The sequence below is a fragment of the Silurus aristotelis genome, assembly GCF_946808225.1.
Source record: "Silurus aristotelis genome assembly, chromosome: 18".
Classification (NCBI taxonomy): Eukaryota; Metazoa; Chordata; class Actinopteri; order Siluriformes; family Siluridae; genus Silurus; species Silurus aristotelis.
In genome coordinates, this window is record NC_139591.1 from 7,403,804 (window position 1) to 7,475,892 (window position 72,089).

Consider the following 72,089-nt stretch of genomic DNA (forward strand, 5'->3'; position numbering starts at 1 on the left):
TGAATAAAAGAAAATAACCCTAGAAATAAATCGGTCTCTTATCTATTACTTTGAAGTGACATGAAATGGAAAGTACCCGAAAGAAACGAAGCAGATACCTTAATGGATTAAGCCCAGGAAATGGGTGATAACATGAAACAATGAGTTTCAATGTGTATAACCTGGGTGTATGTATACTTTTCAATTTAACTGTAAACAAAGATAGATAGATAGATAGATAGATAGATAGATAGATAGATAGATAGATAGATAGATAGATAGATAGATAGATAGATAGATAGATAGAGACATACATACATTCATATAGATAATAGATTACAAATTGAAATAACAAGTCTTGCAGTGATATCTTTAACACACAAAACACCCACATACTTCTTAAGAGAGACAATTATGAACTTGTGCGGCAGCATAATTAAAGCTACTTATCTCTTCACCTCTCACTTCACATATAGATTATATACAACTCAACCAGAAGGCACACAATTGTATTGGATGTCATTAAATGTGTTAGCATTAACCTGTTCAAGCATAAAAATAGCCCTGAGCTCCATGAAGATACGGTTTATTTGGGTTGGAGTGCAAGAGCTTATAGAGCTCTGACCTCAACCCTACTGAAAACCTTCTGTGATGAATTGAAATGCTGACTGCACCCCAGGTCTCTTCACCCGACATCAGTAACTCGCTTTACTAACGCACCTTGTGGCTGAATGAGCACAAATCTCCGCAAGGACACTCCAAAATCTAGTGAAACATCTTCCCAGAAGAGTGGAAGGTATTATAACAGCAACTGGAGACCAAATGTGCAATGGGTTGTTTAAAAAGCATATAAATCATATGGTCAAGTGTCCACAAACCTTTGTCCATATATAGTAAGCCTATTACATAATTAGCATGATGTTCACATTTAAGTCATCTTTGGGTGTGAAACTTTCACTGTTAATTCCTTGCTATGTTGCTGATTCTCATGCCTGTGAATTAGATTTGCTAATGTCATTCCATTAAGAATGAAAATGCAATTTCCTTCAAGAGTATTAATTATAGCTATTTCGAAATGTCATGAAACAAACAAACATTTTAAGAGTTTTGATATTTTGTAGACAATTTCATAGTGAAGAAGAAGCCATTAATTCACAGCTCTTTTAAGGCAGTGGTAGCTCAGTGGTTAAGGCTCTGGGATACTGATCAGAAGGTTCCCGGTCCCCAGTATCACCACGTTTCCTGTCCCCAGTATCACCAAACTGCCATTGTTGGGAGCTTAAACAAGACTCTTAACCCTCTCTATCCCAAGGATGCTGTATCATGGCTGATCCTATGCTCTGGCTATAGCTTTCCAGCCGGCAGGTATATACGAACAAATAAATATGTGACAAATTAAGGCTCTTCTTTTAATATAATCTAAAAATACAATGGAGGGTACTTAATTGGAAAATACAGAGTAACCATAATGCATTTTATTCTATTAGAGTTCTTAAGTATTTTAATATAACTAAGCAGCAATTACTGATGAAATAGCAGTACAGCATTGTTTATTGCCTCTGATGTATGTAACCTGCACTCAAGAGATGCAGGTGTGATTTTACCCTCAACCTTTTTTCTTTTTTTTTTTTTTTTAACAAAGCACTCTAAACTATTATATGGAATCCATTATAAAGACCATTTAGAGGAAAATGAGTATTTGGACACTTTATAATGCTATACTTACAAATGCATACATTCATCATCCACTTTTATAGGGACACCTGTACAATGTACATTTATGCAGTTCTGTAATCAGCCAATCATGCCACAGCAACACAAAACCATGCAAAAACTGCCCAAGAACTTTAGTTAATATTCACTAATCAAACAACAGAATGAAAAATAAGTGTGATCTCTGTGACTTTAACCATGGCATGGTTGTTGGCTCCAGATGGGCTGGTTCCAGGTGGCAGGGTTTCAGAGTCTGCTGATCTCCTGGGATTCTCACACACCAAAGGCTTTTACACAGAATGGTGTGAAAAACAAAACACACTGCGTGTAATTCAAACAATCACTTTTTACCACTGTGGTGAGCAGAAAAGTAACACAGCATGCGCAAACATCAAACAACACATCACATTAGGCTTTATTCTTCTCAGCTGAGAAAAGGAATATGAGGCTTCCATGGGCAAAAAAACACCAACTGGACAGTTAAAAAATTTCAAATCTTCAATTTGTTTGTGCGTTCCTGCTCACCACAGTTGTAAAAAAAATATCTAAGTTAGTGTAGACTTCCTGTCAGCTCATACTCCCTTGATCTCTTGCATGAGCAAGGTGTTCCAGGCTGGAGACAGAATGCTTTCTGTTTTTTTACATCATTATGTATAAACTGTAAAACATGTTGGGTGTGAAATTCTCAGGAGATCAACGGTTATGGAAATTCTCAAACCTGAACATCTGGTACCAACATCCATACCATGATAAAAGTCCCAAAGATCACAATTTAAAAAAAAACCTATTATGATGTTTGATGTGAGCAATAACTGAAGCTGTTAAACTGTCTTTGCATGATATTATATGTTGTGCTAATGCACAAGTGTTCTTACTGAAGTGGATGGTGAGTGTGTGTGTGGGTGTGTGTATACATATATAAATATTCCATTTCAACCATTTGATAAGTATAGGGGAAAATGTGTGTGTGTGTGTGTGTGTGTGTGTGTGTGTGTGTGTGTGTGTGTGTGTGTGTGTGTGTGTCTCTATATACATTTTCCTATATTTCTAAATAGTTAAAAATGTAAGACCATGACCTGATCCAGACAGTTAAAGACATTCGACTTTTCTTGGCTGAGTCTCATAAAAGTCCAGGAAAAGTGAAGGTAAATATTATCCAAATCAGATAAAAGCCAGGTCCACAGGCCCCCAGGTCCACCGAATGCTAACAAATTGAATCCCTGTCCATATTTAATTTTCCGACACTGAAGTTCATGAATAAAAATGAATAGCATTATGTATTTAATATACGTCACTCAGATTCTGTCTCCTAACTTTATAATGCTGTTCACTGCATGCAAAATTCGGATTTGCTTCAAGCATAGCTGCATGTTTAAAAGATCACTGGGTGCTGTGTGTGTGTGTGTGTGTGTGTGTGTGTGTGTGTGTGTGTGTGTGTGTGTGTGTGTGTGAGAGAGTGTGTGTGAGAGAGAGAGAGAGAGAGAGAGAGAGAGAGAGAGAGAGAGAGAGAGAGAGGTGTATTCCTGTGGTCTGAATACACGTGGTTTGTGTTTCATATATAAACAATAAGGTATCCTGTTGATTTCTGCCACATGGGAGTTGAGTGCAGCTTCACTATCGGCTCAGACTGAGAACTTACTTTCACACACAGACAATAGCACTCTCCTCACAACAACTGAGTCATTCAACAAACCCTATCCGTCAAAGGTTCGCTCATGTTGGGCCAGAGCCTCATTAATCATAGCAAAAATTCTATTAACATTTAAACATATAATATAATGTTATATATTACATACAAAAAAAACCAACGACTTGACTTTAATGAAGCTAATAGTCATTTATATTGTCTAATAATAAACTCAACATATTGCTTAAACACTCATTAACATTTCATAATCAATGAAATAACACTGAAGCATGTGTTTGATTTGGTCTAGTGGGAACAAGGTCTTATTGTTTTACTAATATCATTAGATTAGTACATTTGGAGGTTGGAGAGTGAGGACAATTAAGGTAATAAAGAGGAAGGAGAAAAATCTATATTCGTAAATGCCATCTGTTCTGGTTCTGTTTTAACCTCTTTATACTTACATAATGTGTGTACTGTATAATTAAATAAATAAACCTGCTGTTTTACTAACGATAAATTGTGCTTAGTTTTTCTCTCCGGCTCTCACACTGCTTAACAGGAAACTGCTCCTCTATAATTTAATAAACTTTTTATATGTTTCTTGGAAAATTGAGTGAAGGAGAAAAAAGAGAAATGCAGAAGGACCCATATATGCTAAATAAGCATCCAGTAAACCTGCCCAGAGAAATCGGCAAGGCATCATTATAATTTTGTCTGTCCTCACTCAACCATGCTGTTTTTTTTGTGCCATAGTAACCAAGTTAACTTTTTAAAGGAGACATACAGTACTGTTGCGATGTTTGTACTGGGAGCTTTGTATCGAGACTGATTTTTATCTCGGATATGTGATAGCAACTGGCTGACAAAAAGTATGCGACTGAGTTATTGTTGCTAGGATTATACTTATATGAGAATCAATGAAAGTCTAACACTGTTGTTATTACTGTAACCTTTTCACTCCTTTTGTGATTTCTTGGCATGCTATTGTAGCAACCGATAATAACTTCCATGGATCACATTCCTTATTGAATTTTTAGATTTTTTTTTTTTTTACCTCTGGAATCTAAAGAAATGAAAAATAGAAGCAGTGAAAGAGTAGAGGATAGTTAATGGCTTTTTATAAGTGACAGAAACTTATGGAAATTAAGATTTGAGAACATAAAGAAGCCTTTAGTTGCTAATACGGTGATTCACATCTGGCAATTATAATACACTTATTGTACTGACTACTACCAATTATGTGACATTTAATGAGCACTTTGTTCTACCAATCTCAAATTCTTTCAGTCTTTCTACATTCTCAATGCAATCTGGATTTAGCAAACATATACTTAGATCAAACTGTACTGAGGATTTATTTTGTCTACCTTTTACCATGCTCAATGAAGAGACTGTATTACTAACACAAAAAATTCCCAGTATTATGTTTGGAAATGTAAACAGTTCTTTTTTTATGGTTGTTTTTCGGATTATACAATGCAGAATTCATAAAATTAACATATAAGAGTACATTTATTTTTGTATTTGTATTAAGTTTTATTAGGGTGCCTAAGATTTTTGCACAGTACTGTACATGTTTCTGTTTTTGTCGAACTTGTTATTTTAGCCAAAATAAACAATAAAACTGCAGTTTATTTGTTTGTTCATTTGTTTTTTAAGACAAAAGTAAGATATTTTAATTGGTTTAGTCCTTGCTATACAGTAAATTGTGCATAGGACCAAATTAATTCTTATCACATCATTTGCAGGTAATGGTCACATCAGGTAAGTACAGGGGCATTTTTGTTTAGTAAAAGAATAGACAATGTACTAAGCTATATTGAATAAGGAGTGTAACCATTGCCACAAGATCACAAATAAGTGGTTCCAATTCATCAGTTGGAAAAAAAAAGACACAAAAGTAAAAATGCAAAAGAAGGAACCCCAAACTCAAAACACAGATAAGAAATCCATCCAAATGAAGGGATTTTCTCTGTTTTCTCAATTTCACCTGTTAATGTATTTGAATGTAGAACATTAGTGTCTAACTAGTTAGTCTGAATAGTAAGAAGTGTTCAATTAACACACTAAGTTGCTGTGCCAAAATTAGCCTATCAAACATAAAGATATTCAGCACTGCTAGCTGAAACTTAGAAAATTACCAGCAGTAAATAAATCAGTTTTTCCCGGCTCTATAATGAAATATTTGTTAAGTGCATCATTTGAACTAAAAGTGGTGCATGTACATTATAATTTAACAAATTCAACTTGACTACTTATAACTCCCTAATCTTCTCGTCATGTCTAAACAAGTTAAAATAACTAAAATAAGCAGACTATTTGTGGTCCTATTTTTCTTCACCTCAATTTATATATATATATATATATATATATATATATATATATATATATATATATATATATATATATATATATATATATATATATATATGGAGTATTTTTGTTTATTATTTATTAAACCCTCATCCAAGGTAAAGTGTTTATTCCTTTCATTTATGCATAGGAATTATATGATTGGTGGGTAATGGCGGTGGTGGTGGTGGTGGTGCTGGTTAGGGTGGTACTTTGAAAATGTTTAAGAAAAAGAACAAGTTTAAGTAATATTAATTCATGAATGTACATTGTCTTGCTTCTCTGTCAAACATGCTATATAGTATAGAAATATATATCCTGCCCTTTGGATCAGTTTGAACAGCATGAATATTATCTTGCCTTTATTAAACATGCTTGATGTCATCTTTTCAAAGTAATCTCCATCAACCACAAAAGACTCCCGTCTTTGTAAACAAAAAGTTGCATACCTTAAGGGCATTATAAAAAAAGAAATCGCATTGTTCATGCACAATTGTATGCGCCATACTTGAATGATGGCACTGTCAAGCTAAGATCATCTTACTGTTCTGAAACAATTAAAGATGTCTATAGTAATTTGAGAGTTTGTCCATGATAAATAAGTTCCTAAAGCCCAACATCCCCTTTTCTGTATTGAAAAAAAAAAACAACCTATTCAAGCTTAGTGAGCTTTCTCAGTGATCAATGATATACAAAAAGGGAAGAAAAACATATAAAGCTGTACTGATATCTCATATTTATTGGTGGTCTCGTAACCACAGGTTTCAGCATTATTCCACACAAATACAAAAAAAGGAAGTACAGTTCAAGCCTCAAGTACAGTTCAAATGACATGTACTGTACAATAATATTTTTCAATAGCATCTTAGAAGGTTTAAATTATCAAATATTATGTACATACCCCCAAAATACAGACTCTACATACAGTAAGACTGATTGCAGCTTTATCATGCTGATATACTTCTTTTATCTCTTGTTTGGTTGGTAATAATCGATTAATAATAAAGGCAACTTCACACTCTTCCCTGGCAACAAGACAATGTTACTTCATATAAAATGTGGACAAAATATTAGAAATCAGCTATTTGTGTAACTCAATGACCCTACTAATGCAAAAAATAAAAAAAATAAAAAATAAAAACCCTAAACCAGAGTTTTTATGTGGTTTAATTATCGTAATCAAAGGATTTGTCTTATTCTCATTATGAGCCACTTCTGTGTGACCTGACAATTTTTTTTCCAAACAGCATCATATACTGTATGTCTCTCATTTAACAAATATTTTATCAATGTTTTCTTTAAAATTATATTTTACTTAACAAACTATTACCATACTACATATGGGGCACACGAGAACAGCAACATGACCAAACCATTTTCACTGTTACATTCATTTTCAGTACTTCAACATTCAAAAACTAATATAAATGACAAATAAATCCAGATTTCTTCAAAAGACAAAAATAAAAGCATGCATTATTTATTTTTCTTATTCTTAATCAATTATATATAAGTTTAATGACATATTATGATGTATAATATTTTATTATATTAATAATATTTGTTATATTTTTTATATATATTATATATTAATACACATTTCTTTAAAGATTTTAATTTTAAAACCATTCTGAGTTTATTTTAGATTTTTTATTTTAATTCCAAAGATCATCTGTTTTTGACCTGGGTTTACATATATGCCCACATATATCTATATATAATCTGTTTAGCTTTTTTTGGAAATGAAAAAAATGCCATTTGTTAAACAAGGTTAATAGGCACATTACTAATTATAATAATTATTTTATTTTATGTATTTAGCAACAACCGGGAAACCAACACACAACACACAGATACATCCACCTTATTATAACCTTGTTCACCTTGTAAGACCTATGTTGCCATTTTCTTACCCTCAAACTGCTATAATTTCTAACTTATTATTTGATAACACTGGCCTGTCTTTTGTGGTTAAGTACAATTTGTTACGGTAGTACGGTAGTATTACCATGCCATTACTGCGGTGGCCCTTGAGGGCAGGACACACACACACACACACACACACACACACACACACACACACACACACACACACACACACACACACACACACACACACACACTTCAAGAAGTCAAACTATTTACAAATACAATATATTGGCTTCACATCTTACTAGCATAAGTGAAATATCTGGATTCATGTTATTCAGCAATTCTGAGGCTAAATAAATATTCAGTAAACAGATGATTTAGATTGAGTACTGACTTTAAAAGTTTGAGTTTTGGAACAAGTAATAATGCATTCGTATGATCTTTTTCCCCCCTTTACCTGAACAATGCAATATGTTTTCTAATTATGTTGTGAGTAGAAAGGAGAACACAGCATTATTAGATTCAGTGTTTCTTTTAGAACTATCTCTCTCCCCTAATGCTGCCTACTTCACGTCTTCTTGTATTTGATTCTAGCGATGTGGTTTTCATTTTGGAGCTTGGCAAATATTGTTCCATCCAACAGCCTGCTTTATTGGTTTCATACACCTAGCTGTTAGAAATGCCTACCTTCCATTTGCATATCATTATTGAGAAGTCTCCTTTATATAAAATACAAACAATACTGTTGTTGTTTTGAGTTAGGAAAAAAAAAAAAAAAATAGAAGACTCTAACTAAAATATTAGATTGATAGTCTGAATCTATCTATCTATCTATCTATCTATCTATCTATCTGTCTGTCTGTCTGTCTGTCTGTCTGTCTGTCTGTCTGTCTGTCTGTCTGTCTGTCTGTCTGTCCGTCCGTCCGTCCGTCCGTCCGTCCGTCCGTCCGTCCGTCCGTCCGTCCGTCCGTCTGTCCGTCCGTTTTTATGCATTTATGTCTGTCTCTCTGTCTCTGCCAATTGCCAAGTCTGCTAATCTATCTATCTATCTATCTATCTATCTATCTATCTATCTATCTATCTATCTATCTATCTATCTATCTATCTATCTATCTATCTATCCATCCATCCATCCATCCATCCATCCATCCATCCATCCATCCATCCATCCATCCATCCATCCATCCATCCATCCAGTCATCCATCTATCCATCCAGTCATCCATCCATCCAGATGCCCTTCTTCAGGGAGTAACTTACAAAATTGCTTTGATGAAATATAAAGCACATATTTATGCTAGTTTGCTGGGTCAAAGACTAAGAATACCACCAGTCTAAAAAACATTTTATGAAATGTATTTCAGTTTGATAAAAACAAGAGAAGTACATTAAAAAGGAAGCTAAAAAAGTAGTAACTTTAATTTGTGAAGTTTTTTTCTGAAGCCAGCCCATGACTCACTTTTTTGGACAGCCAAGAGAAACCCAACAGAAACAATGCTGAGGCAATTGGTCTACAACAGCAGAATACTACATGTCAGACAAAAATAAATGCCCCCGGAGAGTTGAAGTTTGGAAAAATAGTAGGTATTGTTTCTTTCTTCTGATTTGAGATTCCAACAAATAGACCTACATTTCTTTTCTAGTAAATAAAGCTAGTAAATATAATTATTATCAGTCAAGTACAATCAGGGCTGGTATTTTCAGTTTTTCTAGTTATAAGCAGTTTTAGTAGCTCAGTGTATAAGATGCTGGACCACTAATCAGAGAGTCATGGGTTAAAATTGATATACCTGTGGCATGTGAAAATGAGATATGCAGGTACAGTATGTATTTCACTTACCAGCGTCTGCTTAAATGTGAAATTATTTGTGAACATGGAGAAGAATGGCATTAATATTTGATATGGATCTGTTATTGTTCATTCAGGTAATTTCTTTTACAATGCAATTTAATGATCTTCTATTACATGCTAGTTAAGAATCATTTACACTTGTATTAGTGGCATCTTCTTTATGCTTAGTGTAACTGTTGTTGTTAGGGTGTGTGTTAATTTATTGATTAATAATACATTTCATTTATGTACTAATGAAATTACAAAATGTCCTATTGTAGCTGTAGATGTAGATCAATCTTTAAAATAAAGAGATGTGAGCCATTGTCTGTTGTTGTTTAGTTTTCATTTTTTTTGTTTACTTGTACACATTTATATCAGAAAAAGCACAGGGAAAAAAATGTTTTCAATTTGATGTATATTCTGCTCAAGGTATTTTGTGGTTGGCAAATTGAAGGGACCTCCAGAATCGAGTCAAGGCCAGCCCCTTCAATACAACATGGTTGCATATGATTGCTTTGTCCTGATAAAAAGCACATCAGACATACAGCACGATACATGTGGCTTAACATTAGGTGAGATAAATGTGTGAAAAATGTAAGATGACATTTGCTGGAGCTGCATAAATGGAGATGGTTATCTCTTAGAAAAGTCCAAGCAGAGGGAAATACAGCCATTCTGTCCTCTTTGACTAAGCGAAAATAGAGATGGATTAAGGATTGAAGGAGGCCAAAGCCTTTACCATGCAGTGAACTTTAGGAAATCAACATATTTCACAGCTTTGTGACTGATAAAAGCCAACTTTACAAAACATATAATACAGCAAAATGTGACAAATAATTACTTCCTTTATAACATTCATCTTTTATTATGAACTAATTCAGTCATTTTTCATTTATTTTTGTTTCATAGACTCATTCGGGTAGTCTTTTTTTTAACTCTGCAAACACTTTGCCACTCATAATAAACTCAAATTTCATTTAAAATCAAAGGGTTGTTAAACAGTACAGTTTTCTTTGTATACATATAAACCAATATGAAAAAAAAAAATCTACTGTAATATTAGACAGAAACGAAGAAAATACACCAGGAACAATTGCAGCCTTGTATTAAAAGAAGTTCATGCAGTGCATGAGATTATAGTTAAAAATAGGGTTGATGTGAGCCCTTTATGTAGTTTGATTTCACAAATGTTCTTTAAAATAGAGTAGGGCACACACATGTATGTCTGCTTGGCATGAAGCCTTTAGCTGGTGTGCAGACCTGGGAGATAGTGAATAGAGAGAGTGGGATGGACAAACAGGTGGGATAATGACCACGGCCGCCATCATGTGAGGTGGCTGGGGAAGTGCTGACTGAGGCAACCTGAAACAAAGTCTCCAAAGTGGCCCGACTGTCCTCGACTTGAGTTGGCTCATGCTGGCACACAAAAAGGCCATCTCAGTCAGCAGGCCACTCAATCGATGAAAAGATAATTCCCCCCGCACAGACCTCATGCAATGCTGGGGCCCGTTTGCGAAACCCCGACCAAGAAAGATCAAGCAGAAAGGATATGAGTGGGAAACTTCAAAACCCGCTCATGTTTCTGGGTCCCTGAAAGGGTTTGTATAACACATTCACTTTTTGATGGACTTTCCCATGTTTCCCTGGACAGCCCTTTTTGTGGATGTGTTCGAATAAAGTATCTCTTATGTTAAATTTTTTTTTTTTGGAGAAAGTAAAAGCTATGTGTAAGCTTGTTTTGCAGCGATGCTGGTCGATGTGAGGTCAGTCAGTTTCATGCAGCACTTGGGAGCACATGGAGTACCGCTGACTCCTCGGCTGCCAGGGATTCGGGTGAGTGCAGGGGGACTTGCACCACCATTAAGATTTAAAACCGAACTAGTTGATATTTTTAGACAAGCTATATCTCTTTGCATTATGAGAATAATGAGCATTGCAATAGAGTCCATATCAAAACAGCTTTAGGTTCTTCCATATTTTGTTCCTATATATAGGAGAAAAAAATTATTTGGTTTACTTATTACATAAAGTTTTATTATTTATTTATTATAAAGTAGGCATAAAACAATTTGGCATGTTTTGGCATGGCTTTTTTCCCCCTACAAAATCCAAAAAGTCAATTTGATACAAATATGAGAAAATGAAATACCTTTTGGAAGTGGAAAAAAAAAATTTTTTAGAGATTAAAGGAATTGCTAACAAATTGTTTTTCTCAGGTGCTGACATGGAACGTATATGTTTGATTCTTTTGCTGTTGTATAAATTATTAATAGCTAAAGCACAGTTCAATGGATACAACTGTGATGCCAACTTTCATAGCCGTTTTCCTGGTGAGTATGCCAAAAAAAACAAACAAAAAAATAAACATGTGAATCACTTGTATAGAATAAAAATAAAGTAGTTATTGCATTTAACCCTTTTAAATTCACTGACCCACTAATACATTTTATTTGAAATGTTCATGCACTGAAATTAACATTTATTTCATTTTCCTTTTTTCTCTTCTTTTCTTTTGATCTCTATAGCTGAGCGGGACATCAGCGTGTATTGTGGAGTACAAACCATCACTCTAAAGATTAACTTCTGCCCAGTGCTTTTCTCTGGCTACACTGACACTGACCTGGCCCTCAACGGACGTCATGGTGATGCCCACTGCCGGGGGTTCATTAACAACAACACCTTCCCTACAGTGGTGTTGTTCAGCATCAGCCTTAGCACACTGGAGGCCTGCGGCAACATGCTAGTGGTAGGACATTGGTCTTGGTCTGAAATACTAACCTTGTGCATTCTTCCCAGTGTTAAAAGATTCAAATGAAACAGTGATATACTGGAGCAAGTGTGAGAGAGTGTTCATAAGGTTTATTCAGTGTGTAAGATCTATACATGCTTTTTAAAAATGATAGATTGTAAGGCCATATAGATAATTTATTGTCTAAACAGCAGAAGTGGTTCTCAATGCCATATAATCCATAAGTTAAGTTTGTTTAACTGACATCACAACATCCATAAAAAGCTTAAGTGTTGTTCAGGTTATATCATTTGACTAGAAGGTTTGCTTTGCACTCAGTTATGCGATAAGTTTGACACATTTGATAAAAGCTCTGATTTGGATATTAGTGCTGTGTGCAAAATTTTCACTGATAAGGTGAGAAGTTGATGTTAGCAGGAACACAGCTTTAGCATGCATGACAAGCTGTTTGTCTGTGTGTGTGTGTGTGTATTTATGCAGGTCTCCACAGCTCAGGGGCCCAATGCATATGGGAACCTTTCGTTGGTGCAGATCGGGAATATATCAGGGTACATCGACACACCTGACCCTCCTACTGTCATCAGCTATCTGCCTGGACTGCTCTATAAGTTCAGCTGCAGCTATCCACTGGAGTACCTGGTGAACAACACGCAGCTGGCATCGTAAGTGCTTCTCTTTACAATTCCCTCTTACAGGCTGCTTAATACACTCTGATACTGCCCATAATGTCCTGGCAAGCTTTCATATGGGTGCCAATATTTTTTTAATTATGATGCACTTTATGCATTGTTAATGCAAATAAAGCATAGATGATAGTTTTTTGAAAGTGTCTAAAGTCAGTATGTCTAATGGTTGGCTTTGTGTATCTTCTCTAATAGACATTATGCCTTGATCACAGCATGACAAGGTACTAATGACCATTAACAAATTCTAGAAATGACATTCAGACGCAATTCTGCTAATGCTCCTCATCCAGCTCACTTTTCTAATTATTTATTAAATTCTCTTCATTTATTGCTAACTTTTTGATTAGTATGCCTGAACCTTCTCTCAGGTCACCGTCTTTTTGCCAAATTGATTTAGAAAAAAAGACAGAAAAGCAAGTCATCTGGTGATATTTTTTTGGTGCTAGCATGGAAAACAAAATCACAATCTGGTTTTGTTATATAATGAATAATTGCATTTAAATCCAAACAGTTTTCATAAAACTGTGCATGCAGTGCATCTACGATACACAGAACCTATATGGAGGATTATAGACTTAATAATGGCTGTTTTAGCTGATGATATGAAAGCATGTTGCAGGAATGAGTGACCTTGTTTCCCATGCAATGCCTGAGTAAAAGGAAGAAAATGCTTATCTGACTTAGGTATAAAAAGTGTTTTTCCTATACCTATTTTGTGTGGTTTTTGAGATCCCTCTGATTATGTGCAACTTTAAAATCTTAAGATTAAGTTAATATTTTGGCAAGACAAACATATAAAGGAGCAGGCATGCAGAGAGAAGATTGTGCAAGGTAAAGCAGAGGCTTTAGTCAGTGATCTTTATCAGGAGTACCAGCAGTGACATGGTTTCTATTTTGGATCTTATAAAATGGCCATTTTATAAAATCTAGTATTTTTTTTCTTAAAGGTCTGCTGCAGCGATTTCAGTAAAAGAGAGCAATGGTACTTTTGTAAGCACACTGAACTTACTGCTGTACAATGTAAGTAGCTCTGTTTACTCTGTCTCATGCTGTGATTGAACTTTTATATAATAGGCATACACTATTCTTTTTTTAACAAAGTATATTGATCTGAAGTTGTTTCTTTAACACATACAAACCTTACCCAAAAGGGATCGGTGTGGCTGCAGGTTTTCGTTCCAGCTTTATAGGAACCACACCTAAGAGTTGTTCAAAGATGCACATCAACTGATGAAAGAAGTGGAATCAGGTGTAGCTTCGGCTTGGGTAGAAAGAAAACCTGTCGCCATGCCGGCCCTTTGTAGAGATCGGTGACTCCTGGTGTAGAATATCTCTTTCTCAATATGCTGTATTTAACATCATAGACAATAAACAATCAGGGTTTGAACAATAAGGGTAGAAATAATATATTAAATAATTAAATAAAAGTGCTGGTAATTTATTTTGTTCTTCGCAATTAGTCATTGATGTGTGAGTTTTTCTTGCGTTATAGGACTCTACATATGTCCAACATTTGGCCATTCCAATGGCTGGCCTCACTCTGAAAACTCGTGTGTTTGCTGCCGTCAAAGCCACAAACTTGGACAGAAGGTTACTATTACTTTCAAAGTCTCATCCCCCTCTTTTTATCTTTTGTCTTTGTTTCTATTATCTTTTACCATGGATAGATTTCTCTTTCTCTTTTTCCTTTACTGCCTGTCCATTGATAACATCTCTCGGGAAAAACATGTTTTATTCTTCTTTGTTTTTCAATTCTTTCTTTTTTTTTATTTAAATATAATGCTTTATAAAATATTTCTTTCCTCATTAATTCACTTTGCTTTATTCTTTCACCCTTCATTTGTCAAAGGAACAAACAATGTATGTGTCAGCTGAATATTACACATTAACTTTCTGTACCCTCAGTCCACTTTGTCTTATTGGTTATCCTAACTGGGCCATGTAAACAGAAAACACACTCACTGGAAGTGATTTAACACTGACCTTTCTTGATAATGGCAATCCTCCTTATTAAAACTAAAATCCATATCACATTCCATGTCCAATTTTTATGGTTTAATGAACATATCCCATACTTACTATCTTTTCAGGTGGAATGTGCTGATGGATTACTGTTACACAACTCCATCCGGCAATCCCAACGACAAGCTTCGATATGATCTTTTCGTTGGGTAATTATGTGTCCTGTGTTGTCACATGAACAGTAGGGTGCTTGTTAGCACTTGCACTTGTGGTTTTGTGAATATGATAATGTGTCTATGTAAGCTGAAGCTGAACATCTCATATCCCACTTCTTGTCCTCTGGGGAAGGTGTGACAAGGACCCTCAGACGACAGTGTTCGAAAATGGAAAGAGTCAGATGGGGCGTTTCTCCTTTGAGGTGTTCCGTTTCGTCAAGCACAAGAATCAGAAGATGTCTACCGTCTTCCTGCACTGTGTGACCAAGCTGTGCCGCTCAGATGACTGCCCCATGCTTGTGCCGGTGACACTTTTTTGTTCGGCACAATATGTGCAAATCTTCCTAAAACATAACACTATCATACTGCATCAGCTGAAAGCATGGATGGAAGGATAATTATAACTTAACATTTTGCTTTAAAACAGATTTGTGGAATGCGTAAGAAACGGGATGCAAACGAGAATACAGAGCCTCATGCAGTATCTGGAAATGCTGTTATAACTGCAGGACCCATCATCACTAGAAGTGGTAAAAAAAAAACCAACATAATTTTATACACCTTTTTATATTTTTTTCATATATATATATATATATATATATATATATATATATATATATATATATACATATATATATATATATATATATATATATATATATATATATATATATATATATATATATATATATATATATAAATAGCTTAAAACTATTAAAATACACTATATGGACAAAAGTTTGAGGACACCTGGTCATAATATCCATATGTGCTTTTAAAACATCTCATTTCACATTCACATTTGCTTCTATAATAACCTCCACTCTTCTGGGAAGATGCTTCACTAGATTTTGGAGTGTGCTGGTGCTTATTCAGACACAGGGGTGATGGTCAGGTACTGATGTGGGTTTGTGAGGCCTGGGATGTTCCAAAGGTGTTCAACACCTGCAACAGGTCACGGTCTCCTAGTTTTAATGAAAGGGAAATTTAAAGGTAATGTATTTAAAGATATCCTATACAATTGTGTGCTTTAAACCTTTTGTATACCCACATGGCTGGACAAATCTGATATCCCAATAATTTTGCCTAGATAGTGTAGATTTGGCTACTTTCAATTTCTCTTTTTCTACTTTTCTCACATCTCACATAATAATTTCTTTCACTCCCATAGATGAAACTCCAACCAACAACTCTCAGCTGGGTAAGCTCTTTTTTTTTATTTTTTTTTTTTATCTCTCTTTGCTTTTAACTCAGATACAGAACTGATGAAGGATGAGGTTTATTCATTCTCATTGTAAATAAGAATTTCTTAAGAGGCACCTATGAGAAATATGAAGAGCCTGTTACAAAGTAAGCAGAATAGAATACGGTCTAAAAGCATCGTCATGAAAGGAATTGCAGAATCACTGAAGGGATTTGTGTGTGTGTGTGTGTGTGTGTGTGTGTGTGTGTGTGTGTGTGTGTGTGTGTGTGTGTTTCAGTTCTAGTAAACAGTGGTCCATTCAAGATGAACTCAGTAACGAGTGCTCTCATATCTGGCATTGTCATCCTGGCTGTAATGAGCATGTGCTTCTTCATCTTCTCTCTGACGCTCCTGAAAGGAAAGCGGCCACCTCCAATGCCACTGTCTGTGGCTCACAATCCTGCTTTCAGCTAAACACACACAACCCAGACAAACACACAATGATTAACATTTATCAGAAATGTATTTGATTTGGACTGAATTAGGTTGAATTTTGGTTCATATAATTAAACAAGAGTCTTAAATGAAACATTGTCATGATACTGTTAATACAATATACTGAATTTATAAAATTAAGCTAACAAAAACAATAAACAATGCACTTTGAACAGCACACATACAGTAGCTACACATACATTCATGTAACAGAATTTCACCCTTCAGAGCAATCCAGATTGGCATATAAAACATATTAAAATGTAAGTGTAGTACACAAAGATTAAAGCAAAACAGGACAATTTAGACATTAATTTATCAGCACTGTGCAAGCGATGCAGTTCTTCCTGGATTCTATGGATAAATAAAAGTCATATTACCTTCTATAATGCATTCTGAAATAGCAAATAGATTTGAATGAAATATCTTATTTTTTATAGATTTGTTGAAATTGTTAAGCAAGCCTACAGCTCTGTTTATACATATATTTAAGTAACAGCGTGGATCCAAATCTGTGAGAGTAAATCTTAACTTAAAGTCAATACCTCAGTCTCTCACCATCTGATTGCAGGGTGTAGGATCTATTATCTTTACGTGCATAGAAACAGGAATATTTTACACTTTCTAAACAGTTATCACATTGTGCCACAGTTATTAGGCTAAGATAAAGTCAGGGTATTAGATATGAGCGAGAGAGACTGGGTACAACACATTATAGTAAGAAGGAGCCTAATGAATGTGGTTGCCATGAATAACAATGTTACTATATATAAAACTATGGAGTTCTAATAAATTGTACCTCTTCTTATTTATTAGTACTTTTCTGTTTATTTTATAATCATCTTTGTTTCTTTTCTGATCTTAGTACCTAGGACATTTTATTACTTAAAAAAAACAACAAAGAAAAACAATTAAAAACATGTTTCACCCTCAATTTTTAAAATGTATGGTTCTACAATGTTACAATAAAGTAAATTGTTCATTTGAATGTATTTTTTTTTTTAATTGTTGTTAAATGTATTGTAACAATGAACAATAAAAATCTAGAATGAGTTAGATACAAAGAAGCAGTCAAAGAAGTTGAAACTTAATATACAAAAGTTAGGAAAAGGATTTTGGGACACAATGAACATCTTGGTCAGTGTTTGAGTAAAAATATATGCAAATGTGTAAATATTACCATATTCGTTTATAGCCAATGTGACATCTAATTTAAATCATGCATGAATAATGATTGTTCAAGTACATGTTCAGAATTTCCAAGGGAACAAAATGATTGCACTTGTACGACAGATGGCAAAAAAGCAATTTCTTTGCACCTTGAGTAGTCCTATAGCCTTGTCTTTCTGATTATTAAAGCAAGGTAATAATAGGTAATAAGTCAGGGATGGCGATGAATGTCGCACTGCTGTGAAGCAGAAAGAGAAGCTGTTTGGTGAAAGCAGACATTATAATATTACTTCACACATAAATTGCAAAGGTCATTTAATGTTTTTGCATTAATGCTCTTTAAAAAAAAAATACCACAGTGATTTTTGTGAATTTTTGTGAATTTTATTACAGACTAGAAGCTACATTTTACCTAGGTTGACTGATCAACAACGAGTGCCTGTATTACAATGTGATAAATGAATGCTTTCTAATTTCAGAATTAATGAAAAATATCCTTAGCAATCGTCCACTAAAATGAGAACTGAGAAAAAGAAAGAAAGAAAGTAAACGTATGCATAAATACATCACCTGAATGTAAGTAAGAATGAGTGAGTAAGAATGTGATGATAGAGTGCAGCACCATTTACACTTCCTGATTATTTGCAACAAGGAGACTGCTTTTCCCACCCCACTTTTAGCCATTATTTCAAAGTACTTAGAAACTGTTGTTGGGCTGAGGACATGGAGGGTGTATTTTCAGTACCCTGGACAGCACCCATTGGTCTTGGAGTCTTTGTATTTTGCAACTTCCAACCAGGAGAAACCAAAATACTTGCTCTGTCACTGCCCCTTGACACTCCTGCTTTCTTAACTTATTCTTCCCAGTTTATGCAGTGATGTCAAATCACCATTAGTTATACTGTATTAGTTATACTGTATATACTGTAAAAAAATATTAGTCAGCAAAGACAGATTTTTCTATCTGTTTGAGGATAAAAAATATACATAACTCATCAAATTGTGCTGGCTAGCTTCTTGCTACCTAAAAATGACCATAAGAATGTCAGTTTTTTTCCCCCCACTTTGTGTGTCAAATTTTCCAAAAATGCATTGCATACTGTATAGTAAAATCTAACTAATGTAACAGACTCTTCTTCTTCCGGCTGCTCCCATTAGGGGTCGCCACAGCGGATCATCCGTCTCCATACCACCTTGTCCTCTACATCTGCCTCTTTCACACCAACTACCTCCATGTCTTCCCTCACCACATCCATGAACCTCCTCCTTGGCCTTCCTCTTTTCCACATACCTGGTGGCTCCATCCTCAGCATTCTTCTACCAATATAATTCATGTCCCTCATCTGCACATGTCCAAACCATCTCAATCTCGCCTCCCTCACCTTGTCACCAAAACGTCCTACATGCGCTGTCCCTCTAATAAACTCATTTCTAATCTTGTCCATCCTCATCACTCCCAAAGAAAATACAGACAGTAACAGACTGATATGTCTTAATGTATATTTGGTTTCTGAGAACTAATTCAAAGCAACTCCAAGATTTTACCTGTCAATGGCATTAGTTAAATAGAACATTAGAGATGTGGGTTATTTTTTTCTGCTAGTTCTGTCTGCACCCATACATGCCAACAGACAACCTTGACAATTTCTGCTTAGTTGACCTTGACTAGAACTTTAGATACTTTGACCACTTCTGCCTGTCTGTACATGTTTCTATTTCTATCTGGCCTTTATAAAAAAAAAACTCTCAGAGAAAATTAATAACTTTGTCTTCCACCTACTTTACCTCATTCACACACTTTTTTAATTCATTGGTATGTGAATGCACTGTGCCTATAAAATCATTTTGAATATATAATTGTTCTTAAAAAATAAAAAAGGTACTAAATTATTACTTTAAAGGTACATTATATGCATGTAAAAGTGCCAACATGCTCACATGGAATGTACAGGCTTTACTAAGAGGCATGGGAACACTACAATTAATAGAGCAAATGCTAGTTATTACAAAAATCTTTTTATCTTCTGCTCAATGGTTAAAATGACAATCCTCATGTGTACTACTGAGTGAATTTCTAAACTGTTTCTAAAATCTTTGGGCTACTACTCTAGACTGGTTCTGAGCTGTCTCTTGCTTCTGAGCAGCTGTCTAATTAGTACTATGCTGTTATAATTACTGTGATCTGATTTAATTTCATCCCCGAATATAACAGTAAATGCACTGCGATTTGCTTGTGCAAGAGGCCTCCATGGCCCTGTGTGAACCAAAGAGATATTGATCATAGTGTGACTGACTGTGATGTGCTATGCTTGGTTGCACCATTGCATCCACACACAGCAGCTGTCAGAAACTACTAGACCTATACCAAAGTTTATTCACCTAAACCAGAATGGAGCCTGTGAGTCTGGAATTTAGTATTGACATGTACACACACAAACACACAAAAAGGAAAACTAATCTCATTTATCAAAATAAATTAAATTACCAGCATAAATAAATCTCATAGCTCGTGCTGCCACATTTTCTTTTACCTACCCCTGCAGCACAACAAAATATTAATCTAGTGGTAAATCTTTTACAGAGAACAAAATACATTTGCTAATAAAGAACTGTGAGTTATTCATTTTACAAGTTAATTGTGACTATTTTTGTCTGTGGAAACCTGGGCTTACACTAAATATTTGGTGTCGCTACCGGAGACACGGTCTCATGTGTCGTATGTAAAAATTGTAGAAAGGGGCCACGCCTATGGGCTTCCCTCAGATGAGATTACACAAACATCAGTTGCCTGACATCAGTCTCTATACACAACATGTTCTACAAGGACAAGATATTCCCCTGGAGTACAGGCCAGACATACAAACGACGCAAATACATTGTCATTGGTAAAAGATGCAATGAAACCTGCTGCTCTAAAGTCCTTTATATGAAAAGAACAAGATGTTATTCTATAACAATGTTGTGAATATGGTGTTAAAGTATTCTTAAGATGTAAGAAATAACTAGGTCTATTTGAAAAACATCAACAGAAAAAATACACTGTGGTAATGTAAAAATCAGAATGACTACTAGGAAATAAAAACACAACTGTATAGAATAAAATATATTATATGTCTTTAAGCTTAATATAATGTAATTGGATAGAATGCCACACCTATAGCATTGTCTGATCAAGTCACAAACACAATTGTGTACTGGAAGCAATAGATATTAAAATAATTCATCAAATAAAAATGTATTTAATAATTTAATATATTTATAATATAAGGTTATTATACTATAAACCTCAGGTTTTCCATTATATTTTAAGTATCATTAGCTGATACATTATTACCTTCCATCTTACAAAACAATATATCAGCTGTAGTTTCTAGGTAGCAGCAAGTGAATTTAAAAGACAATAAAAGCTACTAATATCCTGCATATAAATTTCAGTATAGCAAAATTGAATTAACACCTACAGTGCTGATGTTACTCTTTTAGAGTTTATATGTGCCCACAATGACATATAAACTCGGGTCAGCATGGGCACTCTGACCAGTCTGGGGTTACACAGCCCCATATGCCACCAGCTGTGATGCACTTTTTTAGCAATTTGTACTACAGTAGCTCTTCTGATGAGCTAGCCTGTACTCCCTATGCACATCAGTGCACCTTTTGGAGGTCATGACCCTTTTACAAGTCCACTGGATGTCCTTTTTTAACCAATTTTAGTAGATACTAATCACTGCATACCAGAAACGACCAAGAAAAACCTGCCATTTTGGTAAACAGTCATCATGCCATCATAATTTGTTGAATATGTTCATTAACTACTTGTCATTGTCCACTTTGATAGGAACACCTATACACCTGCTCATATATATGTAGTTATCCAATCATAAAACCATGTTGCAGCAGCACAATGTATAATATCATGCAGATACAGGTCAAGGACCCCAGTTAATGTTCACATTAAAAAACAGAATGTGGAAAAAAGTGATTTCTGTCACATTAACCGTGGCATAGATTTTTATTTTAATGCAACAGTCTCAGAATGTATGTCAAGATGAAATATCTTTTTTTTTCATTCTGTCTAGTGACAGGCCTGGGGATAAAAAGAAAGCAATCCAATAATTGTTTTAAATGAGTGTATAAACTTTCATGTCATTGAAAAGATGAAACTTGACTCTGTAGAACTGAAATAGAACAAAAATGACAAAATATAAGCAGAATAATTTAGCCTTCAGACATTTGAAATGTATTCAACATGTTGCCTTAGCAATAACAAAACAAAAAAACTAGGTTATTAAATTTATATTCAGATATAAATCTAAACTAAACTATACACTACATATATGTATATACAGTGCACACACACACACACACACACAGACACACACACACACACACACACACACACACACACACACACACACACACACACACACACAAAATGTTTTTTTTTTAAAACAGTTTAACAGTTTACCAGTTTTTATTGCCCTAATTTTTTTAATTGTTTCATCAGGCTGTCAATGGTTACTATTCGTCTCTATCTATCTATCTATCTATCTATCTATCTATCTATCTATCTATCTATCTATCTATCTATCTATCTATCTATCTATCTATCTATCTATCTATCTATCTATCTATCTATCTATCTATCATCAATTTGTGACATTTTTTATATCATACAAGGAAGGCGAGACCAAAAGCTACCTCTGCTGCATATAAGTTTATTAAAATCCAGCCTCAGAAAATTCTTCCCAGAGTTCAAGTGGCAGACATTTTTTAACATGCACTGTTTAAACGTGACTGCATGAGTTAGGCCTTCATGGTTGTTGCAAAGAAAACATTACTTTCAAAGAACAAGCAGAAGAGACTTGCTTAGCCAAGAAACACACCTAAGGTTATAAGAGCTATTTGTTTTAAAAAAATAGGAGTTATTTAGTGATGCTTCAGATAAGCTGGCCTACAAATTATCTGAGAGTGAAGAAGCAAGCACTCAACACCTCCAGGAAATCCACAAGTTTGTTGGAAAACTGTTCCAGGTGACTACCTCATAAGGCTGACTGAGAGAATGCCAAGAGTGTGCAAAGCTGTCATCAAAGCAAAAGGTGGCTACTTTGAAGAATGAAAAATATAAAACATATTCTGGGTTGTTTAACATGTTTTTGTTTACTACATCATTCCATACATGTTATTTTATAGTTTGGATGTCTTCAGTATTAATGTACAATAAAAAAAATTTTAACACTGAAGGAGAAGGTGCATCCGAACTTTAAGCTGGTACTGTATACATGATGACCAGGCTACCCTTTAATAAATGTTGTAGGTATTTATTTATTTATTTATTTATTTATTTATTTTAAATCTTATTGATAAAATTGCTTCTTTTGATACTATTTTATTTGTATTAGTACATTGTGTGTTCTCTCAGTCAACATAAAAAGCTCTTAACATATTGTTCAATGTTAACTTATCCTGAAAAGGCCCTTTAAAGCATTGTCTTTTGTACCTGGGGGCTCACGACATACTTCATGAACTTTCCTATTGTTGTGTGAAGGCATTCTGTATCTAAAAAGGCATATAAAGGAAACAGGTCATTTAGAACTGTGTATTTATAAAAGTTTTAGGCGTGTCATAGTACTCGCATAAAGGCTTTTTTCATATGTATGACACAAGGGACACACAAAATTGCACTGACCTTCTTTTGGGCCAATCCAGCCGAAGAGAATGCCTTATAAAAATGCAGCATCAAGCCCTGTTAAGCATCAAACCAGAGAAACCCCAACCAAAAAGAAAGAAGAGCTGGAGTATCTGATACAAGGTGCGTACTTGTGCTCTGGATCTGTCATTTCGGGATGTATCTGCTTCAGGATGCTTAAAACTTAACTTCTGGACATTGCAGTGTCTGACTTGTATGTATGTTTCTCATGCACAGGTTTCAGCGCAACCAAGAATTTGAAAATGTCTCTCCAGCTTTACCTCATCGCCTTTGCAGTGACAGCTGTTAGCAGTCAGACAGCACTGAATTGTGCAGGCTTCCTCAGGTTACCAGGTAATGAAATGAAGACACTTAAGATACTTTTGTTTTTTTTATTATTTTATACATTTTATATATAAAAAAAAAAAAAAAAAAAAAAAAAAATATATATATATATATATATATATATATATATATATATATATATATATATATATATATATATATATATATATATATATACTGTATATATACAGTATATAATTTTTTTTAAACTGTATTTAAGTTTATCTTTAAAAAGTATGTAATGCTGTGTAAAAACATATATCACTTCTACCACAGTATCAGAATTCACAGCTGCTTTATGCATTTACAATCTAAAATAATCAATGTATGTCAAATTAAAAGCTGCAATTTGTAATCATATTTCTCTTCCTCCTATAGACTACAATGACATCAGTGTTGACTGCGGCACAAACTACATTACTCTAAACATACAGATCTGCCCAGCAATCTATGCCGGCTACAATGAGACAGCACTTTTTGTCAATGCCATTACTAATGACCCGAACTGCAAAGGCACCGTGGATAGTAGCGTCGTTCCTCCTGTGCTACGCTTCACCTTTCCCATTGGTACAAGCAACAGTTGTGGAAGCAATCTCAATGTAAGAAAATATCTCTCTTACCTACAGCACTACAACACAACATACAGCACAGCTTAGAGCTGTTATATGGGGTAAAGCTTTATGTACAGATCAGACAATTTGATATGCTAACCAGGGCCTGTATTACAGAAACATACTGACTTTCTAAAATAAATTGCCCCAAATGGTGGCTATTAACAGGAGACAAAGTGTTTCTGTACTAAAGAAAAATTAGCTTGTTTACCAATACCAACTGTTATTATACAGTTGCCTTTATATATTAAGTATTGCAAAGGAGTAACACGAAACATAGACTCAAAAATGTATATGTTTAAAGGTTGACGAATCGTTGCAAAATTTCACAGTTTGGGCTTCCTTTAGCTATTAGAGCTGAGCATTAGTGGCTTCAATGTCTCTCATGGTAGACTACACAGACATGGGGAGTCTTTTCAAAGCAACAATAAATGTAATTTCTTGCTATACATGCATAATTGGTTGCTAGGTAACAATTTAACAATTTATTTCCTACAAATCTAAGATTTATTAACATGAGACATAATAATTAATAAGGATGAATGAATTTAGAATGAAGAGATGATTGTATTCTAAACACAGAGTAATGCAAAAACTGATCAGGACTGAGATCTGACTAAATAGAGAAAAATAAAAATTAATGCTGTTGAGTAGTCAGATATTAGGCTTACAGCATAAAAAAGAAGACCCTATTCATGTGAATAGAAATGCATTTTTTTCCATTTATCCTTAGTAAATCCCTGTTCAGTTTCATAGTGTTTTTTGGGGGACGGGGAGCAAAACCAACTACAACAAAATAAGTAAATAAAACAACCATCCTGCACAAATATCTTTATAAAATAATAATAATAATAATAATCCATCCCTGTTCTTACTCACTTTAAGAATAAATCTGAATAAAATTACTGATACAATATCTGTACTCATCCTCTGTTGCTGAATTATTAAAATGTGCCTTAAGATATATTATTTAATTATTGTTAGAAAATGGAAACATGGGCCTTCTGCTTTACTGAAACAATATTTCTACTAGCTTATAAGGCAGGAACATCTTGTCTAAAGTCTTTCGATTTACTCTGGTTTCCAGACCACTAGCACTGCAGGCACTGGAATATTCGCTGACTTTTCCAACATTCAGTCACTAAACATCAGCGGCCTGGTGCGATCAGTTGACACCTCAGTGAGCGTGGTAACCTACAATACTGACCTGAAATACTATTACTCCTGTGCATATCCTCTGGAGTACCTGATCAATAACACCCGACTCGATGTGTGAGTATTTCCCAAAGTTGGCAGATACATCAGCATGGTTTGGGAATTAATGCTTCAATGACTAGTAGACTTTCTTATATCTAGTATACAATTTACAGTACGCAGTCATGCTGATATCTGAAATTCTACTGAAGCTCTATAACTCCCTAATCTTTATTTACTAATAATTTGTACAACCCATCTCTATGCATAGATCTTCCTCTGCCATTGCAGTGAAGGACAAAAATGGCAGCTTCATCAGCACACTCAGCCTCAAGCTGTACAGCGTAAGGCATTTTAGCAACACTATATCTTTGCACTATCAGCCAATTTCCATGATAGAACTGAAAATGAATAAAATGCATTACAGTGACCTTTATTGTTGGTTGTTTTTCAAATTTAAATACAGATCTTTTGTTTCTTTTAGGATGCAAACTATACCACACCTCTTGTAATTCCCACTCAGGGGATTCAACTGAGGTCAAATGTCTTTGTTATAGTCCAAGCCACCAACCTTACTGCTCAGTAAGAGAATATTAATTTTTATCACTATCTGATACTGTTTCTAACTCATTTTGTTTTGCCTTATTGTTATCAGAGTGATAGTTAAGTAGTAAAGATAATTATTTTTGATCGCAGGTACTATGTACTGCTGGACAGGTGCTATGCTTCTGTGTCCAGTTACCCCTCCAACTCTACCTTCTATAATCTTTTTGTTGGGTAGGTTCTACCAATTTTAGAATTAGTAATAAATACTTCTAATTGTATAGGTATTTTCAGTGAAATGATTTCTATATGTTGTGATATATTAGGAAATTAAATAAATTCTGAATAGGATCTCTTGTACAATCTTGCATTTTTTATAGTCTTTTAAAAATGTTTATTTGTAATGTTAACCTAGAAATAATCTAGAAATAAAATTGTTTTTATTGAGATGATTCTGGCTGAAGAAAGCCCATAAATGGTGAAGAGTAGGACAGCATCAAAAATGTATTAACAATTAAATATGGGATCAATAAAGTATTCTGATTCTGATCTGATGATTCTGATAACATTAATATTGTATCCACTAAAGTTTAGTTTAGATTTAACCATGCATATTTACTGCTCTTAATGTTCACCAGATGCAACAGGGATCCGATGACCAACATTACTGAGAACGGTGCGAGTCAGGCTGCTCGCTTTTACTTCCCGGCCTTCCGATTTACAGAGCAAAAAAACCAAAGTATCTCAAGCTACTACCTGCACTGCATCACACGACTATGTGAGAGCTCTGCCTGTGCTAACTTTAGGGTGAGTTTCAACTTGTACAACAATATTCACCCACGTATATATATATATGTTACAGGTGTCAGGTGGCAAAAAACCCCCAGATTTTTGTACATGTGAAAGTCAGTGATATTTTCAAAAAGGAAACCTGAGAACTGCTGTCCTCATCTGTGGAAATGTATTTCTATACAAAAACCTGTCTACATATACACTTTTGTTTTTTGTTTTTATTAATTTATTTTATTAGTCATGTGGTGCAGGCAGAAGGAAAAGAGAGGCGGAGACCACCGCTTCACCTCAAAATGGACTCACAGACTCCACTGTTCTCACCTCAACCCGCATCATCACCAGATCTGATATCAGTATGAACTTCAAATTATATATACACACACACACACACACACACACACACACACACACACACAATTAACAAAACAAGATAGAAGTATATTATAATACAAATTTGCTATAATCCAAATAGCATATTTGCTATTTGCACATTTGCTATAATCCAAATCGAACCATACTATACTTTTACCACAATATAAACAAAAATCTATTTATTACTTATATCTAATGTCTCTTAACTTCTTTTTGTTTTGTTGCAGACACAGATTTAGCAACAAAAGAGCAACAAGGTAATCTATACCTGTATGAAGTATTATATGAATTTAATAGAATTGTTTTGGTTATATTGTACACAATATGGCTGTGTTAAGCCATATATTTATAATTTTCAATTAAAAGTTTGTATTTCGTAAATAGGGATGCTTTTCAAATTATTTTGCTTTGAAAGAAACTGTTCTAACTTTCACTAACTTTCACAAACATATTTCATGTCATATCTTTTAGTTGCATCACCGAGTAAGGCTGACTCCTCTGTAGGCCTGGGTGTGGCAGTTGGCGTACTGGCGTTTGCCTGTGTTGGAACTGTCGTTATTGGTGCTATATTCTACAAGAAGCTTATCATTTCTGGTGCCTCCAAAGTACTGCGTTAAAAAGGGCTGAAACGACCATCCTCCAGCACAATAACTGTAGCTTCTATTATTCATTCTCACACTTACATGGGCAAAATATCTTTGGTTTCTATAAAATGACTTTCATTTTTTTTCTTTAATTTTAAGAAAATTAAGATTAAATCTGCACAATGGATATGATGTGGCACAGCACCAAGTTAGGCATCACTGAAAGTTGTACACTGTTATTTATTGAAAGGAACACATTAATGTAAAAATACTTACGAACCATGCCTTATGTAAAACAACACATTTTAGAACCTAAATATAAATGTAAATCAAAGCTATGTGAGGGGATTTTTTTTTCCAAGAAAGAATATTATTGTTTCTGGCTTATGATATAAAATGCACTTGCACATTGTAAAGGATCTTTATTATATTTCTAATTATATATTGTTGTCTTAATTGGTGATGTATATTTTTTATTCGTTGATTGATGCATGCAACATGAATAAAGATGATCCAAAGCAATCAATTCTTGCACTGATATTTGTATTCACTCCACACAATTCAGCCGATATAAAATAGATGTGCAGGCTACTGCAGTAATAAGCTGGACATGTTGTTGTTGTTGGCGCTGCTGCTGCTCTTAGATCGCTCATCAAGAACAAATGGAATGTCTGAATGACTATAATGTGATAATAGTATAATGTTGGGAGAAAACAGCAGGAGCTTCAGATGTCCATGTCTCACCCATCTGTATGTACATCTAATCTGTTCAGCTGTCTACAATGAAATTTCTACACAAACTCATAAAAAAAACATTTAACTCATTTTGTGCTAATGAGAATTGGGGATAGACGCATCAATAGACAAGTAACTACATTAAAGTTGGCTTTTTAGTGTCAGTGATAGATTTTATTTCATAACCATGCTACACTTCATTAGTTTTGGCTTTAAAATATGCTAACCTGACTACAATTACTATGATATTTAAATGCTAATCAAATCACTTATTTGATCAATTATAGAGTATATAGAATTATAGTATATAACTTCTCCAATAACTCAAATGAGCTGGGAGGATGGCTTTAAATGTTAATACAAAAAATATATTATATTATAATAATTGTTTAACTAATACAACAGGACAGAAATGCCACAATTATTGCTCCAGGTGCATTTATCGCCTTTTATCTCACTCAATTAAATGCACAGGTATAGAGAAATTATAATGGAGAACTGAACAAATGATTACCTTTTTGTAATTCATTCATTTTGTTAGTTTCATCTGAAAGTGTAGGAAAATTCTTGCTAGATTTACTGCTATTAACCATGATCTACTGCAATGCAACGTGTATATAAAATGCTAAACAAGCTACAATAAAGCAGTTTGATCATCATAACTAATGAGGAATAAAGACTGAGCAAGAAAAAGTATTTCCTTCCATTTCTTGGCTCATTTATTGCTAGTGCTTAAATACAAATGTAGATTTCAGAATCTTCTTCCACTAAGATCAGTTTCTCTCTTTACCCATTTCTGTTGCATTGTTAGGAGAGTATAGTACTACCACAGGTAGTGTTGCTGTATAAATACCATGCTCCTTGGTTTAAACAACCTTTATGAGTTTATGTGCAATTTCCTCTCCATGTCTGGTTCTCTGGTTTCTTTACAAAACTTAAACACATGCCTGCAGGTCTAATGGCAAATTTGACTTGAATAAAGGAGTTACTAATGATACGTATGACTCTAAGATACAACATAAAGGAAGGTGAGACAACTGAATAAACTAGATCAGATATTTATTAACACACACAAAATGAAGATAACCGAATCATTGATTCGGTAATTAGTACCAGTCAGTCACAAATGCAAATAAATTAACATGAAATACTTGAAATGCAAATTTAAAATAAACTATAGTCAAAAGTTAGGTGCAGTCATCCTGACTAATGGAAGCACTGTGGATACATCAGCCACTGCTACAAAGCTTAGATGCTTATAAATCACACCACCTACACCTAAAACTAAATATATATATATATTGTAAAGTCACACAGACACACACAAATATATTTTTCCACAATGTCTGTGTGTGTCTGTATGTCCATACTGTGGATACACAGACTATACTGTGCAAAATGAGGTAAACAAATGAACAGTCATGCGAGGTTAAAGCAGTGTGCAAAAATACCGCTGTGCAGTTTCTGACTACAGAACATTCTGGAATCTTGTATGCTTTCTTTTCCTTCAGGCCCACTTCAGGCACTGTCTAGTATAAATGTCTTTGAGGGAAGTAGGCTCAGCTCCAGTGACAGCCTGAGCAGTTTGTACTATTACAGTCAGGAGCAGTCCAGTTCTCAAACCAGGAAATGCTACCACCTTAGAATGTGCAGTTGTGCAATTCTAGAATGACCCGAGGACATGGAGACTTAGACTCTCTTAAGACATGTAAGATTCTAGGGTCAATGTTGTGCCTTGTATAGAAAAGCTCCATTGTGCATTAAACATGTGAGATCCTTAGTGGAGTAGATACAGAAGAATTTAAAGAAATGATTGTCTATAGTACAGTTTAATATATGGTGGAGCGAGAAAGTGGCCTTGCCCGATTACTGTAATCTCAAAACAGTTATTTGGTTGTAACATCTGTATTAAGGGGTTACAGGCTTGTAATAATGCTACATAAGTACATGACTTTACTAACTCCCTTGTGGCTAAATGTGCACAAATACACTTTAAAGTCTAATGAAATATCATCCCAGAAAAATGTAGGTTATTATAAGAGCAAATTTGGACTAAATGTGGAACAAGCGGTTTGAAAAGCTTATAAAATCTTAATGTTAGTTGCTCACAAACTTTTCTCCATGAAATATAGCAATATTAAAGTATTGGTGTTACTTACAGTCCAGATAATACAAAATCACCAAAACAAACAATACTATGAGAAATAGTTTAAACAAATGTAAACTTTTGTACTTTTCCCTGACACTGGCCTTTTACGAAATTAGTCCTATCATGCCCCTGTCATGTGTTTGTTTATGGTATGCACGTGTATTAAGTAATTTCTTGACTTGAGCCTTCCATCCTGACTGTGACAGTGGTACACACAAATCCCAAACCTTGAGTCATTCTCTTTGTGCTTCTGTATAGCATTCAAATGCTTACTCAGAATAATAGAATAGATCTTAGTGACAGGCCTGATTGATTTTCCCTGTCTTACTAAAAATTACCATCTTTTCATGATGTCTCCAGACACACCCCTGTCTGCCTGTCCTTTCAACTGTTGACACATGCATAAAAATAAAGAAAATATAAACAGTTTTTACAGTTTTCTTTGCTCAAATAGCGTTAAGAAAATTCACATTTCTATTATTATTTGCACCTGACATTGGCTGAAATACTTTTGTATGCAGTGCAAAAATGCATTTGAGCAGGGTCAACATTTCATCTTTCAATGTTTACCTTTTCAAATAGGATGAAAAATTTAATCAATGGCATTTAATAAGACAGTTTTGACCAGTTTGCTTAATTTAGGAAACCTTCAGCATTTAATGAGCTTAAGAGAGAGAGAGAGAGAGAGAGAGAGAGAGAGAGAGAGAGAGAGAGAGAGAGAGAGAGAGAGAAGAGAGATTTTCTTTGGTTTGGTTTGGTAAAAGGATGTCCATTAGAAGCCTTCAGGTGAAGAAATGATTTTAATTGAATAGGAATCCATTTATAGGTTGCCTGGAAATGTATTGACAACAAGAGGTCTCATTTTATTGAGCACATTTAGAAAAAATATTTTAATCCATATTCTTTGCCTTCAAAGGGTTATTATGAGTTGCTGGACTGAAAAGAAACAGTAAAATGTGGAATCATTCTTTTTTTTAATTTTTATATATTTTATTTATTTATAACATTGCCCTACATACTCACAAAAGTAATACATAAAAGAAAGCATCGGATAATTCTATATATAGTGTGCATTTGATTATTAATATAATATATTTTGCATTACTGCTGCAGTCAGTTAAATGTTGCTAATTTCTACTTGCACAACTTGCAATACTATTATTAATGTCTAATGGGGAAATGTTTGGACAGGAGGACAGGGGTATGATTGTTCTACAAATCATAGATTATTTTACAAATTTAAGTTGTATCATAAATTTGACAGTGAGACTATTTCACATCACAGCCTTGTGTTTTCCCCATGCCAGTTCATTTACAGTGTCCATCGGATTTTCTCATACATAACTAAGGAAATTAACATGACTAAACTCCTGATTATTCACTGCTTGAGGTCAGCAAGGACTTTGTTATTTATCTCAACACCCAATATGAATCTTATACAGTACTATATATTGTAGTATATCGTATATTAGAGTACATATGACGGCTTAGTATTGCACTGGATACCTCCTGATTTATCAAACTTGTCTTGTATAAACTGACACCAATAATACCAAGAAGATGGAACTATAGCTCACATCTGGTTTAGCAATAATGTAAAATCCTTTTTCATGATGAATGGGGCTGAGGATATCAAACAACGCTGATTTGATGTACACTATCAATAAACATAGTTCAAATTCTATGCTTCGGTTTTTCACATAGCTATTTGCATTTGTAGATGAAGATGCATAGAAATGTGGATGCTGTTTGTCTACTGGAAGTGAAAAACATCAAAACCACTCATCTTCCATAATCAAAAATGAGTCAGACATTCTCTAAGCATAGAGCCATGTTAGGACATTATGTTGTATGCAAGATAGGATTGAAAGTCATCAGGTTAAACTTCTCAGCAATTAGCTTCATGGAAAAACAAAAACAAGCTGTCTCTACATGCCTAGATTAATGCGTATCTGCCTATTTATTTGTAATAACAGTGCATTTAAACCATATAGCAACACTCAGTGGAATTTTAATCTGATTAAAAAGTCTTGCTTTCTACCTGGGATCTACAATATAACATACCTGCCTTGTTTACACTATGTAGGCTTCATGCCATTTAGTATTCAGTCAGAAACAAATGTGGTAAAGGAACAAAGTCGATTGTAGTAAATATACTTTGTCTACAATCTCTGCCTTGGCATATTTAATCAAGTTTAAAAATTCATCCCACAGACCTTTACAAATACAATTTATTTTCAAAGCTACCACAACTCAAAAGCTTTTTTTTCTTCCGAGTGCTCTCAAACATGCCTCTGCTTTTTATTACTAATTTGTCCTTTCTTATGCTCTACTTGTTCTTTTTATTCCTATACTTATACATGGGATTTTTGGTTGCTTATATGGGTATGTCTATGCTCTGCAGTCATACTCCCTTTTTCCATTTTTAACAGATTCCATTTTGTTGGAGGTTATGCATAGTGTACTGGAGTTTGGGTTGTTGCCAGAGAAAACCTGCTTGCAGTGCAGAGCGAGGTCTCTATAGATTATCTATCACACCAAGATTTATTAACTGTACTCTCAAAATAATGTGAAAGCAAAAGTTTATAGTCTGTAGATTAGCAACTAAAGATCTTGAACTACATTATAAACTGGCCAATAAATTCCAAATAAAGTAAAAAAAAAAACAGAGCAAGTCAATAGTCTATAGCCTAGTGTGTGTGTGTGTCAGGGGTGTAACACAATAGCAATAAATGTTTCTCTCTCTCACTAACTCCATTTAGGTCTGAACTGGATGTTGGTGTGGTCTACACTAGAAACACTGGAAAAATTGATTTCCATTAAAAAATATATAACAACAAGTTGCAAATGTTAAAAACAGACATTCATTCAGCTCTTCAGTTCCTCCACTACACTGCTACTTGACCTATTATGACATTTTGTGCATGAATCTCGTCTCTGGAGGGTTTTTTTACATTCAGCATTAGATTGATTCACCAGTGTCTACACTGCTGGAAAAAAAGATTCAATAAAAATGCAATAGAAACCATCACAGAAAGACTAAAGGTGTCCGCTGCAAAACATTAGCTGTTAGCTAATACTGTAATCATTATCATTAAGCCAAAGAAACCATTTAAGAAACAAATTGGTATCTGTATACTTAATAGCTGTCGATAGAAGGAAACTAATTATTAGGTGAGACCCACAGAGAACATTACAGTTTCCATTAAAACCAAAACAATTCACAAATATAACCATTATAGCCATTCATGTTTTGTTTTTTACTTTTACAAGAAAACTATGGTTCTGAGATAATGATAGCATGGGTATTCATTTATATTAAACATTCTTTTTTGCCTTTATAGTCTTTTATTTATGAGCAGGCATACAGTTTGATCTATTGCTCCAGGTTACTAACAGACGTTTTGCAAATGTTTTACTTATATAATGAACAATCCTGATTTTTTAAAAGTTGAAATAAAGGTGAGGATTTTTTTTTTACTTAATATTAAGTAAACACAATATTTCTTTTGGGAGTTTGCAGTCAGATAGTACAGATATGTACATATATTATAAATATGGTTTCATTTTTTGATCTGGAGTAAATTAATGATGTAAAATTATTAAAAAAATAGTGTAGTGTGTTTATTAGTGTAGAAAGAAAAGTGGATATTGGCAGGAACTGGAAAACGCTGTCTTATTTGCCAATCCAGAGCATCCCAAACATGCTCAATGGGTGACATGTCCGGTGTGTATGCTGGCCAGGCAAGAACTGGGATATTTTCAGCATCCAATAATTGTGTACCGATCCTTTCAACATGGGGCCGTGCATTATCATGCTGCAAAATAAGGTGATAGTCGTAGATGAATGGCAAAACAATGAGCGGTATTTCTGTGCATTTAAAATGCTATCAATAAAATGCACCTGTGTTTGTTGCTCATACCATAAACCCACCATGAGTCACTCGATCCACAACGTTGACATCAGCATGCTGTCTGCCATCCAGAAAACCAGGATTCATCTGTGAAGAGAGCACTTCTCCAAAGTGCCAGATGCCATCAAATGTGAGCATTTGCCGACTCAAGTTACAACGACAAACCTCATTTAGGTCGAGACCCCGATGAGGATAAAGAGCATGCAGATGAGCTTCCCTGAGACGGTTTCTGACAGTTTGAGCAGAAATTATTTGGTTATGCAAACCGATTGTTGCAGTAGCTGTCCAGGTGTCTCAGACAATTTTGGAGGTGAAGATGCTGGATGTGGAGGTCCGGGGCTGGTGTGGTTACACGTAGTCTGTGATTCTGTGAAACGCCTTTGGAGACGGTTTATGGTAGAGAAATAAACATTCAATTCATGGGCAACAGCTCTGGTGGACATTCCTGCAGTCAGCATGCCAATTGCACTCTCCCTCAAAACTTGTATGTGCAAAACTGCACATTTTAGAGTGGCCTTTTATTGTGGCCAGCCTAAGGCACACCTGTGCAATAATCATGCTGTCTAATCAGCTTCTTGATTTGCCACACCCGTGAGGTGGATGGATTATCTCGGCAAAGAAGAAGTGCTCACTAACACAGATTTAGGCAGATTTGTAAACAATATTTGAGAGAAATAGGCCTTTTGTGTACATAGAAAATATCATCGATCTTTGAGTTCAGCTCATGGAAAATTTGTGGCAAAAACAAAAGTGTATATATATATATATATATATATATATATATATATATATATATATATATATATATATATATATATATATATATATATATATATATATATATATATATATATATGAATATTTTAATTAAAAAGTTTCACACCTTGACAACCACTGCTTCCCAAACTGCCCCTAGCAATGCATTCATAATGTTCATATTGTTAATTTTTAATGTTCTTAAATACAAGTTTCCCTGGAAACTCAAAATTATTCATTTTAATTCAGTGCATCCAGGATATGTTTGACATTTTTTATTATATATTAATGCTTTCAGCTGCACACTGATAAAGTACTGGCTTATTAATTGCAAATTCTGATCCCAAATAATTCTTACTTAACTTCAGGCAGTGCAGTCTAGAAAATGTTTATTGAATACTAAATGAGGAATGTATTAGCCCCAATCTTTTACCCATTAGTTGAATGTAATATGTTTTTAGATGTCGTTAAATTCTTTTTGTAGCTCTTAAAAAAATAATATTAATAACAGTAGTAATAATAGTGATTAAAAAATGAGTCCAATTTCTTCTTACTTCAGGCAAGGAGGGCTTGAATTCACCTGGATAGAGTTATAATTTAATTCCAAGGCGATTTTATTTTATTTTTTTACTGATTTTTTCTTGCTATTATTCAAGGTACAGCCAGTGGCACAGCAATGAAGTAGAAACCGTTGCCGCGTCACAGCTCCAGGGTCTCTGATTCAATCCTGAACTTGGGTTACTGCCTGTGTGGAGTAGATTGACTAAATTGCTCCTAGGTGTGTGCGATGGAGCAAATCTTTCTATTCATGGTGTATTTCGGTGGACTGGCATCACAGGATATGCTCTGAATTCACTATGATCTAATCATGCACTTACCGAAGACTTAACTTGTATAATTGACAATGACAGTCAGTGAGCAAATGTGTTCTATATAGTGTTATAGAGACAATTTCTCTATGAACATCACTGATGCCCCCACTCCCTTCTGTTTTGTAATGCATGATGGAACAGGTTCATACTGTACAAAAAAGGTGAGGGCCCATCAAATAGGCTGTTTTACAACATATATTGTAGTAATACACAAATTCATATTTTTCATGCCTTAGGCCCGGGGTCCTCAATTTTTACTACACATAGATGGTGTGGTGGCCAGTTTTTATTTCAAACAAATAAAACTGATTTTATTTGTTCTTCAAACTATTTGTCAATTACTCATCTTATATTTGGCTGAGATGAAAATCTGCAGCAACACCAGTGTGCCAATATAAATAAGCCCAGTTATGTATGCTCATAAAGCATCTGAACTACCTTAGAGTTTGAACTGTGAAAGAAATTAGCAATGCTTACCTACTAAAAACAACAGAAATCATCACAGTTTTCACTACAAATATCGGTACATTAACTTTTTATCATTAAAATCATTAAAATCATTATCATAGGATTTCCATTGCAAATGTGTATTTGTGTACATCATTAAAATCAACTGGTGAGTGAGTGAACGTGACATAACAAGAAGCCTAAATATAATAAACAGTGTTTTTTTCTAAAGCATCAAGTAGCATAATTCTGCCCTAGAGTAGAGGACTGCTTTTTGGAACTGGGAGATTGGTCAGGTTAATAACTTCACCCAGACTGCAGGTCACATATTCAGTTCAGAAGTCCTGATGCTTTCATCTCCATCACTTTTTCCCTAAAGGTCAAGACAATAGGATGGAATTTTTTTGTGAGAGCACCAGAAAAGCTTGTTCAAAATCTCTCTCTCTCTCTCTCTCTCTCTCTCTCTCTCTCTCTCTCTCTCTCTCTCTCTCTCTCTCTCTCTCTCTCTCTCTCTCTCTCTCTCTCTCTCTCTCTCTCTCTCTCTCTCTCTCAAATAAGGTAGAATTGTAATGATGACCCTAAGCAAAACAAAACATGTCCAAAAATGCTTGCAAGATTAAAAAAACAAAAACACTGCTCAATTTCCTGTATCATTACAATAACACCATTGTTTGTTTCTCCATGTAGTCTTTTGCTTCTGGCGATGATTAATCATTATTATTCTTGGGAAAAAAAACATGCACAGCACAAAAAGCCAATTGGAACAAGTATTCAGAATGCACTTTTTAAATTCCCCTTTTCAACCAAATACTGTATGTGTAACTGTAAAAGAAAGAGCGCCTAGTCAGGGAGCCTCTGTGTGTGTCTATTCAGATGCGGTAAATAAGTTTAACCCCCACAGGCATTTCTACATCAGGTCTAATTCAAGTTCAGGTCTAATTCGAGTCTTTTTACTGATATTATTTTTTACTTTTAAAACAATTTATTAAAAAAAAATCACAGTGGCCAAAGTTCTCTAGAACCAGTGTGATATTTCTCAGCTTGCTCAGATTTCGTGTTACCTATTCTTTAAAAAAACTATGATACACTTTCCAAGCACAGTTATATTCTCAGAGAATAAAGCTTAAATTGTAATCCTAAAAATAAACATGACTGCTTTCAGAAATTCTCTTTATTAGTTTTTGAGGACGTAGTGGTCCAATTCTATGTTTTATTTAGAGAAAACTAGGGCTTGTAAATTATTTATAAAATGTGTTGTTTGACTCAGAAGTGTGGTTTGTCAAAGTGAGTATTAGGTTCTTCAGTTTAAAATAACCCTAGGAATGAATGTATGTGAATGGTGCCATGAGACTGGCCAGGATCAAGTGAATAAAAACTAATAAATGAATTGAGTTTAGCAACACTCCAGACCTATTGGGCCAGACCTATATACATCCTGATATTGAAAAAGGAATTGTAATAGCAGTATACACTGATCAGGCATAACATTATGACAACCTGCCTAGTATTGTGTTGGTCTGCTGAAACAGTCCCGACCCGTCCAGCATTAACAGCATTAACTTCTTCAGCAAATTGAGCTACGGTAGCTCGTTTGTTGGATCAGACCATTAAAGCCAGCCTTCACTCCCCACGTTCATCAATTAGCCTTGGTCGTCCATGTCCCTGTCAACGGTTCACCACTGTTCCTTCCACTTTTGATAGAAACTGACCACTGCAACCCGGAAACACACCATATCAGCTGCAGTTTTGTAAATGCTCTGACCCACTTGTCTCGCTATCACAATTTGCCCTTGCCTATTTTTTTACCAAATAAACTTTGAGGACAAAATTTTCACTTTCTGCCTAATAAATCGCACCCACTATCAGGCGCCATGGTGATAGATTCAAGAGATAATCAGTGTTATACACTTCACTGGTCATAATGTTATAATGCCATAATGTTATGCATGGTCAGTGTATTCATGAAAGCCCTCATAAATAGATTGTACTGTCCAGTGTAATGCAATTAAAAATCCACTATGTTAACAATAATTAAACTAAGAGCATAATGTCATAGATATTTTGGTCTGTAAAACATACAGTATTCACTGTTGCCCTGAGAATTAAACTGAAAATACACATGGCAGTAATTATCTTTTTTTAGCTGCTTGCTCCCCAGGAGCTTCAAAGGGCAGATCTTCGGTTTTCTTCAATGTGGACATATTACTATTTAAAAAAAGATTCAGAATCAGGTCAAACATACCCATGCCATTTAGGCAATTAAAGTCACTAACACTAATAACACACTTACACCATCATCCACATACATGTTTGAACAACAAAGTATAAAAGCTAGCAAAAACATCAGAAATGTTTTCAACAGGTAGTGATGAATAGATATCACTCAGCAAATTAAAGCCTTATCAATAACACAATATGACATTCTTGACCTTTTAATAGAACTGCAATATTTACGAGACATCAGTAGCCAGGTGTCAACTGATCCTTTTCAGAGTAATAGCAATGAATAGTCATTTTTCGAAAACACACATTTCTTAATTATACCTTGGTTGGTACATAGGCAGTGAAATGATGCTTTCAGGAAAAGAGGGTGGGGGGGGGGGGTGTAAATGAAAGACAGTTTGATATTACTTTAGGTGGAACTTCTTTATCTAGGTTGAAGATTTATCAGTCTGGTCAGTCTATTGTGAAAATAAAAGCTTGATCAACCCAGATCTAGTGTGATTGAAAAACAGAAAGAGAGAGGAAGAAACATACGTGAGAGGAATTGAGTTTTGTCCGCAGAATGGCTAGAAGTCTCAGTGTTGATTATATGGTTTCTGCCAAGAGAGAGAGAACGAGCGAGTTAGAGCAACACTTGTCCGGTATTTTGTCCTGCATTTTGTCTCAGAGAGAGAGAGAGAGAGAGAGAGAGAGAGAGAGAGAGAGAGAGAGAAGAGAGAGAGAGAGAGAGAGAGAGAAAGATCTCTGCCCCTCCTATAAACATGACATTATACACATATTTCCTGTAGTATATCTCTGATTCTACTGTAAAGCCATTTTTGTGAAGATCAATGTTTTTTTAAAAGAATATAAACAATTCTTTATATTCAAGGATACGTTTTTGTCTTTTTGGATCTCCAACATCCAAGCAATCATGACAACAAACTGTTTCTTCTATGTACTGCTTCAACTCTCTCACTCAAATGTTCTAATTTAAAACAGTGTTTTGAGAGCATTTTTTTCAAGACATACATTTGATTGGGGTTTTTAAAGCAGATAGTTTTCAGCTCTTGCCATGTTTTTTCTGCTGCATGAACATCTTACATAAAATCAATTTAATTCAGCTTTATTTGTACAGCAGCGGACATTATCCCAAAGCAGCTTTACAGAGATAAACAGTTTTAAAGTTAAGTCCCTATAAGTTTGTTTCTAATAAGTTTGTCACTAACTCTAGCAAGAAAAAACTCCCTAAGACAGTATGAGGAAGAAACCTTGATAGAAACCTATCCACATCTCTGTGGCATCAATTGTCCATTCATTATAGTTCCATCAGTATTGAGGTGTACTGTTCAGTAATGGGCGAATACATGCAAACTGTGGTCCTACTGTAAGTCATTGTATAATAAACGTATTATTAAAATTTACACTCCACCTCATTTGAATTCTCATTGATCGAATACAGCACATCTGTTTATACAGCACAGCTCTGACAGCAGCGCAGTCTGAAATTCAAATCACAGCTATATTAATGTGCTTGTTCAAACACAACGTCGTTTCTATAGTAACCACTGTATGGCAGATGTTCCACACAACCTAAGTTCAAAACTAAATATTAACAATTTTAAGATATGCGTATTAATAATTATGAAGTGCAATTTCCTGTAAGGAGATGTTTATTTAACATTTACAAAAGCTGCTTTGTTTGGGTCAGTACATTTTCTACCATTGAAGATGACTATCTGTTTTTTTCAGAACATGACAAGCTTTTGGAAATCAATCTACTCCAGGTTGGTCATTTGTTAGTCTTTTCTATAACAGTGTGTCTATATATTAGCTAGATACAGAAAACAGAGATAATCTAAATATCATATCTTTGTGGCCTTGAATAAGGTCAGTGTAGGCTGAAATAAAGGACTTTTGATTATTAATTTATGAGTTCTCCTGTTTCAACAGTAGGAGGCAGTCATGAACCACTGCACTCCTGCCTTAATGCTTGGGATGTAATGACAAAAGGAGCTGGGCTACTGAGAAATTGACAGCAAGACAAACAAAGAAATGAATCTCATTCTTATAGGTGATGCATCATTAGTACAAGTTCACGTGTTTTTTGGCAAAAAATGTAAATTAGAAGTCGGTTCTTACTGTATTTATTCAATGGGCTTCTGCAAATTAAATTAAACTACCCGCCCTTTCAGAGAATTATAGCAAAGTATAGCTAACTGTAATACAGACACATTTAGCCTATTAACTTGTCATCAAATGCAACAGTTGTCACAGTAGCATAGGTTGTAAAGGCAACACCTCCCTGCACTAGAGAGTTGAGATTATTACAGTAATACTATTACTAAGAATGGAATTACATTTCCATGAAAAAAATACTGCTTTACTTGATGATTTCTCAGAGTCAGTTTAAAGACTGCATTTTTTATCCAAATGAGTCAAATCCAAATGAGTTTTAAATCCAAATGAGTCAAAGTTCAACTTGATGTCAATAATAGAAAGTCTTAAATTCATCTTACCACTGGATCATTGAACAAATCTTGTGTGTGTGAGTAAGTGAGTGAGAGAGAGAGAGAGAGAGAGAGAGAGAGAGAGAGAGAGAGAGAGAGAGAGAGAGAGAGAGAGAGCGAGAGCGAGAGTGAGAGAGAGAGAGTGAGAGAGAGAGTGAGAGAGGGAGAGAGAGAGAGAGAGAGAGAGAGAGAGAGAGAGAGAGAAAGAGAGAGAGAGAGAGAGAGAGAGAGAGAGAGAGAGAGAGAGAGAGAGAGAGAGAATGAGAGATCATGTATTTTATATCTTGCAATAGGTAAGAATAGGAATATCTGACAGTTTTGGCCTCATGGGTACAATTGATTGGTTCAGTCATTTTCCTTGGTGGAAAATGCTTTTATTAAAATAAAAAAAAAAATACTGACAAATTATGTCAATGGATGGTCCACATAAGGAAAGAAAAACACAAATGTGTGTGCATGTGTGAGAAACTCATGAATAGCACTTTCACCTGTTCAGAGTGAAAGGGTAATTGCCTGTGAATAACTGTAGCCTTAATAAACACAGAGAGAGAGAGAGAGAGAGAGCAGAGGCACTTCGCACTCATTGCACGGCTCGTGCAATGAGTGCGAAGTGCCTCTGCTCTCTCTCTCTCTCTCTCTCTCTCTCTCTCTCTCTCTCTCTCTCTCTCTCTCTCTCTCTTCTTTTTTGCTGTCATATCCATAGGAACTCGGTTGGAAGGCCCTTGGCCCCTTGTACTCACCCCATTAATCTCTGCCAGAGGGCCACATAAAGTCATTCACCTATCACATACTTCTCTGTTTACCACTGGCAGTGTAATAAGCAGTATGGGATAACAGATTTAATTGGTAATTTGCTCAAGTAGTCAGGCATGGAAGTGACGAGGAAAGAGGCAGAGGAGTAGGCTCACAACCGAGAGGACAGTAAAGGAAGAGATTTTTCCTAAGGGTACTGTGGGGCATTTTACTGCCACAGTCATTTTAACAAATGTCATTCTTACAGCCTGATCGAGTACTATAACACAAGGCTACCACAATGACACTGTCTGCATTAATCCATAGAGACAAATAAATCTGTGGCCTAATAATTTTGAATTGTTCAATGCTATATAGTGGACAGGAACTTTATTGAACCATTGTATTGTTCACTTAGGAGAAAGTTTTCTTTTCCTCTGACCTAATTCCATTCTCTTATCGAATTACATTGACATTTAAAGAACTAAAAAAAAATCTATTTTTGCACAAAGGACTTGACTACAAGTTGTTTATGTAGGTTAATGCAAAAAGTGAAGATGTCAGTGTGCTGGGATTAGAGTGAGTAAGACAGGAGAGAGAAGTATAGATGCCAGAATGTCAACAATGCTTTAACCCTTTCTCACAAAACATTAGTGTATTATTCTGCCAGAAGAATAGTACTAAATATTTAGAATCATTTCAATCAGAATAAAATGAAACATTTAACCAGAAGTGTGTAATAGAATAATCAGAACACTGTTGGGTTTCTTTGTGTAGAGTATGTGACGATCCGTTTAGTTGTCGGGGAGCAATGGGATTAGAAATGGGAGAGAAGTGAGCCTCCTGCTGTTCAAACAATTCAAACCTCTCCACAATGACAAAATAGACAGTTTTTTTGTTAGTAAAACACTATATACAATCCGCACAATAACATAATATTTAAAAGTACTATAAAGTGTAAAAACTTTTAAAGTATTAAAGACCTGCTTTTCTAGTTTTATAGATCCATTAACCAATACTGTGCAGTGGGACATCACAGATAAACAATGCAGAACAAGGACACCTGAAGAACAGGCTGGAAACTAAGTGCTAAAACCATTCACTTAACACATGAACAAACAAAGGCAATTTTTTTTAGCAACTTTTATTCCTTAGGGCTTTTTTATCATCCCACAGAACATGACATTTAAAAAAAAAAAAAGGAACTGCATTGTCAAAGCAGATTGAATAATACAAATAAAAAAATTACACCAAATAAGAAAAGCACACATTTAATTTTTAGTGTGTACATACAGTATAGCTCATGAAACCAGCATTCAAAGCTTTATTGTGAACTTCTACCAAGGTGACTCCTCACTAACCAAACACATTTTTTTTTTCTCTCTGATAATGTTGCTTCTCAGCTGTGCTCTCTTTCTCTCTCCCTCACTGTATTTCCTGGTGCCCTTGTCCTGTTCTCCCTTGTCCTGTGAATAATGCTTGAACTAATACAAACACTTTGTCAGCCAACAATCTAATCCTGGGTATGTGCTTTTTGTCTGAAGAGCTGCTGACATTGAGGGGGTGATATCATCCAAGCTCACTCAGTAGAGTGGTGGCAAGACTGTCACCTCTGCCACAGGTCATTTGAAATTCCAAAGAGGTAAATAATTAATGACGGGAGAATCAGACGCGAAGACACGTCTAACAAAAGAAGAAGACACAAGGCCACACCCCCTACTATCTTCTTCTAGGAATTGTAAAAAATTAATGAGTAAATCAGGGTTGTGAGGTCTTAGACCTTTCCCACATGTCTGCTGGTAAGTGAATTAAATGTTGTAAATCAGCAATTTTATATGGCTCTAAGTTGTTAATTAGATTAAAAACAAAAAGCTTAAAAACAAAACAGTAAATAACACACACCCACCCAAGCGTAAACATATGCTCTTACATTTTTTCTGTCTCCCTCACTGTCCGCTAGCACACATGGTCTTTTTTATCCAAACCACGTCTTCAGTGCTCCCTCTCAGGCTTGGCAGTGAGAGGAAAGTCATTCAAATGGCCAATGAGTGGTCAACACTGAGTAAATCCAATTTCTACACATAATGGCATTTCCGTCTGGAGCCGTCCCAAATCAATTCCACCCCTTTGAATTTCTGAATATAGATGCCACAAAAAATATAATTAAAGAGCAGAGCTGTGCCATAAAAGTGAATAAAAACAGAAAATTATGATTTGAAGGTACACTGAAAACTCAGTAAACAAGCCTATGTGAATTAGTCAAATGAAAAAAGTTCAAGACGAACTTATTTATTTATTCATGAATTTATTTATTTATTTTGTATATGTTCTCCCTATATTGGCTTACTGAAATTAAAATGCCCCCAAAGCCAATTTTGGCCACGATTTGGTCAACTAAAATTTTTTCCCCAAGATTCCTATAATGCTAGGCTAAAATCTGTAGTCTTTGATTGCTAGTTTGACATGTTCACCGACAGATGAATAATAGCCACTACCATAATTTTTTTCCCTCTATTTAAATTATGGCAGTGTCAGAAGATTTCAGAGTCTTTCCTGCAGTGTGACTTTTCTTACGACGGCGATCAAACCCAGAACCAACAGGAGCGGCAAACCTGATAACGCAATTAGCACGACAACTTCAAACCACCACAGGCAAAATGTGGAAATGAGTCGGGTGGACAGTATAGCAAAAAGAGAAACTTTAGTTAGGGGGAAAAGGAGTGTATGAGGTTCTCTTAATATCAAGGAATGTCATGAACAAAATTAACGCTACAGATTGTTTTTGTTTGCTTCTAGGTACCATTAGCGGTAGAACCCGGTCTGAAGGTGTCACAAATTGATGATGTAAAACTTCTGACAAGTTTTTTTCTTCTGTGCATCAGGGTTTGACAGTCGTACAGTCTGACATTATGTCAACTGAGATTCCACAGTATGACCTGGGGATCTTGTTCGTACAGTCTGACAAGCAACAATCACAGAACTATTAAAGATCGCACAGTGTGTGCCCGGCATAAGTATAAATGTATGTGTGAACGTTGCGCTGGTGTCCCATCCAGGATAAGTTCCAGTGTACCATATTTTTCGGACTACTTTTTCCCACGTTTTGAACCCCACGGCTTAAACAACGAAGCAGCTTATTTATGATTTTTTCCTGGGTTTTTCCCAGTTTCACAAACTTCAAGCCAAAAAACTGAACCCCATAACATAAGACCAATGAAATTTCCGAACGGAAAAACGCACCTCAAATGTGTTCTGAGCTGCACGGCATCGGGAGAAAAAAAGTTTTTTTTAAACGCACGACAATGCCAAAAGATAAACTCCCGAGAGAAATAGTTGTGAAAGGAAGGAGGAAGACAGTGAACAATGACTTTCTTGGTCGGCTACTGTTTAGATACAAGCCGTTGTAACGCATTGAGTCTGGGTGAAGTGAGAGCTCGCTAACTCCAGTTGCAACAGAAATCATATAAGCACAGACAGGTTTCCAAAACTCATGCTTTTTTATTATTCTTGGCAACAGCGTTATGGGTTAGTCAAAGAAACTTAGAAATCAGCATTAGAAAATAATAAGGACATATTCCCCGGTCTCCACACATGCAGTAATAGCGGAAAAATGCTGTGCCAGGCTATTCCCAAAATACCGCTCTGCTCCTAAAGGAAGCGCAACATATTTCACCCGTTACACCGTGTAACAGACACTTTCGTTAAAGCCTGTGTAAAGTTCATTAGTTTCAATGTTAGACACCTGCGGCTTATTTATGTTTAAAATAAAAATCGTCAAATTCAGTGCGGCTTATATATGGGTGCGCTTTATAGTCCAGAAATTACGGTAATATCATTTCCTGGAAAGCTTGATCCCATCCTGGGTCAGACCCCGACCTAAGACCACTCGACTTGCGACATTTTGGAGACACCTCAGACGAAAAAAATTAATAAAATGTATAAAATCAAAGAAAATCAAATTTTTTCCTGAAAACTTTCAAAATCAGTGCACGGTAAGTAGATTTGACAATGCCGCAAACAGTGTGGGGAAGAAGTATTCCTGGCAGGCATGCATTGTAAGTATCAGAGACGCTCTTATTGGTGTGACCTCGCATAGTTCAGACGTGTTTAGAGTGATCTTGTGCGTTCTCGTATTGTGTGAAGTGATTTTACCCTTTGCTGCTTTATTTACAAGGCTGAAAAATGCTAAAGCAGTACGTCTGCTGCTGGTGGAGAAAAGAAGCATAGAAAAGCAATTTCTCTTGAGGAGAAATTGCGCATTATTATGATATATTATAATTATGCCGGCCTCATTGTCTCATTCAACAATCTCAACCATCTTAAACAATCTTACTTACTTCTTATTTATATCTTATTTTTAATTTACTTTATTTGTACTATGTAAAAAAAGAATTTAATGTGTTTACAATGCCTCTTTAAGTCTGTGCCGGAACACTTTTCTCGACTTACAACCTGATGGACTTACGACCGTTTTTTTGGTCCCTATCTACGTCGTAAGTTCGGGCCTACCTGTACTGAAGAATATATAATATACTATAGGATTATCTCTTGCCATGCATGTTTAGATATCAGATTTAAATTTTACTTGTGTACTACAGAATACATTTCAGAAATGTTTATCAATTGCAAGATGATAAGTTAAAAAGTGTAAAATGAATTTTGTAATAAAATATCTACCTGCTTGGTTTTACACTTTTGGAAACTATGTGTTTGTGCTTTAGCTCAGGCATTGATCTCGAAAGACATGCTGAGACCCATTTTACCAAATCTAGGATTTTGTATATATGAAATTTTAGTGCATTGCTGGTATGAAAGTAACATTACTAGAAGTGAAAAAGCATTTAAAAGAGGAAATTATAGCAAAATATTACTTAAGTTTGCATGTTACTGATGTAGTACTCAGTGACTCTATCCAAAAAGACATACAGTATAATTGAACCTAAACATATTTAGTTTAGTGCTCAGGACCTAAGAGTTTGAACTCAATCTTTCCATTAGATGCTCAGTGCTTTTCAAGAATCATTGGCATTCACAGCAGAATCTAGACACAACATAGTTTCGTTGTGATAATTATACAGTAGTGGACAGTCATAAATTTATTAGCTAGCTCCATTGCATTACCCAGTTCCAAGTGCATTTGCCTGGAAATGTAAATGACTAAGCAAAAAAAAAACAGCAGACATCATGTAATAACATATGGCAAGCTCCATCTAGTTGAGCACATTACAGATTAAAGCAAATATAGGGGGTCTATGAATTTTTAATAGCTAATTGTGGAGAGTTCCCTGGCTCAGAGTGGAAAAATACAACTCAGGCCGGGGAGCCTTCCGGCCTGTAGCCAACTCCCCCCCTGGCATGCGAGAAAATCAGCCAGAGCCATCTGTGCCTCTGGTCTGTAGACTACCTCAAATTTAAACAGCTGAAGTGCCAGATACCAATGAATGATCGACCCGTTGGCATCTTTATTGCGATGGAGCCATTGGAGTGGTGCGTGGTCCAAACTGAGGGTAAAGGCCCTTCTGTGCAAATAGTACCAGAAGTGTCCATGTGTTCAAAAAACATTAAATTTTCTATAGTGCTATACAATACCAGCACTCTCGGATTATGGCTGAGAACCTGGGAGAACACAGCCCCAGCCCTCTGGTCAATGCATCAGTCTGCAAAACAAAAGAAAAAGATAAGCCAGGAATGTAAAAGTGGTCCACTGCAATGTGCATCTTTATCTTTGTGAAAGCCTGATTGCATGACTTCATCCACTGTGGCAGATCTTGTGCTTTCTTTTAAGTAATCAAAAGGCTAATGACATCCCACTAATTAGGCACAAACCTACGATAATAGCCAGCCAGTCTCAAAAACTAGCTCTCCTCCTTTTTTTGTCTTGGATATCTGAGAGGCCACAGTCGCTGCTGTCTTATTGATTAGTGGACGCACTTGCCCATGAAATAAGTGGAAGCCATACTTCCACCTGTCCAATGGTTCTTAAGACCGCTTTCAGGTTTTGCATGTAGCTAATATGCCAAATACACTGCTTCGCCTTAATGTAGGACCTATCCACACCTTTGCCTCAATAAAAGCTGAAATTCATTCCCAGAAGTAGCAGAAGGGTGATGCGAGGAATAACTGCCACTTCAACACTATGCGTTTTGCCCAAACTGAATGGAGATGACCACTAATGGATACCAGGTTTTGGATACTAACAGTATGCGGTATGTCCCAGATCATTTGGGAGCAACCTGTGGCTGTATCCTCACCCTCATTTCCATCAAAGGGCTTTGATCCTGGTCGAGAAAAAGTCAAAGAGGTAACTTCACCATTGTAAAAACCTTTCTAATGTAAATAGGTGATTTAATGCATTTTTGGCACATGCTAAGAATAATATTAAGTGCAAACTCCTGAACCAGATACAGGATGTGGATTTGACACTTGGCAATCACACTTGGGCAAAAGCAACTCAAAGGTCATGCAGCAGATAAAAATGAAGAATCTGGTGTTATATTGCTCCTATACATCTTATGAAGATCATTACTCAAAATATGTTTCAACACATTCAAGCATCCACTCAGTCAAAAGAAACAAGGTTGTAGCTGAATCTGCAGCATTCTAGTACATTTTGGGAGTGTTAGATGAACAAAAAAGCTGCAAAAGTTTGAGTACTGTTTTAAACATAATTGTGGCAGCAGGGGCGTGGCCACGTGCTGGTTTGTGACTAGAGGGCGAGGCTGGAGGAGACAAGCTGTGAAAATCGCACACCTGTTGGGATTTTGTCTAATCGGTGTTCTCTTTTACAGCCAGCAGGGGAAAAGGATGAGAGAAGTGAGAGAAGGGAGCTGAGGGACAGAGAGAGAGAGAGAAACAGAGAGACATTGTGTGTGAGAGACTGAAAGCACACGAATATATAAAAAAATAAATCTAGTTCTGCTAAAACTTGCCGCAAATTCACTGCTCTTCCTTCCCTGAACCGAAAGCTCTCCTACACTGGTGCCAAAACTCGGTAAGAAAAACAGGGGAATGCGCCATGTAGTCTTCACTGCTGGGTGAGCTGGTGAAGGCGCTCGTTGAGCTCCAGCAGACACAAAGCCAGGCCTTTCGTTAGGTACGTGCGGAACAGGAACTGCAATTCCAGGAACTGCTACGCACCTAGGTGGAGGACTGGAAGACGTTCCGAACCACTCTCGCTACCGCCCGCAGCTCCCATTCTGCTCAACAAGATGGGGCTGCAGGATGATGCGAAGGCGTTCCTGGAGCTATTTGAGCATGTGGACACAGCCAGAAAATGGCCGGCTTCGGAGTGAGCGCTCCACCTTCTGCTGCTCCTGTCCATAGAGGCCCAGCTCGCCACCCAGCAACTTCCGGACAAACGCATGCTGGAATACAGCGGAATAAAGCAGGCGATTCTACAGCAAATAGGCAGAGCAGCGTTTCCATTACCTTATACTCCGATGAGGACTGCTGTGTGAACAGCATAAAATCAATAGAATCTGATTTGTTCAACATTGTAGCAGAAGCTACAGTTGGAATGGCAACCATCTTCTAGTCCCAGAGCTTACATTATTCACCAGAGACCCTTTAAAATCCAAAGACTGGCAACTAACTTTTGAAACGTTAATATACAATATAACCTCGAAATGTACTTGGGTGTTCCTGCAAAGAAAAGCCACCAAAGAATAAACTATCTACAGTATGTTGATGATGGGTTAAAAAGTGTAAGGTCACCTGGCAAAGCAAACACATGGTAAAAAAACAAAAGAGGCTCAGACTGCATAGAATTAGTGTCTAGTGAAAAGAAATAGTCATTGCTGTGATACAACCTGAAAAACATGCCCTAACTAAAGCTCTAGTCATGGCTTTCAGAAAACTTTACATTGAGCAAGCACTTGGAGTTCAGTGGTACATCAATTTCTTTTTGTCCACATTTAAATTTATATTTGAATTGAAGTGGCATTACCATGATGCAGGCATATAAAGGAGAACTACTGAGACTGAACAAATGACTGATTTGTAGAAAAGAGAATTGCAGAAAAGAAAGAGACCCCCCCTCTCCCTTTACATACTGTGGTCTAGATTGTTTTTGCTACTTCATTGTATAAGAGTGGGAGGAGAAGAAATTAAACTATACGGATTGTTGTTTACCTGGTTATGGTTTAATATGTACTAGAGACACTAGACAACTTTACAATAGATAAGCTCAAGGAGATAAATCCAGAACATATATAAGCAATCAGTTGTGTAATCATCTATGAGCAATTATTGAGTCACATGGTTGGAGTTCAGAAACTACCAAAGTATCTCTACTGCCTTGACTTGACAAAAATTTAGGGCATTTCTTAACAATAACATCTTTTTAATCCCACTAGCCATGAATATGGCTATTTATGCCTAAATGTACTCTTCAGTGAATATTTGACACCTAAACACTGTCACACAACCGATACCACACCACATTACTATGTGACAGATCAGTTACTACATATAGATAAAACCAGTGCACTAAGAATTTATTTTCAAGACAAGACATGATGAGCTAGTAACACTTAGGCATTTTAATTATTGCATCTTAAGCATATGATTATAATCCACTCATAGTTATAAAACTATAATTGGATAAATTAACATTTAAGACAGCATATTTAGGTCTTTCTTTCCTTTATCATATTCTAACATTTGCAGATAAATATTCACATAGGCAGGAGTAAACATTGCAAAAATGTAAAAAAGGGTCAGTTGGAAATGCAGTCTGTTCATTAGCCAGTCATAAAATCAATGTGCCCACACACAGACGTCTACACAAATTTGCGTATATACACACGTAAGTCAGCATTTGTGCACTGTATAATGTGTTGCCACACACCTGGTATGCCTGTAAAATGATTTGTGGAATTACTGAATTGAAGCACATAGGTCTCCTGGTGGTCTAGTGGTTAAGATGCAGCGCTCTCACCGCTGCAACCTGGGTTCGATCCCCGGTCAGGAAACCAGCCCCTCTCAGTGTCGGTCCAAAGCTCGGATAAACTGGGGAGGGTTGCGTTAGGAAGGGCATCCAGCGTAAAAACATGTGCCAAATCAAACGTGTCGAGGATCCGCTGTGGCGACCCCTAACGGGAGAAGCCGAAAAAGAGTTTACTTAATTGAAGCACATAAGCTTTTAACATAGCTCCAGGTCATATGCACAAAAGGTTGGCTTAATAAAGACTGAGGTGAAAAATAGAACAAACTCTTTTGCTCTCTTATTACAGCACTTAAAAACATAGTTCACTGTAATGGTGATTTTTGGAGTATAATTTAACTATGGTAGTTTTACTGGTCTCTGATTAAAAAAAATGAATTTTTAATATCCTTTGGTTATTTTTAATCAGTGTTAAAGAATAAAAAAGAGTATGTGAACATTAAAAATAATTACTTTTCAAGGCCAAATCAAAATTTTGTTGATAGTTCAAAGAAAATATCTTGATAATTATTTACAAATTATGTGAGTCAAAACCCAGCATACAAACTATAGATACATGTATACTGTAAGTCATTAGCTAGCCATGCAAGCTAGCTAGCATGACATTGTAATGTTAGTTCTCACTCTCCAGTGTTCTGTATTGTTTTAAAGACTATAATCACACTTTCGATATCACCTAAATGAGGATAAGATATAACATCTTCGGGAGTTTTTCCTTGCCACCGTCGCCATGGCTGCTCATCAGGGATAAACACACATCATTCACCTTAACTCTTAAATTCTGTAAAGCTGCTTTGAGATAATGTCCATAGTGAAAAGCGCTAAAGAAATAAACTTGACATGTAATTTTATTCAATGTTATGTAGCAATTATGCATAAGGGTAATTTATATCGGTAATAGCAGAGTTTGAATGAGTTGGCATGAGATAGCGAGCTAACAACCCTTGCAGCTATTGTAACCCCAACAGCGTTTGGCTAAGTTAGCTGCCCAGCTAATATTACTATTCTTCATATGCTGTTGATAAATAAAGTGGTTTTTACTTCAGCATAGCTGACTTGATTAGTTTAAATGGGAACAAAAAATAAAATAGAACATGTACTGGCAAAGCTTTTCAGCTAGCATATTATTTCCTCTTTCTTGAGTAATTTTCTTGATGAGTGCTTTTACATTTGCTCAAGTGAATTACAGTATTTCTAAAACAGCAGTACATTTACTCAAGTGAGTTCTATACGAATTCCCCTGCTGCACATGACACAGGAACAGGTCCTGAGCAAACAATATTTAACAATAAAGATGACTGGGTAAGTGGGTAACTTGAAATCTTAAACAAATGAGTCATTTCCGCTCTAGGTTACATGCACTTTGAAAAATAAATAAATTATAAGGAGAGCGATACTGCGATAAGAGAGATTTGAGAAAAGAAAAACATAGTGTGTCTGGGCCATAGACATATTATATTTTTGTGCTTGAAGTGAAATTAAAGTTATCAATCAAACAGAGGATTTTGTAGTGTACAAAGCTTTTACTTCCTGTGAAAAATGCTCTGTGGCATTTAAATGCTTAACTTGTTGGTCTGGGCTAAAGGTTGAAAGAAATGCTGTGGATCAGTGTCAGTTTTGAAAATAATGACCAGGATTTTCCTAAATAGTAGTTAATGTACCAACAATGATCCGAATTCATATAAAAAGTCTTCATATAGCCTTATTGTTACTAAGCATATAACCACGCTGTTAATAAGAACCCAAATCACACAGTAGGAAAATATTGCAGCACACATAGTACCAAAGCATGAAATAACATTGAAGCCTTTAGCCAGCCAGTTTTTTAACATGTGCACAGTTTGACATTTTCCACATAAAGGTCTAAAAACAACAGACTTCCATGAAATGAAATATTTAATATCTGGTGGTCCTCAAAAGTGAAAAACCTTTTTTTTCCCAAGCAATAACAACTGCCAAATTGTAAAGAAATATAAACATACAATAGGAATCACTGGATCTCTGCATCATCCACATCAGCCTCTGTCTCTTGATAAAGCCACTTGTGCATTTAATCATGAGCCTCATCATCATCTCTTCACTTGACTGATCAATGCTCATAATAACATCAGTGGAGAAATAATCGCTATTATACACAGTCCTGTTCTGTTCTATTAATTCTTTTTTTTCATTTTCTTTCTTTTTTTTGTTACATTTGCTCTTTTTTGGATAATTTAAACATATAATGATTTGTACACTGTCATCTGTGCAAAGAACCTTTTTCTGTTCAGAAGATGTGATGTCACAGGAGTGCCGCCGACACTGTGACAGCGGATATCTGATTTAAAAAGTAATTAGGCTTATGTCCATTTCACAATGGAATTTAAATTTCCCAAAACTTTTTAGCAAACTGTGTGGAAATCATGCTTGGCTAACAAGGTTTTGGATATCTTTAGACAGACTGATTGCATTTACTACCTAGGTGGCTCATTACCCAGTGTATTCTTTACAGCAGAGATGCCCAAACTTGTTGGCCCATGGTAACTTTTGATTTGGGCCATGCCATATAAGAGAAGATGAAATGCTGATACTGATTTAACACTTAACATAAAATTTGTGTTATATTTTTAAGCAGCAAAAACTTTTCAGACCAACTTGACCAAGTGTAAACTGAGAAACAAACCAACTGAGCCTGACCTGCCTAATATTCTGATTTTGTCAGCTGCAGTAGAATTTGGAAAAAGACCAGATTCATATCTCTAATTTATTGTTATTACAAGCATATGGCTGTATTGCTTAGAGCTTGAATAGTATTTGTATTAGGCACTGTATTAGGCACTGAACTCTATTGTGCTACAAATGGGAATGTTGCTATGTTTTAATTGCACTATATATTTCATTGGTCTTAAAAACTTAGCAAAGAAAAACTGCATTAGTTTAGGGAATTTTATGTGTGTGTGTGTGTGTGTGTGTGTGCGTGTGTGTGTGTTTGTGAAAGATAATAAATGAGAGACCATTAGCAATAATGCAACATTTGCTTTTGGCACAAGGCCCTCAATAAGGTTTGATTTAAACTCTTCAATGGAAAAGGTTTGGGCAAAGTGTGGGCAGCTTTGCTTTACAGGCAGATTTCAAGACAAGAATAACCAATAACTAATACGTCAGTGAAATATATAATAAAGTAACGATGAAATATATTGGCAGAAAAACTCGAATGCCGAGTGTTCATAATTTTTGGCATTGTTACAGAATTCACAACATCGCACTACTTTTTGCAGACCACCATCATATATAGAAAATAATCACTTGACCACTTCAGTTTGTTTAATTGTAACTATATAACCATGGAACTGTAGCTACAGTGCAAAAGTTATTATTTATAATAGAATATAATTCATTCATTCATTCATCTTCTCCCGCTTATCCGTAATTCGGGTCGCGGGGGCAGCAGTCTAAGCAGGCCCCCGCCTTCGACTGCTGCCCAATCCTCACAGCACCGTCCCTTACGGACCCTCCTGCAGGTGGTGAGCCCACGGGAAGTAATAGAATATCAATAATATTTAATTTGCTTTGACATTTAGCAGCTAATAATTATCATTCATAATTACAATAGTAATTCATGAGTCCACAAACACACAACCAAAAAGAGGAAAGGTATTGAGAGTGGACACAAGCAAGGATACTAACAGCAATATAATATATATTATTTAATACTAATCTAGTCTATATCTAATAATATAGTAAAAAAATTAAATAAAATCACAAAATACCAAATGGTAATAATTACACACACACACACACACACACACACACACACACACACACACACACACACACACACACATATACATATATATATAGTTCCGCTCATTTATTATCTTTCACCACACACTCACATACGAATATATGTGTGTGTGTGTGTGTGTGTGTGTGTGTGTGTGTGTGTGTGTGTGTGTGTGTGTTTGTGAAAGATAATAAATGAGAGGAACCATATAAGACCATTAATAATAATGCAACATTTGCTTTCGGGACAAGGCCCTTAATAAAGTTTGATTTGTAGCTCTTATTAGGAAAAAGTTTGTCTAATATGTATGACTCATGAATTATATATTTGACTAATCTAATATGTTAATGCAGCATTAAACTGGCATCATACTACTGTACAATCGTGGCCTATAAAGATGGAAAGATGGCTGTCACAAACCACAACTTTTAACCTGCTTTGTAGCCTACAGAAATGACTGTAAAGAAACAGCACTATCATGTTCTCTTTTAGAATCATACTAATCACACAAATTCCCAAAATTATAAAACATTCCTATATAAACTCAAACCAATCCCGAACCATAAGACAGCTCTGTAGGCATTCTAGCAGCTCAGACTGACACTTACCTCCACTTCCTGTGTTCTGTGAATACTATTTCAAAACATTGTACACTAGTGATGTAATTCCCAAATGAATCAACCTTGAGCCAGCTCTTGTAGGTGAACTCTGGAAGCTGACATGCCTATCTAATCATATAACATATAATCATATACCTATAGTATTATACTAAACACACACAATACACACACCAGGATTCCCATTATCATCAACCATTGCAGTATAAACCTAAACAAATCCTGCTTTCTATATTTCTCTTTCCTCAAAACTCAACACCTGCTCCAACACATTTACACATCCAAGCTCTGGATAGAAGACCCCTAGGAACATACATAGCCCATTGTACTGAACCACTCACACTTCACATCTGTGCCTTGCACCCAATATGAATTTCATATCATTCACTTGATCTGGGTTCCTCCCTGCATGCACACAATGACTCAGGTTTTCAGCACTAAGAAGGAACCCGCTTGCTGGTCTTCATCTTGTTGCACTTACTGTCTCCGAGCAGTGCTTGCAGCATCCACACCCCTAAAACCAACTTCAATGTGTAAATCCCTTGAGTACCATAACTTTAAGAAAGTGTTCATCAAGGCTAAAACAAGCAGCCTTCACCTCAGCACCCTGATGAATGCACCATAGATCTCCTAGCAGGTGCTTTTTTCTAAGAAGGGAATAAAGAAACATGTGTTTACCTAGTGGTGAGTATAGGACATGATGCTCTGAAACTTTAAAAGCAAAAAAAAAAAAAAAAGGCTTTAGCAATTAGCAAGATGAGTGCATTTGATCGCTACAAGTATTTTCTGGTGTCTTTATTATGAAGATTATTTTCCACTATGGTTATATTTAATAGCAAAAATAGCAGCAAAATACATTTGCAATAAATACAGTTGATTTACTGTAAATGCACTGTATTTACTCCTAAATATACACTATTAGAACAACTTATATTAAAGCATTATATGTTTAACTGAATATTCATGGTGAATTTAAGTACATTTCTCACCAATGCACCTGCCATCAGTTAATACAGCACATTATGAGGTCCAAACTCCCAAACCTGAACACTGTGTATGCTAACTGACTACACATGAGGGCCAGCAAAATAATCAAAGACTCCACCCACCCAGGATACAGAATTTTTGTCCCTTTGCCATTTGGTAAGAGGTGCAGGAACATCTAGTCTTAGCACAAACAAGATAAAGTGCAGCTTTCTCCCCAAAGCATTAGCTGCCACCACCCCCTCCAGTTCCTCCTCAGTTCCTTATCGGGCTTTTAAGGACTGAGGATTACTTTAAAACAGACTAAATACTGCTGCTTTAAAACATAAATGCACTCTTTAACACTGTTTTACTTGCTATAAATGTGACTCCAAAATATATAGATCAATGTACAAAATAGACTTGTCTGTATTTAAGAGCTATATGTGTTACTATTCACATCTTGATGCATAGCCAACAATACAATACATAAAAAAATAAAATAAAATGAAGCAGCCGTCGATGTGATGCAAACAAAATGCGATTCAATGCAATAGAATGCAATGAAAAAAAATACAATGCTATGCAATTCAATATGGAACAGTTATTGAGATGTATTTATTTTGTTCAGAGAGACTGCAAATCATTACTTAAGTGCCTTCAGACTTTTAACGCATGGCCCATTTACAAACAGGTCTTTGTAGTGCAAAATAAAATGAAAAAAAAAAAAAATGAAACCAGACATTCCTGTTCTGTCTCCAGTAAGATGCAGCTCTACCTCTGCCATGTTGATCTATATTCTTTGTGACTTTCAGGACACAACTTGGTCTCCGTAGTGTAGCATAGTTGTGCTGAGAGAAACAGTTTAGTGAGGAGAAATAAAATCTACATATAAAATATTGTTTACAAATTATTGGCAATTAAATACTAAAAATATAGCGCATCTTTAAATATTTATATATAAATGCATTGTTTTTTTTACAGATTCACATATGTTAAAAATTATGCATCATGATACAAATGCCATCACATTGTTAACTTTTATGCTGCTGCACCAATTGGTGAATCTTACCATCCCTAATACATACATATATATTTTAATCCACTTAATTCACATTTTTACCATCAAGGTTTAAGTGCAATGTTTTAATGTGCCAGGCTAGTTCCCTGGTGGTCTAGTGGTTAGGATGCGGCGCTCTTACCGCTTCGGCCCGGGTTCGATCCCCAGTCAGGGAACCAACCCCAGCCATTAGGGTTGCACAATCCTTAGTGCTGGTCCCAAGCCCGGATAAATGGGGAGGGTTGCGTCAGGAAGGGCATCCAGCGTAAAAACATGTGCCAAATCAAACATGCGGATGGTCCGCTGTGGCGACCCCCTAATAGGAGAAGCCGAAAGAAAGTTTTAATGTGCCAGGCTGCTTTCTGATAGTTGCTATGCTATATTTTAATGTATTGTATCCAATGCTAACATCTTTATCAAATCTTTATCATTAATAAAAGACTCATTGAATGAGCTGCAAATAAGCAGTTAATGTTAATGCAATGTTTCCTTCAATAGCAGTGATTCAACTGTTCAGTAACCTTTTACTGGCAAAGTAAGTTAAAAAGGTGAAACGGAGTGTGTCCAATGGTTCCTGCGCTCCAGGAGAACCTTCAAAAGTTCTAAAGTGAAATATGGAATCAGTTCTTCTAGATCTGAAGCACAAAAAATAAAGATACATAAGAGAGTATAGAAAGCCAGCCATAAGATATAGGCAAAGGAAGGCAGAGCTCTGTAGGCATGTTATCAGCTCAGCCTGAGACTCACACCTCCACCTCCTCTGTTCTATAAGTACTATGTCAAAAAACATTGTGCGCTAGTGATGTCATTCCCAAATGAATCAACTTTGAGCTGGCTCTTTCAGGTGAGCGCTGGGAGCTGACATGCATATCTAAAAAGCCGTAATATATCCTTCTGCTGAAATTCCATCAGTATTCTGCATTCAAGGCTCTCTAATGCCTTTGATCGCATACAGTGCAACCATGACTGAAGAGCATCTAGTGAATCTTATCAGCACCTGGGTTGTTTGGAGCAGCATACTGATTTAGTGGCAGCTCTAGTGAGAAAGTTAAGGCGTGTGTTTTTGAGTGACTGGGAAAGCGTGAGGGTAAGATTGCACCTGCATCTTATAATGATGTGATATGGCGTATTTTTGGAAGTGAATATCAGAAGAAGGAAAAAAAAAACAAGAATCAGCGAATTCACATTTTAATGAAAGCTAAGAAGCACAATAATAATAATAATAATAATAATAATAATAATAATAATAATAATAATAATACAAAATAAAATCTTGCCTGCACATGAAAAAGCAAATATGTACCACCTTGCTGTTTTGTACGTAATAAACAGACGGTTGCATATAATGCTGTTTTATTTTTATTGAACAATTTCAGCTATGCACATGTATACAATGAGTAACAGAGGGAAATACAAGGTGAGACTAATAGTAATGTTGATGCCTCACAAATCCATGCCCCTGAAGTTCTTCTATGAAAAAGGTTCACACGTATATAACAGGGTGTTCACAATGTTCCTGTCTTGTGTTCTGTGATCTTGCAGTCTGCAGATTCATTGCGACGGTGACCTGTGTAATGTGGTTACCGAAAATGAAAGTAGAAATGAGAAATGAAGATTCACTGGCTACCAAATAGGTCATGTAGCTACTAAGCAAAGAGATAATATTTGAAGCAGAGCAGGTGGCTGTGAAGATCTGAGGCTTGTTTCCTCTAACGTGATATAAAGATAGGATCCTGACCTCACTGTAGAATGCATGGAGAATACATGCACCCCTCTGACTCACCACACAAACACACACACACACACACAACATAAGAAAAAATACAATGTTATTGATTCACTCATTGACATACAGTTACTAGCACATACTGGGTATTCCCACTAACTTAATCATCCCATGTACTGTAGATTCAATTATAAACATTGTCACATACCCTATATACTGTAGATAGAAGTTTGTGGACACCATACTATGAGATTTATATGTGCTATTTAAACATTACAAGTTTTCTTGTTACAAGTACCTCCACTCCTCTAGGAAGATGTTCCACTAGATTTTGAAGTGTGCCTATTGAGATTTTGTCCTCACTCAGCCACAAGGGTGTTCACAAAATCAGGTACAGAAATAGAGTGAGGAGACATTGGGTGCAATCAGCGTTCAAATTCATCCCAAATATGTTTTCAATTGGGTTGATGTACAGTATTACCTCTCTATATATTTACAATCTTCCACTTAAACCCATATTTTCATTGAGATCGATTTGTGCACATTGGCTTTGTCATGCTGGCACAGATTTGCTGCTCTTAGTTCAAGTGAAGGGAAAATTGATTGCTACATATCCAAAAGACGTCCTATGCATTTTTCTGTATTCAAGCTTGTGCTAACTGTTTAAAAAAGAAGTACATATGGTCGGAAAATTCAAATGTGCCGATACGTTTGTGCATATAGTGTATTTACCGCCTTCTCAAGAGATGTGTTCTTAACAACTCCCAGCACTCTTTATTGTCACCAATTAGTAATCTCCACCTAGCTTTCATTCTCACTTAAACTGTGTTTAACCTGTGAGTAAATAAAGAGCTATACAGACAGGCTGAGATATTTCCAACGAATAGAATTTTCTTTCATCATCCTACCCTCAGACAGAGAAAGAGAGAGCAAAAGAGAGTGAGAGAAAAAAAAGAGAGAGAAATAATAATAAATAAAAAATATATATATTTTTTTTTTTTCCTCTAAACTGACTCAAGGTACTGAAGTCCGCATCCCTGAAGCCACTCCCTCTCATTAATGAGTTATGATGGAGGACTGCTCTGGGGATTGAGACTGTCACCTATCTGACAGTTAAGCAGCCGTCTCATGCCTCTAAATAAAAGAGCACACAGGAGCTGCAGAAAATGAATGCTGCCACCTGCATGCATGAATAAGACTTCTTCACGTCAGCCTGACAGAGCACACAGCAATCCAGTAAAGAAATAGCACAAAGTAAAAACCCAAACATACATGCACAGCTCACTGAGACAAATCAACCTGAATACAGCAACAGAATTTGTGCCATTGTGCATGTTGCCAGATGAGCTGGGCAAGGGTCCATAATGGTTGAGTTATGGAAGCAGAAATTCGAAACGATCTGCAGAGATCAAGTGAGGGATGTGCCATGTGAGATAAGAGGACAGCAATAGCTGAAAGTGAGATGGAAAGAAGCATTAGATCATCCCAGTGGGACTTGGGAAGTGAAGAACTCTGGCGTGTGCATAACCGATCAAACTCTCTGATTTCACAGAAACGTTTACGGACCATTAACAGGGTAAGCACGACAGTATTGAGCCTTGCACCCAGACAAAGTGACCAAGCTGTCACCATATTATATAACTGTTCAATGGCACTTGCTGGTTCTTTAATTCTTTCCTGTGTATTCTGAGTGTGTTGGCTCTAGAAGACAGTAGAATGTCTTGCTGGATGGATTTTCTGTTCCATTTTCCCTGTCTGGCTCAAGGGAGTGTTATTGATTTTTCAAAGGAAAGGAACCAGCATTATGTTTGCTGTCATATCTTAAGCTGCCTCATTTGTAGCTGTCAATTACATGTGCCCCGTGGCTGTTACCTGAGGAGTGATGGGGCCTAATAACAGGCAAAGAGACAGACTGATTGCAGCTCATATTCCAAACACACAGAATGCCTGCCTTAAACCAGTTCAATCAATGACAACCTAATCGTAAATTAAAATAACAACGTATTGTATCCTGCATGCTCCAGTTGGCAAGAAAGTTCAATTAAAGTGTCCAATCTAAAAAGATTTATTCTGTTTTCCCTCTATGTTGGTTGCTTCAGTAAGGCTGCACTCATTACTGCGGTGGTTTAATTAACTGGCCAATTAATTGAGAAAAATTGGCACCATTCAGTGCAATCCACTCACTGTAGGTTCCGGACAGATGTAAGATCGCTTACAGGCAATATTCATTACTTTTGTGGGAAACAACCTCAGTTACCTTCTTCTGTACTTCTGCAATCTTCCAGACTTGATAATGAGTTTCTATGAACGGTTCACATGCGCTGCTATTATATTAAGAAACCTACAGCCTACTCAGACACGTTTTCCACTTGACATGTCTTTCAGACAGAAAACCGAGAAATCATGAGCAACATTTATAGTCAAATAAAACTCTATGCTTTGTGCCAGTTACTGTATTTCCAACAGTAGTTTCTGCACATTCCAAAGTGAAAAAAAAAAACATAAACACACACTCTAACCATATTTTAAAGAGAATCAGATTATAGTTTTATCCAATCGCCCACATATGCCTGCTATCATTATTCATAATTACATTTTAAAAGATAATAGCCACACTGTTAGTTGACTGATACTGATATTGAGCCAATTAGACTCCATAAATGTAACCTTTATACAGAAATTAATAAGACATCAATCCATGTATGAGAATATTTTAATCTTCTTAAACAGTTTTTACAATAATTTTTCAATAATTTTATTAATTATGATGAACATATTATATTCAGCTTGCTTATTTAGTTTTGCCCAAGAGCTACAAGGCAAATGAGCAGTAGGAGGATATACTGTAGCCTTCAATTTAGCACTACAGGACTAGATCATAACACTTGCCCCAAACTTGGTATATTTTCCTCTTTTTCTCAGGGTGGTTTAATCATTTCAATAGCTATGAGGGGAGAACAAAACATTTGCCCACATTGTAGAACAGATCATAACCTTTTACTCTATTGGTCCACATTATTTATGCATGTTTCAGAGATTTTTAGTAAACCACCAGAGTATTTTTGTGAACACATTACTCACAATAAAAGTATAAAAGTATACAGATAAAGGTTCATGGTTTTCAGCCTCTGCTGGTGATAGTACTCTTTTCAGCTAAGCATTATTCAAGACTATCTTGGCTTATGGAGGCGAAAATTGTGTAAAGGTTTATTTCAGGCAGACTTATTCTATTACAATGCTAAAATCATCCCATTCTCCCCTATTTATAGATCTATTTATTTATGCAGGACATAACAGGGCATGTAATATCTATTTCACAGGACATCCAGCTTAAATACAAACAAAACAGAGAAACATACAGGAAATCTCATGAAAATACTTCATCATTAGGCAAATGCATCCATTTCAAGATGGCAAAGAAGTTACGACCAATTACTTTTGCTTGATATAACTTTTTATTTTAAATGACTCTACAAGCTAAAACAGCTTAACAACAGTCTAATGATACAACTGTCCCCAAAAAGATTCAACAGGCAAAAAAAAAGGCTAAATTTCATTAACCCTGAACAAATTTTCATATTGTGGTATAATTTGGTTTGGTTTTTTTTTCGTTTTATTAATAAAGTCTTTAATTTAACTTTTTTTTTTTTCTCACTCACACAGCACAAAGTTAGCAGTAAATTTGCAGGGTCCTCAGGGTGACATATAGAAGCTCAGAAATAGATTATAAAGTTTATTTTTCATTGCAATGAATAAATCATCATGTTTTCGTATTGTTTTTTTGCAAAAAAACCAAATCCTATTCTGTGTAGCATTAAATGTCCATCAGCTAGCCTTTCCTTAGAACACTATTTATACTCTAACTGCTAAGTCATTATATACTGCTGTAGCTCTTAGTGTTGCCTGCTAGACAGCTCTAGCCCTGTTTTTTGTCCTCTGTTAGTCATCACTATCAGCAACACTCAGGAACTGGCAGTGTGTAATGAGAAATGTAAAGTGAAGAACCTGTCGCTGTAGCTGCAGGCTGTGTGAATAGCATTTACATGTTAGGGGAGTTTTCCATTAGGTGCACTCTACATAAGCAGATATGTTGGAAATATGGGTGGAGTTATCGCAGTCCAACAATCCATTGTTGTAAACACAAGAACAGGTTGGCAAGGTCAAGGTACACAAATAGCTCTTCTCCAGGTAATTGTCCATGTCACAGTTTGACAACAAATGCAAGCTATGGACTATTTGTATTCTAGGCAATGGGCATATGTCATATGGGGGCAGTAAAACAGTACTGAAATCCAAATGAATCAATTTAGAGCGAATGATGTGCTTGTGCAGTTCTAAAGCGAATGTAAACACAGTGTGTTTATTTTAATGAGACTTTAAAAGTTAAAGAATAAAGAAGAGAAAGGAATATAAAAGGAGCCAACTTCCAACTAATGACTGACCACACTCCCAAATACAGCAACCACACAGACACACACGTTCACGCACAGACACACACAAAACACTTTTTACACAATTCATGAGGATGCTAAGTAGAGCATTTAATTTCAATACATAAGCTTGCATGTAGGGTGCAAATGACTTGGAAGCCATTAGGCTACATGACAGTATGAAAATGTCATTGTGGGAAAACAAATATAAGTAAATCACAATGAATGAAATTGCTGGTCTCCAGACAAATATGATATCATACAGAGAAACTGTAGCAGATGCTACACTAGCCCACTTCTAAAGATTTCTTTGGTGGGGTAAAGAAAAAAAGAAGAAAAATCCCAGACACATTAATCAGCAGGACTGTGCGACTGCATGCTATCAATTGCTTGTCTACACTATGTTTTGCTCCACTTGTATGTCCCGGTTCTTCTTGCTGAGTACCTTGGCAAAAAGTGCAACCAAATTCAGCATGACTATTTAAAAATAATACTGCTCACTTGGGTTAAAAATAATAAGGAGGATTCTGGGTATTTTTCTCCTAGTAGCTAAAACACTGTAACTGATTGTCAATATTTTAATTAAAGCACTTTTGACTTTTTGATCCTAGCCAGTGACCTGGAAATCCATTAAAGACAGTTGTCGTTAAAGACCTATCAATTATTTAAATCTGCTCAGAGGAATTAAAGAAAGAGAAGAGTAAAAAGAGAGGATGATTTCCTAAGAGCGGTTCTTTATTTCATTGTTGTGCCATAAGCTTATTATATTTCCCACTGCCACAATCAAATGAATAAAATCTCATCAAAAAACAATTTGTTGATGCTCTCTCTTAAAATTTCAATTGAGATCCGAATGGATTTCAAGCAGAGTTTTGTTAGCCAGCTAAGAACCCTTAATTATTCAAAGAACTCTTGAACAACTACATTTCTAAAGGCTATGCAACTTTCATTGATAAAAAGATGTATTTTTAAAGTGACACTTCAGTGATCAAGGCCTTCTACTTTACAGTTGTGTTTGGTGCCGTCCTTGTATCCTTTTATTACATCCTTTTTCAAACCCTCGAGGTAAAGTCTGAATTAAAAGGAAACACTAAAGTGTTTTATAAAAAAAAAAAAAAAAAAAAAAAAAAAAACGAGAGTCAAATATAGATATAGCTGCATCTCAAATTACATACTTTTAATCGGAGTAGTGTTCGTGGATAAAATGTATTATTAACACTTAAATAATGTACTTAAAAGGGTGAAAATGAAGTGCAGACCATTTCACATTAAGCAAATTAGGAGCAAAGGGTTTAAATGTGAGGTGCTGCATGTTAATGTGCCATCTCTTTTCTAATGTGCAAAATGCTTTAATGCAATTTGAGATGTTACTCTACTACCCTAATCCAGGCATTACATACACAAGTGTTGAACAACAGGAAATGAGTGTGATGTTTACAACATTTTAGATGCAGGTTGTGACTCTTATGTGAATTCTTATTAGTCTAAAACCTAGAACAATCAAGCTTTTAATAAGTAATAAGTAGAAGGATGGAAATGGTCCCAGTGTTAGCCAATCAGGAGTAATCAGGGCAACTGACAGGCACAACATAATTGGCTGTATTACATGTATTGAACCTGATTTACCTGTATTTTCAAAAGAAAGAGCTTACATCAAACAGCAGAAAAGTGAGTGACAACGAAAGAAAGAAACCCATTTCCATTTCATACTTTTATAACAATGAGTGTGTATGTGAATAAAGCAGGATATCATTAGCGAACACTGCTGGATTTATATTCAGTCCTCTCCTATGAAAGAGCATAATTACTACCTTTTCAAATGGCAGCTTACATTCCAAGCCCCAATGTACTTTTTTAGAAGCCATAGTATATATATTGTATTGTCAGGATTTGTTGTTGTATTCTTTCTTTCTTTCTTTTTTCTTTTTCTTTTTTTTTTTACAATAGTTCATAATGTAAACACATAATAAATGTAATTGGTATGGATTGTTTCCTGACAGACTTCCTACTGACACAGTTATACAGTATCCAGCAGGTTTGCAGAGTAAGCTTTTAAATTATGCTTAATGAAGATTTTTTTACTTATAACTGACTGCGAGGGCAGAATTCCGAGTTTCATGGCTTGTTATTGCAATGTTTTCCTCATGTTAACAATGTTGACTGGAGCATGAACATCACCTCAGTGTCACAGTGTCACATACAGCAACTTATGTTTCACTGCTTTTTAAATGCTGTCACTCTCCACCTCTATCACCGTTCCAGATGAATGTTAGTTATGGTTGAGGACGCATGTTGCTAATTGAAACGTGCTGATCTCAAACTAACCTGAATGAAATGTTTCGCTCCTTTTGTCTCAGTATCTCACACTCACTCAACAGGTGTTGAAATCTTATTAATATGGAGCAACTTAGTCAGATTCACAAATGTCAGAACAAGGCAGAAAGATGGAGGAAGTGTTGGCATCTTGTCACTGGTAAAATTCACACCCCTGTCTCTCCTTAGATTACACACTACAAGCTGCCAATGTTGACTCTATATATAGAAACAGACGATCACGGTGTGGTGGCTCTAATGAAAGAACTCAGGGCAGGCTGCCAACAAGAGATGAGCATATATACCTGATGCTTCTGCACCACATTCCACGTGATACCTACTTATGAAGTCGGCTGTCTCTCTGCTGCTTTCGCTTACTAGCCGCTGTTTTGTCATACTGTCTGTAGGAGTGTCATTACAGCCTGTGCAACATTGGCATTACCTTCTTCCTTTTACTCATTTTGCATGTGGCAGTTTCCAAGATTAGCTAGAGTCAGACAGGAGCTAGGGAGTGACGTGTGAAATTTTGTAGTGTGAGCCCATGCCTTAGCTGAAATCTGCCAGACAAACAAACTTGTTGTTGGGCTGTGAATTAAAACAAGGGAAACATGGTGATCATGTTCGCCAAATCAAGCAAATCAGCAGACAGAATTGCAACACCTGCAGGTATAACTTGTTTCCAGTTCCACATGGACCTGTGATCTGCTGACAGACTGACACACTTGGTTGTTCCAGAAATACAAGCAAAGCAGCAGACACACAATGAAAGCTCTCTGCTGGACAGTGTGCGAGTGTGTATGCATGTGTGTTAAGCTTTAAACCTTACCAAACATCACTACCTTTAGACCTTGGCGTATTGTGTCTGTGTATTGAACCCATAATTCACCAGTGATTGCAGCTACAAACAGCTGAGCATGCTGCAGAACAATAAAAGCCCAAAGTATTGATCTAAAGTCATCCATTTCATAAAGAAATGGGAGTTGCAATAGACTATAGTGTCGTAAGAGACAGAGAGACAAGTGAACGTGTATTTAAAAGTAAAAGTTTGGTCTAGGGTGAGTGCAGCTGAGACAAAGAGAAAAGATTTGTATTAATTATTCTTTTTTTTTTTTAAGTTGAATTAGTACGGATAAGCGGGAGAAAATGAATGAATGAATGAAAGTTGAATTAGTACTCTGTGGGATGTTATTACCAAACTGTTATTAAAGCTTTAAAGAACTTATTTTTATTCTTTCCTTGAATATGTTTTCTAACAATATTGAGATCACACGATGCTTTCATTTAGGAGGTCCTAAATTTGATTTACAAATGTCGAATAGCAAAGTAGAAATTAGGAAATATAGAAAAGTAGAAAAAATCCTATTTATTAGAAATTTGACTCACAATATTTAAATATAAAAAATAATTTTAGGTTTTGAAATGTTTTTTGGAGATAACATTCAATCAAGCCACATTAAATATGGAGTGTACACTTATTATTATGACTGGTGAAGTGAATAACACTAATTATCTCTTCAACATGGTTATTTAGTGGGTGGGATATATTAAGCAACAAGTAAACATTTTGTCCTCAAAGTTGATGTGTAAGAAGCAGGAAAAATGGGCAAGCGCAAGCGTATCGTAATGGCTAGACGACTGGGCCAGAGCATCTCCAAAACTGCAGCTCACGTGTGGTGTTCCCAAACTGCAGTGGTGAGTATCTATCAAAACTGGTTCATGAAGGAAACAGTGGTGAACCAGCTACATGGTCATGGATGGGCCAAGGCTCATTAATGCATGTGGGAAGGCTGGCCCGTGTGGTACGATGCAAAAGAGGAGCTACTGTAGCTCAAATTGCTGAAGAATTGTTAGTGCTGTTAATGCTCGATGGGTCAGGACTGTTATGGCAGCAAAAGGGGACCAACACAGTATTGGGCAGTTGGTCATAATGTTATGTCTGATTTGTGATCATCTTTTTTGTGATCATCCTAGCCTAGGACTTGAACTATAACTACAACTGTTGTTTCTCTGTTAAACAAAATTTCTGTCTCTAATTACATAACAATGTATTGTTAAAAACAAAATAGTAACACAAATACCTGTTTTCCAATTATAAAATATTGTATTTATTAAATATACATGTTTAAATTACTAAATACTTTAAAAATAACATCAGTAAAATACATGCTCTCACTTCCCACTAGACTGGTAAGCCAGAACAAGGAATATTCTACTAATATTGTATATTTAATCCAAGCTTGGCATTACAGAATTTCATAATGGCTATTTGAGGTTGTTTGCCAAAAAAAAGTTTGGGAACTAAATCTTAATTGCACACAGTCCAACTCCATTCTGCTAATGCTTTCTCTTTTGATGGCAAATGATTGCACCAAAGCTAATTTCAAAGTGTTACAAAGATGGCAGGAAAATACTCATGCAATCATGTACAATTTAATGTTTTTATTAATAAATACTTTTGCAAATTACTTGGAATTTTTCCACCACTCTGACACTGTGTAGAAAAGTTTGGGTTTAATGGGATGAATAATTATGGACTGCATTGTAGGCGTTTAACTTGAGGGATGATTTGTTTATTCAGTCTATGGCTTTTGTATATTAATCTGTGCTATTATATATATTTAATAATATACTGTTCACAAACTTAGTTTAGTGAACAGTGTCAAATACAAAAAAAAAAAACAGTTAAATGTTACGCATTTAGAAGGTGACATGCCTGAAGAAAACAGTTTTTTATATGCTAACATTTTGCTAATGTTCTGGTATCACACGCGCATTGTCACATATATTGCAGCTCTTGTGTTTGCAAGTGTAAAAGACAGCATGTTGGAGAGAAAAATCAAACCCGAGTACCATTATCATAAATTTGCATGCATGGTGGTGTAAGGCTTAAGCACTAAAACAACTTTTGTCATATCATACAAGAAACAAATTACTGCAGCAGAAACCACCTTAATTCATTAATGCAGGAAACAGGGAAAAGGGTATTAACCTGAGGCGACTATTCAACTTGCACTTTTATTTCATTTGTGGCTATTACCAAAATATCATCAGTAAGAGTTCATCTAATGTTTGTGTAAAACATGAACTTTTATTTGTGCTCTGGTTGTGTGAGTTGTTTGCCGTAATATAAACAGTGTTGGTTCCAGAAATGAATGTGCGTGATCATGTTTAAAGAGAGCTGCAAATTCACTGTCGAAACAGTTATTTTTTTATAATATGCACAAAAGTTGAGGCAATTATCAGTTAATTGCTGTTTGCATACGTATTAGCTTTCGTTGAAATGCTGTATTATACATTCAGAGTTTAGAATCTGTAGCATTTGCATTATGTCGATTTTGCAGTGTAGAGAGAATGGATAGTAATGGAATGTGAATTTGTGGAAGCCTAAATAAAACACGGCTTAGTCTTATAATGTTCACTGAAGTCTGCATTCCAATTATGGTCCTATTATACAGAGAAAACTGTGCGATTGGAACAAGAAGCAGCGCATAAAGTTTATTTAAAATGGTCAGCATGGTAGGCCAGCATGGCACTAAAATACAGCAGCCTGCAAAGCTAGAAACTTGTGTATTTGCATGTTTAGATGGTAAACGCGAGGCGTAATAATGGGCAGTTGTGTAATGCTCCATTTTATACATGAAACTTTTGAAAAGGGATTTTTATTAACCAATACAGTAACTTAAACCATCCATTTTTTTCTGCTTTCATTCCACAATAATTCATGCAGTCATTATAACAAGAATTATTTCTTGTAATCTGTGTGAGAATAAATGAAATGTAGTTATAGGAACTAATATATAACAAAATAACTACTGGTGAGCAAAGGTGGGAAGTACAAATACATTGTTACTGTTTTTCTGACAACTTTTTACTTATACCCATTACATTTTGACACAAATATCTGCACTTTCTACTTCTTAGATTTTCAAAACAGGCTTGTTACTTTCAGTTTTAATCTATTCGGTGTAATGTCAATATTCTCTCTTTTCATTGCGTGCTGTTTTTAACCCATCAACTGATTTCCTGTCATTGTGCAGCTTTTTTCAATTTACTGGTGTATCATTTCCTCCTCTCACACAACACAGATTTAGACTAGTTTACGAAGCAAACAACAAGCAAAGCAGAAGGCTACAAGAAGTATGGCATTACCGTGGATGAGACATTTATTTGTACACACTCATAATTACATTAAAAAGCTGTGCTTTTGTAAAATAAAGCAAACACACAGGATGCCCTTTCTGCCATCTCTGTCATCTCTCTTCACAGACACAAATAAAACAACCTGAATCTCAAAGTAACTTGCCTCACAGAATAATAATACATGTAGAGAAAGCTTGAAAAGTCTATACAAATTCAGATCGAATACAAATATTTTCTGATTATGTAAGACATATGAAAGTTATAAGAGGTACAGTTTCTCTGGTATCACCTCATTAACCGTCCATGTGGAAACATAGCAAAGGTTCCGTTTGGTGTCCTAATAATTTACGTAATTTAAAACACCATAAAAACGTTTACAAGAATATTTTGTCTTCATGCTATGTGTTAAGTATGGTTTTACAAATAAACATATATTTGCATAAAGTATCAATATTTGTCCATGCCCATGTTGATTAGAGTAATAAAAAATTGGCAAGTACTAATTTAAGGTACATTTAGAGCAGATAAAAATGTGCAATTAAGTTTTTATTAAATTAAGTGATTAATGGTGAGTTAACACATCGCATATAAATTATTGAATCGATTGAGCCCTAATATTAATATGACGTGACCAGCGTGACACCAAAACAGGTAGCAGTAATAGTTACTTTTTACATAAGTACATGTCAGAGCCCGAACTTTTTTACTTTAACTTAAGTAAAAAAAAAAGTGCAGTCAGTACCTCAACTTTTTGTATTTTAAAACATTAGTATCTGTACTTCTACTTAAGTAAAGGATGTGTGTACTTTTGCCACCTCTGCTGAATTCTGCAAAAGTTCACCAAGCAGTGTTTTCTTTCTCTGCTTTTTATTTTAGTCACTCGCTTCTCTGTATGGTGGCTCTCTCCTGGAGATTAGCGTCTCTCTCTTCTCTTTATTGGCATTGCCGGACTGAAAGAGAGCAAACTGATTTATTATTATTATTATTTTTATTATTATTATTATTATTATTATTATTATTATTATTATTATTATTATTATTATTATTATTATTATTATTATTATTTAACCATTTGCTTTTTTTAATCTTTTGATCTCAGTGTATGAGTTTGCAGTATAAAATTGAGCTCATTAATGAGCAAATTTGGCCATTTAGGTGGAATAATAATATTTTACCATGTGTTGAGGCAGTGGAATAAGAGCATCATTAAAGCATTTAAATTCATTTTATTAATCGTTCATTAACCAGCACATTTGCAAACATAATAAAGGAGATTCCACCTAAAATATGTGGTAAAAAGATAAAAACATTAATCCAGCGTTGCTAGATAATGGTTTCGGTCACTGCATAATGCTCTACAAATGCCTTTACTCCCTATGAATCAAATATCTTACATGTGACATCTAATATGCGGCCTGTATTGAAGTGTTACTTTAATTATTTATATTATTCTAACTATGTGCTCATCTGGCACCCTTGACACGTTTTTCCCCATGCTGATGTTTTAAATAAACATCAACCTTCACCTGTATGTACATTTTTTTTGCAGTATGCTGCTGCCACATGACTGAACAATTGGATAACTGAGTTCCTATAAAGGTGAATGTTGAGAGTATATAATGTCTTTAATAGAAATTGTACTGTACTTAGCAAAGAACTACCACTGAGTGCTCTATAGCATTCAGGCTTCAGTGATCAGCACTTTAGACTGCATTTATTGTTATTCATAGCTCTCTACATATATGTTTATTTTATTACAATAAATGAAGCAATCTTGAAGAAGCAGTCAGAACAAATAAAAGGAAAATACTAAATCGTTGACATCAGATGTCATCTAATAATACCAT

General features: G+C 35.5%; 2 protein-coding genes across 2 annotated transcripts; both read left to right on the forward strand.

The window, feature by feature from the left end:
• Positions 1–10,434: 10,434 nt before the first annotated feature.
• Positions 10,435–17,654, forward strand: zpld1a (zona pellucida-like domain containing 1a). Its single transcript, XM_083567644.1, has 11 exons — positions 10,435–11,212; positions 11,596–11,709; positions 11,905–12,125; positions 12,609–12,790; positions 13,762–13,834; positions 14,307–14,404; positions 14,905–14,985; positions 15,125–15,296; positions 15,419–15,521; positions 16,163–16,192; positions 16,473–17,654. The coding sequence occupies exons 2-11, from the start codon at positions 11,604–11,606 to the stop codon at positions 16,646–16,648; spliced, it is 1,242 nt and encodes a 413-aa protein (XP_083423770.1). The 5' UTR covers positions 10,435–11,212; positions 11,596–11,603; the 3' UTR covers positions 16,649–17,654.
• A 5,949-nt stretch (positions 17,655–23,603) lies between these two features.
• LOC310740642 (zona pellucida-like domain-containing protein 1) lies at positions 23,604–28,491 on the forward strand. Its single transcript, XM_083567530.1, has 11 exons — positions 23,604–23,651; positions 23,766–23,882; positions 24,252–24,472; positions 25,572–25,756; positions 25,950–26,022; positions 26,163–26,260; positions 26,375–26,455; positions 26,860–27,028; positions 27,252–27,366; positions 27,613–27,642; positions 27,857–28,491. The coding sequence occupies exons 2-11, from the start codon at positions 23,792–23,794 to the stop codon at positions 28,000–28,002; spliced, it is 1,209 nt and encodes a 402-aa protein (XP_083423656.1). The 5' UTR covers positions 23,604–23,651; positions 23,766–23,791; the 3' UTR covers positions 28,003–28,491.
• The last annotated feature ends 43,598 nt before the right edge of the window (positions 28,492–72,089 follow it).

Excerpts from the sequence above, each read along its gene's own strand:
- zpld1a (XM_083567644.1), top strand. The coding sequence starts at position 11,604 with ATGGAACGTATATGTTTGATTCTTTTGCTGTTGTATAAATTATTAATA. Across the intron at positions 14,986-15,124 it reads CGATATGATCTTTTCGTTGG|GTGTGACAAGGACCCTCAGA; the intron begins GTAATTATGTGT and ends CCTCTGGGGAAG. Across the intron at positions 15,522-16,162 it reads ACCCATCATCACTAGAAGTG|ATGAAACTCCAACCAACAAC; the intron begins GTAAAAAAAAAA and ends TCACTCCCATAG.
- LOC310740642 (XM_083567530.1), top strand. The coding sequence starts at position 23,792 with ATGTCTCTCCAGCTTTACCTCATCGCCTTTGCAGTGACAGCTGTTAGC. Across the intron at positions 23,883-24,251 it reads AGGCTTCCTCAGGTTACCAG|ACTACAATGACATCAGTGTT; the intron begins GTAATGAAATGA and ends TTCCTCCTATAG. Across the intron at positions 27,367-27,612 it reads CATCACCAGATCTGATATCA|ACACAGATTTAGCAACAAAA; the intron begins GTATGAACTTCA and ends GTTTTGTTGCAG.